This window comes from Pipra filicauda, unplaced genomic scaffold, assembly GCF_003945595.2.
Source record: "Pipra filicauda isolate LSUMZ 115617 unplaced genomic scaffold, ASM394559v2 scaffold157_size4220110_pilon, whole genome shotgun sequence".
In the NCBI taxonomy this organism is placed as follows: Eukaryota; Metazoa; Chordata; class Aves; order Passeriformes; family Pipridae; genus Pipra; species Pipra filicauda.
The window spans coordinates 4,052,562-4,124,650 of record NW_024104073.1 but is presented as its reverse complement, the minus strand read 5'-3'; the positions used below and the strand labels follow the sequence as shown (position 1 = coordinate 4,124,650).

At 43.0% G+C, this 72,089-nt stretch overlaps 1 long non-coding RNA gene across 2 annotated transcripts; it reads left to right on the top strand.

Annotated features, from left to right (window-relative positions):
* Nucleotides 1-36,962: 36,962 nt before the first annotated feature.
* LOC120322811 lies at nt 36,963-53,108 on the top strand. 2 transcript variants are annotated; one of them, XR_005562736.1, is made up of 4 exons: nt 36,963-37,261; nt 38,817-38,983; nt 49,369-49,585; nt 53,072-53,108. It is a non-coding gene; the product is annotated as an uncharacterized LOC120322811 (long non-coding RNA). The 2 variants fall into 2 exon arrangements; XR_005562737.1 differs by lacking the exons at nt 49,369-49,585; nt 53,072-53,108 and adding an exon at nt 41,594-41,670.
* Nucleotides 53,109-72,089: the final 18,981 nt, after the last annotated feature.

Here is a 72,089-nt window from a genome sequence, read left to right as displayed (position 1 = left end):
AATTTCAGCATTCAGCCAACCCCTGCCTCTAGCCCAAAGTGCACCAAAATGATCTGCACCTTTTAACTCTGGATGATCCCATCCCAATAGCCAGAGGAGTTGATCTAGGTTATGCGCTACTTCTCCTCTGAGTCTTTCTCTTCCTTTGTGCCCCGTGCAGATACCCCCCCAAGCCCTGCAGACCACTGCCTCTCAACTTCTATTCAGGCAGTAGCTCCTGCCCTCACCCTGACAGCAGCAAGCTGCCTTTGGGGATGGCAGGCTGCATTTCCCCCAGAAGATTTGCTCCTTCTGTCTTCACGTATCTTGAGTACTCTCCTCAGGCTGACTCTTATACTGGCTTTGGAATCTGGATGGAAGTATGCCATAGGTGCCTTTCACACACAACCTGCTGCTGAGACCACATTCACCTGCTTCAACCTCAGACAAATTTTGTGCAGCCTAATTTTTGCATGGAAAGATCAAGACTCTATATGGTGTAAAAATATGAATTACAAGACTTTTCTTCTACAGAGGATAGGGACCACAGACATGACAAGGTTTTTCAAGGCTGCAGGAAGAGTTTCAGATCTGGGCTGAGAATCTTTGAGTTTGGGACTCTGAACTCACCAAAAAGGTCCCTTCCTTGGGGAAGACCTGGATGGAAGAGCTTGTGTGTATTTGGGGCACCCGTTGTCAAACAATCAGCTTGACTCCTAAGCTTCAGGGCAAAAGAAGCTCTATGGGTTTTCTGAAGACAAAACTGTGCAGGGTATGAAACGCCTGATGGGACTCCTAGAGCTGGATGCACCACTGACACTGCACCCAGTAATATCACCATAGATTTCAGAGTCTGTGGGAAATCCCATCCTCTTTCCAAGAACATGATATACTAGCTTACACCAATTGTCACATTACACTTCAGGCTCTCTTATCTCTATGTGGTGCTGTAGCTGGCAGTGTGTATATATATATATATATATATATATATATATATATATATTTGACTTCCCTGCAATGACTCTGCATGAGTTTAGAAGAGCCGCAGGATTTCTTACAAGATTCTTGCCACTGAAAACCTTCAGAATTTCTTGCCACGTATTTTTATCTCTAGCTACTCCCTATTTAAGTCGCTCTTTACCCTTATTAATATCTATCATGCATCCCACCTTCTGTACACCATAATCCTTGCAATGGCGCAACCTGGAAGTAGCCATATAACCATGCTTTCTCTTTTTCTCATGAATTCCAAGAGATGAATTCTTTCTGTGTCTCAGCTATCATAGAATCATAAAATATGCTGAGTTGGAAGGGATCCATCAGGATCATCAAGTCCCACCCCTGGCCCTGCACAGGGCATCCCAAAAATCACACCATGTGCCTGAGGGCATTGTCCAAACCCTTCTTGAACTCATACAGGCTTGGTGCTGTGACCACTTCCCTGGCCTCCTTGTGAATTGTGGGAACTTAAATGTCTGTATTTTCAATTTTCAGGTCTCTTTCACTGGAAAACTTCAAAAAAGAGCACAGTGATACCATACAGGAAAAGGAACAAAATTTGGTGAGCTGATTTCTGAGTATCATCCTGTGTGATGGAGCCTTCTGCCCACACATACCACTGCCTTCTTTCCTTTTCATCTAGTTAGTGTGTTGATCCCGTGAAAGAATTGATCTTCATTCATCACGCTTTGTAAAGCACTGCAAAACACATCACAGCAGCTCCTCCTGGTGCTAAATATTTTTTTATCAGTGTAACAAGGTTTCCTTGCTCACCTCCTGGCTATCCCTCCTTCCGATAGAATCACAGTGAAGTTTTACCTAGTGACAGAAGTTGAAAGCTTCCTGCTTTTAATGTTTATTTAGTAAAACATTTTACATTCCAGGAGAGATACCAGTCTGTCATTAATGGATTCTTGGCTTGATGCCAGCAACTAATAGTTTTATTGGTTCTCACACATAACAGCACAGTTATGCAATTTGGGTAACCACGTGGAGCTGCTCCTCCCTCTTCTTCAATTCTGACCCCAAAAAATCTACACCAAAGGATGGACAGACATCAGGGTCTGGAGAAGGGGAAGGGGTGAGGGGGTCTGCCCTACTGAGCTTTGCGAAGGTTGTAACACAGCTCCTGGCAGGCAGCTGGAGACCTCCACAGTCCCCGTGAGCCCCCTGGAGACCATGCACATGCTGGCTGTGCAATGGTGAGTGCTCCTGGCTCATCTCATGTCTTGCTGGGAGCCTTCTGCTCTTGCTGCCTATGGCCCTGTCACACAGGACTGCTCTGAACCCCACATCCCTGGTGCGATCCCCCTGCCCCGCTCCCGCCCTCCTGCTCCCCAGCACACAGGCAGGCAGAGCTGGCTGCCAGCTGGGGCTGCAGGCAGAGCTCTGTTGAGTGCAGAAGTGGGATCTGTACTCACAGCACGAGTGTATGCTCTAAATTCCTGTCTCATTCCATTTCATTTTCCATTGGCAATTAAGATGAAGCCATTTCTTTCTTAGAGCCTCCTTCTCCATTAGTCTCAGTGACAAGAGGAAAGGTGGCAGCGTCATTATTTTTCAATGGGGGCTTGCATTTGTCTTTCAGCTGCAGAAGTCAGGGTGTTATACACATACGTGTGCATTTCAAAGGTATGACGTAGCTGGAGAAAAATGAGTGCTTTGGTGCTACAGGTCAAGTTTATTTAACACTACAATGTTTTAAAACAGGGTGATGCCATTTCAATTAAATATCCCAGAATATTTTGCAAGGTAATCATTTAAGAAACTTTTCAGAACTACTTTTGCAAATCAGGCATGTCTTGCATAAAATGCCCTGGCAATAAAATCGTATGAGTAAGAAAAATTATGCTGAGGGCTTTACTAGAAATCAGGAAAGCAGTAATTTTCATTTCAGGACAGGCTGGTTTGTAACAATGTGTTATTATATAACTCAGCATTGCAGCCTGCTCTGTATTTCTTTTGCAACATTTGTGTTTTGCTTCTGTCTTACAGCAACCTTGTGATAAAATTGTAAGAGACAAAAAGAAGAGAAAATAAAGCAAAGGACAAGAATGCAGTTGAATTTATGGTGCACATTCAAACCCTCCTGCATCTCTTTCGTCTGCAACATCTCCATTCCTGCTCTCTCTTTGTGTTTCCCACTGATCAAACTCAGCTGCACAGCTTGGCTTGACCAAGACCCAAAACAGGACTTTACAGCAGCAGATAGTTGTAGGGACCAAAGAGATAAAGGACACTTGAAATTTTAATTCTGTCTAGTTCTCTTGGCATTGCAACCTCTGGATTTGTAAAACTTTGAGATTTCTTTTGATTATTGAAATTTTTGCAAGGGATTTTCCCCCTCAGAACCGTTGGTTACTTAATACTTTTCCATAAAAAAATGTTTGAAAAAACTGTGGCACAATGGTGTGTCATTCTGTTTCTAGGAAAATGGAAATCGGAGGAAGGAAATTTCCAAAGCGAGTGTCAGATTCTGATCTTTTTTACAGAAGGATAAATCCATGGTAATTCAGTGTAGTTACTTGAGATTTACGCTAGCATAAATAAGATAACAATGTGGCTCTGGGAATCTCTGTAGCTCCCCATTTGCTCATCTAACAGCTGGCAGCTTGCTTCTTGCTATTTCTCTTGCTTTCTGGACTAATTTGTCTTGCTTGGTGATCAAGTCAGGGCCAAATGAACTTGGGACTTTGTTAAACGAGCAAATGTGTTTTGCATAACACACAATTATGAATGGCTCAAGATCCTTCACGTGATCATACATATTTCAGATTTCCCAAGGGCCAGAAATTAATGGCTAGTAAATGGATAGAAATATTACTTCACACAGTATGTAGTCAACCTGTGGAATTTAGTACTACAGGAGGTCACTGATTCAAACAATGGGTCAGGATTTGAAAAATGGCTGGATAATTTTATGTCCATTACTTACACTTGGAGCTGGACAAGCAAAAATTGAGGTAAGGCCTCTTGTACTAGCATAGACATGAACTCCCCTATAGGGACGAGGAGGAATTTTCTCCCCATGCGTGGTTGTGCCCACTTGACACTCAGCTTTGCCTGCGTTCCTCTGCCACTCCACAGCAGGAGGCAGGAGGAGGGAGCAGGTGAAGCTGAGGTTTACAGGGCTCTGCTGCAAAACCTCAGATCCCAACACCTCCTGACTTTGAAGGAATTAAGATCTAAATCTAGAGCCAAGCCAGACCTGCACTATCTCCACCTGCTTTTGGTGCTTGTTGAATGTTATCCATGTGATGGGACTGGTATGCACACACTCACCAACTGACATGCAGAGAGAGAACAAAATATACATTCATATATGTAAGCTGATATGCTCACTGCTGTCTATGTTTACAAATTAAGTCAGATGACAAAATCACTTCCAAACCATTTTAGAAAATAGGTAGTTTGGCCTTAAACCATGGGTCTCTATTTAAGCATTTAGATGTGTGGTCTAACCTCCCCTTGGGAGTTTCCTCGTGAAGGCACCAACCAGCCCAGTGCAGTTTCCCAACTGTAGGTATCCAGTACCACTTGAGAGGTCCTGACACACCAAGATGTCAGCTGTGTTTGCTGGGGAGAGGGTTTATGGGAAACTCTGCTCTCCAGCTGCTTGCAGCCAGGTGAGACTGCCTGGGGCATCTCAAATAGCCCAAAAGACCAATGCTGAGGCAATTAAATCCTACTTACTGTGTAAAAAACTGAACGTACATCCTACCCAGTATATTTCCAAAAGGGAGCTGAAGTTGTTTTCCAAGACTGCAGAAGACCTTCTGGCACAGTGCTGACCATTGCCCAGGGCATGGCCAAGGGGCTTAGTGATAGATGTGCTGTGTAGTAGACCCAATCTTGCAATATGCATAGTAGTGTTTGTAGGCCTTAGGACTGGATCTGGATCTAATCAGGAGTGCAGGCATGCCCTCAGAAGTACAACTTCTTGCAAACATGTCTTTCTAAAAAAGTTGACTAAATCACACAGCAAAGAAGAAAGGCTGGGAGGATTCCCACTAGCAGTGGTAGTAGAAGACAGGAGCTCTGAGAAGTTATTTCAGTGAAGGCAGCAGGTAGGTGTGATTGGGAGTCACCGGAGCAGCATAATCCTAGATACTTGTTTCTCAGTGTTCACTTTCTGTGTCCTTATAGAGGTGAACCCTGCAGTAAACAGGAGGGATCTTCTCACCATCTTCAGGAGAAGACATAGGTAATTATATTTCATTTAAAAAAGACATTTTAGAATTGCATAGCAGAGGAACACAGCTGACAGCAGCACATGGAGGGAGCCTGAGGACTGCACAGGATTGCGTACCACCTGATTTTGGTCTGTGATACATACAGAGTCATTATTTTTTTATTACTGACTGCTCTGACTGCATTAAACACCTGAACAATAAAGACATGGTTTCCTGTAATATCTGGGAAAGTGATGTCAGTGGGAAATCTGTCCCTAGGTCCTCTCAAACCATCAGCTTTGCCTTTGAGATGGCCAGAGGAATTTGAAGGAATCCACTGAGCAGTGGCGATGCTCTGATTTGGTCATATTCAGACCAGACAAAAAACCTCTTCGCATATACAAGGACTTTTAAAGAGGCTTATGCAGATGGCAGCTCTCTTGACTCAGGGAATTTGTGAGTTGGCAGATTTTAAGAGAAAATCCTTACTTTTCTGTCTGGAACCTGGTTAGGAGCGTGGATCACCACATGGTAACTATCAGTTCTGAACAAGCTCTGCCCTTACCTTTTTTAGGTTCAGCTGAAAATGTGTCTGCAAACAACCTCAGCGTTTCGAGTACCCCTTTGAACTGTTGATCAAAGAAATAATGACATTTCTGCTTCGCTCAGTACAGCTAGGGACAACTAAACACTCTGAGGTGATCTTTTTGGCAAGTAGGGAAACTCTTCCTGATGAAGTTGCCCATGATGAAGCTTGCAGCTGCAGTGAATAATCTCTGGATTCCCAATCCCTTGCAGATGCAGACACAGGCCTCCTCCCCTCCTTTGTTTTCCTCTGCTCCTTTGTCAACTGTGAACAGAGACCTGCCAGCAGCTGCAATATACTCATAAAATAAGGCAGAGGTCTCCACTCACCTCTGTCTCCCAGGCAGCTGTTCACAAATGTCCTGCTCTTTACTGTCTTCATTATATTGAAGTACCTGCACATTAACATGTTGTCAGATGTTGAGAATTCAGAGTGCCTTCAGCTGGTGGGGGCTAGAGGCACACAGTGGCTGTGCAGGACCAACAAACCATCTCCTTGGCCTTGCAGAAGTTGGACTTGAGTGTGGTAGCTGCACCAGCAGGCAGATCCACTTGTATCCTAAGAGTTTCCCACACATGTTCAATTGATTTCAGATATCCAGAAACTCCCATTGCGTCTCCTCTGTGTTTATGATCTTTCCTCCCAGAGATGTACTAAAGTGGAGGTGGAGGTGGTACCCATGAACAGAAAAAGTGTGACTCCAATGAGTTCATTTATAGAACTAACCAGAATAAAACATTTGTTGTCCAGCTGAACAAGGCTTTTAGTGGGAAATCCTTCACAGAGTCACAGATTGATCCAAAAATATAATTGTGGAACATTTTGTTAAAACAGAGCAGTATCTAAGTGAAGTTGCTGAGTAAGTTTCTCACATCCAAAAGGAATTTTACCTTTCCTTGGAGAGAGCCTGGGATATCAGAGACTGAGATTTAATTCCCTCAAGCCAAACTAGATGGGCCACCAGCTGTCTTGTGAGTCTGTTTTTTCATGGCAACATCCATGGAGAATGTTGTATTTTGATTTCATTCTACAGAGAAATAAAATATGTTGAGGTTCATGTTCCACATGAAATATAGTCCTGGTTTTCTGAACGGACTAGCTAGCAGTGAGTTATAAGACTGAACTTTAGGGATACTATATTCCCCAGCATATTTTGGACACTTCGCAATTTAAAGTAATATTTTGTAGACCTAGGCATACAAGGAAATCTCATAACATTTTAATTTATATTTTTTTGATATCCAACCATAAAGAACACATTATTTTTATAGATATATATGAATGTGTATGTGTGTGTGTGTGTGTAAACATGTAAGTAAAAATTGATATATGTAACAGTGGTCAACAAAATGCACTATTTGAATGTCAATACATAACCTCAAGTTAGCCTTGAGATACAATTAGACATTATACAGTTCTTCTAGAGCAGGGGCAGGGTAGGGCTAAGCAAATAATAGTCCTCCATCATGCCCTTGCTGGTGCAGAAGTACTGCTGAAGCAAGAGAGCAAGGGGAGCTGGCTGCTGGTGGAAGGCATGGCTAAAGGACCATGATTTTACCCCACAGACCTGGATTCATAGGACTGGAAAGCTAGCCTAGAACATCACTGTGGTACCAAGCTGTGCTCAGTTAAATCAGACAACATGCATCCTCAACTGATTTAACTGTCCTAATAATTTCTGACCAAGAATATTTACAATAAGATTTTCTTTCTTGAGCTGCATTAACACTTGGGATAACCATGATGTGTATATCAATGTGTGCTGGTTTAAAGGTAAACCAGCAGGGGAAATGAACTCAACTCAAAAGAGAGATTATAAGTCAGAATAACAATTTAATAAAATAATACAGTAAGTACGATTATACAGACAAACAGTTGGTTTTAACCCACAAAACCCAAATGTATAACCCAGCACCCTGGGGCATGAACAGAGTGGTGTTCGTTGGGCCCCCTGAGTCCAAAGGAAAAGGAGAGGGGAAAACCTGTTGGTGAGAGTGCTGTGGCAGTCTGGTCAAAAGTGGTGACTGCAGTCTGGTCAAGAGTGGTGGTTGCAGTCTGGTTGAAAAGTGGTGGTCTGCAGTCTTCCTCTGGATCCCATGAGTGGTTAAAAAAGTCCCAAGACTCCAAGATTATATATCCTCAGGTTCAGGCAGGAATGCCCAGTACTTCCCTCAGGGCGGGGAGTTCCACAAAGTGTGTGAGGACAGGAGCATTCTCCTGTCTCGCAGGCCTCTGAACACCTAGTTTATAGCCTGAGGAGTCAGGCTGCTCTGGGCAGATGGTGTACATGGTCTATTGATAACAGTTTCTGGGAAATGGCATGGAAGGCTATAGAATACACAGTTTTGGGTTACAGTCCCAACTGTTCTAACTAGGACACAGTGTCCCTGCAGAGCAACTGATAACCCCATGTCCAGCCATTAGAGCACGTGAGGGCTAAGCCTTTGAGGGGGCTAGTTCATCATCAGTTACAGTCTCCCTGGGATCTGCTGTAAAAGGTTGTCATCCACGCCACCTCTGGATTTGCCAGGACCTGTGTCTCACCTCCAAGGACTTCAAAACGTGATTCATTGTGTGTTACAGAATGTCCATTCCTCTGGGCAGTGATTAAATTGCCTTTGATGGGGGTCACTGTGGAAGGATGAAGGCTGCATGATGTCACCAGTTTCTCTCTGATGGACCTGTGCAGCCCTGCCAATGTCAATACAGAGTGGTGGTGCAGGCTGGCTGTGAGAATCCCTATGCTGAGTCCTTCCAACCCTGCAGGATCTGTCAGGGTTTTATCAGCCCCTTTGGCCGCTACATGCAACGCTTCACAGGCCCCTGCAAAGAATCAGCACAGGTGACTGTCACATAAGTTAGTGCTATAGCTTCTATTTTAACATAAATATTTCTACAGAGCTTTTTATTGTTCCTCCTGGTCTCTGCTCTGGGTGTGATTTTGTGTGCCTGTGTGGGTGGAAGGGTTGTGTTTAAGATATGTATGTATCTAATACTGTTTTTCTGGTGCTCTTGCAGCCATCCAAAACTCAATTCTTTGTTGACGCTGGCTCAGAAGAAAAGAAAAACTAAGTTCTAACTGGTCTGCAGTCAGTTTCTGGATTCCCAGGACAGTAGCAGTCAACTTTTAATCTTTTGGGACAGTAGGAACAGGGTGCAGAGTAAAGCAAAAGTGCAGATATTTTAATAGCTATGTACGTTTGGCTCTGGGAATATATTTATCTTTGAAAGGATTGAAAATAGGTTACTGGAAAGCAGAGGGTCCCAAACTGGTCCCTAACTGACCCCAAAGCACTTCTAAGCAGCATATCTAAATGTAGGGACAGCGGATGCTGCTAGCTCTGACACAGGCTCTTACAGATGCTGTTAGGCAGGTGTCCAGGGAAAGCTGGTACCTCGACAGTCCAGAGGTGGTAGTGCTGCCTTGATCTTTACAGGTATATATTAGGCTAAGGAGAAGGATGTGTTGACTTCAGAACTAAAGCAAAAAGTGTTGGAGTCAGGAGGTAAGGGTTGAGGATGACATGAGAAGATGTTCTCCTATATTTTAGAGGTGGTGAGGGGCACAAGAGTAGGACATGAATTTGAGGTCCCACCTTGGTGGGAGACAGTAGGAGGATGGGGAGGATGGTGCCTGGTTTGGGACTCCAGAATTGCATGCACATAACCTGTGCGAAGCTATGGGAGCTGTTACTGCTGCCCAAGGTAGACCCAAGCAAGCCCAAAATCTGCTGTAGATCATGAGTAGAAGCAGCATTAGGTGATCCTTGAGAGTGGTGGGCACAGGGAGGCCCAGTAGAAGTGGCTTGTCATGGAAGGTGCCCATGTTATCCCATCACCTGAGAGTCTGCCTCTGAGAAGCAAGCACCTTCTCTATTGCACTTCCACTGGCCGTACCCTGGACTGGCTGGACCCAGACTGTCCAAACACAGCCTGGAACCACAAAGGCTGTCATACAAGATATCCTTGAAAGCTGGCATGGACGTCACAAAAAATGATTGATGAATTCATCCTCATACAGAATTTATCCTTTGTATCTTCATCCCTCATCTCAATTTACTTCTGGCCACAAATTATATGCAGTTCAGGGACCCAAGAGTTTTGGAAAGGAAGTGGATGTTGAAACTGTGAGAAAAGGTGGTGAGACCACTGCTACCTTTGATTAAGAGTATGCTCCAGCTTTCCCTTTACTGATGGGGTAGGAGAGAGGGTGTGTTGAGTACAGCTGTCTGATGGCAAAGATGCTGCTCACCCAGGGACATTTCGTAGGCTCACTCATAACACTGACCAACACAAATCATCCTATAAATTACTTATAAGAAATGGGAAAGTTCATTGCAAGTAAATGACAAATAAAACAAAAAAATCCATCAATGAAACAGTGGACAACAGGCAGGGCTGGTGGGAGGGAAACTGTGTGGGCAGAGGGCTTTCACTGGGGGCAGGTAACAGATGACTGGCTGTTACTTGTTGTAGTACCTTGACATGAAAAATGAAGCCAAATCATTAGAAAAGTAGGCAAAAATGGCAGTGTTCACTTAAGGACAGCCAGAGGGAAGTGTTTGTAACGTGATCCTTGAGTACAGTACTGCCTGGACATGGGGATAGAAATAGCTAAGAAATCATATCTTGCTATTTTGAGTCCAAATGTGTATGTAGAATATGTTTTCTCTTTTTGTTTTTGTAATTGAGTGGGAACATATCAGTGAAATCCCTGATTCTGCCATCTACTTTTCTTAACAGAAATGAGCAGGAGAACTCCCAGTGCTGCCTGGGTTGGGAAGCATAACACCGGCGCCAGACAGAAAAGCAATCCTGGCAAAAGGGTTGTGATCTGATGGTGTCATTGAACTGAGAAGAACCAAATGGTGGAGATATCAAAATTACTTGATTGGAATTATGGAAAGAAGAAATCACAAACAAGGTCTTAAACAAGACCCATAGACTTTGCAGTTGGAATTAAGACTTGAAACAGCTGGAAATGTCAGAGAAGGAATTAAAAGAGGGCATAAAATATGAGCTGGAGGCTTTGCAAAAAAATGAGAGCAATGTCTGGAAGTTTCCCAAAAAGACAAAGGGACAAGCCTTAGATTGAGAATTGTTGAAGGCAACATCTACAAAGCATTTCCCCATCTTCAGAAACCACCCAGGTGCAGCATTTTAATTCTGCAGAGCTTTGCTGAGGTACTCGATAGCCTGACTGTTGTATTCCACAAGAGATTATTCATTAGAAGGAAGGACCCCAAGCAACCTGTAAGTGAATTAGACTTTTAACTCATTTGAAACTTGTCAGCAGAAACAGACTGATGTGAGAACTCCAGAGGATACATTGTGACACTGAGAAAGATTCTAGAGGACACAGTGGTCATACAGGCCCTGGATTTTACTGTGATAAATAGGATCGGGTTTAGCACTTTTTTAGTTTACTCAAAACCTGGAGCCCTGAGGAGTCAGCTTGCCTAGCTCCAGAGATATAAAAAGGAATATCTCTAAGGAGGGAAACTCCACTCGAGTAGGTTCTAAAGAACTCCTTTGCAATGGTTTGTCCCGGAAAGCTACGATTTCCCGATCACTATGGTTTCTCATGGCAGCAACCTGCGGTTAGGACAGCACTTGCCATGATCATCTACAACCATATGTGCTACTCAGACACTGTGTGTGGGGAGCAGTGGCAGTGCTGCAGGGGTTGAAGCTTTGCACAGCCCTGGGTACCATGTCCTTCCAGAGCCTGGTCTCCAGGCTCTAGTTGTGGGTACCAGAGGTGAGCAAGGAGTTGGTTCATACAGAAATGCATAAAAAGGGAAGGATGACTCCTCTCTTCCCATGACCTTCAGGGTAGCAGGCACTCATGCCCAGGGTGAATGTGCTTTCAATGCTATTGGCTCACAGGACAGCAGAGGACATTTTCTGGCCACAGTAGGATGGTTTGGACTAGAGATATATTAGAACTGGGAGGCACACAGCAGGAATATGGTGTCTGAGAGTAGCTGGGAGGTACAGTGACAGTCACAGTATGGCCCAACCCTTGCTCAAGCATGGTCAACAGCAGGTTGATCAGGCCTGTGCCCTGTCAGACTTTGAGTATCTCCAAGGATAGAGACTTCACCACCTCTGTGGTCAGCTTGTGCCAGTGCTTGACCACCTTCAATATAAAAAAAAGGTTTTCTCTTATGTTTTAAATGAAATTTCTTATTTTTCAATTTGTGAGGTCAGTCTACAGTGCCTGGGAGGCTATCTCATAGGAAGCAGTAGGTTGGTGCCTACAGGAGAGGGGTGAGGGAAGGAATGAGGGGCTGCCTGACAAGTGGGAACTTCTGTAACCACCAACCATCAGCCCCATTGCAATTTGGTGTGGTGATGTCAGATTTACTTTCTTTTCAGATTTTACAAAATTTTTGCAGAAGGACACCACTGGGCACAGACTTTTCAGTGCTTGAAGAGCAGTTGGCAAAAGCAGGATAGGTTATGAGGGAGGATGGTCCCTCCAGAGCCCCGTCATTGCTTGGGCAGCAGGGACAGCCACTGTCCTCCCTTGGCCAGCCCCTCTCCCCACTTGACTGATGGAGGTGCTGACAGTGGGATGTGAAGGATGCTTCTGCTGTGCTGGATGTGTATGTGGGATCTGAGTGGGAAGGGCTGAGGTTTTCATGCAGAAGTTAACTTCTTTTCCCAAAACATTCCTGGGGTGTATTTGCATTGAACCACCTCCCTTCTGGTTTTGGACGCAAAAATAAAACAGTGAAAAGAAAAAATCCTCATGGTGACAGCGCAGGCTTAGATGTTAAAATCAGCTCTCCTTTGTGGGTAGGAGCTAATTTATATACATGATTTATGCCTGTTGGAATGAGAGGGACAGACTTAACAAATGACAGATTTTGAATGGTTGCAAGTAATGTTATTAATGTCTGCTGACTTGATGACCTGCCCAACTTTGAACTTCTTTCGATTGTATGGGGCTGAACAAGATCTGCATGAGTTTTGAAATATTTCCACATAAAATAAGCTTTGAGACAGATGAAGAAATGTGAGTTTCCTAATGGGGCCTAGTAAGAAGAGTGCAGGAATTAAAAAATAAAGAAGGGTTATAAGAATCATCCTCAGTTGAAACAAAAACAAAAAATCAGAGAGAATATATTCTGGTGCCAACCACTGCTGCCTGTGGGGTCCCACCACTCTTGCCAATTAGAGGGCAGGCTTTTTCAAGAAGGCATTTGCAACACCTTTCACCTTTGCAGCACTGCATCCATAACTCCAGCAACTACAGCCTCCCTGGCCAGCACCACCGAATCCCAGCCTTAATTTATTTAAATGCATACAAGATGATTCAGTAGGTGCTAATGCTGCTAATTCAGTAGGTGTTAATGCGTGAATAATTACAGACATATTTAAGCAGCTGGTGCTGTGCCTTCAAAAGTTTCTGTGCATGGAAATTAATAGCTCTGTGGTGGCATGTGTGCTTTACGTGTTATAAAATGAAGATGTTGGTAGCAGCTCTGTGTTACAGTTTGCGTCAAGATTTTCACTTGAAGTAGAACAAAAACTTCTTGTTTTACTCTTGGATGTCTCCAGACATGGTACAACAGATTCTCAGGAAAGATGTGATTTTTTTCTTCATTCTTTAAAAAAGACCTACATTTTTTTCACATCTGTCCTTGATTTCTCCTCATTTCTCAGGATCCCCAACAGCATAAGCTCAGTGCTCACAAACTTCCACTACATACGTGTATTGATGATATCTTAGAGCCAGGCCAGCTGAGAATAGCACACACAAACAAATATTCCCCTTATTTGCAATAGCTGTTTGGAGCTATGTGAAGAATAGATGCTGGAGGTGCTCCTTGCTCAGCTAATGTCTGGTTACATAGTTCCAGGTTAGTGCTTTGCCTTGAGCAGATGACAGGGCACCTCAGATGGGCACACCCCATAGAAAATATACTTACATGAAGTGCAAACATGACAGAATGACAATGAAAACAGGGGCAATGGAAATGACAGTCCATTTTGTGCCCCACTGACTGCAAATAATACTTTCTCATTTATTTTTCTGTCAGGACAAAATGGTTTCTAGGCTTCTGCTCAGAGGTGCTCAGCACCTTGCAGGATCAGTCCCCACAGAGACCTGGGCTGATGCAAGCACTGACAGCAAGGTTTTGACGTGTCAACTGTTTGGCTTTGGGACAAAAAGCAGGGTTGAGTTGATGCTGTCTGGTAGATTTCCCTGGGTCATCCTGACAGCTGTAGAAAGCCCTTTATTGCTTTTACCAGATAACTGTGGGAGCCTGCTTTCTTTCTTATCCGCTGCCTTCTTGTAAAGGAAGCGTCAACGCTGCTTCCCCTCTGGCTGCCTGGTCAGTGACAGTGCCCGGCACAGCCTTGTAGGGGAGAGGTCCTGCCAAGCAGACCTGCAGTGAGTGCTGCAGACCCTCTGCCCTGCAGGCATTTTCTAAATAAACATACACCATGAGAGCAGAGAGCTGCAGTGACTGACATCGCTGTTAGTCCAGCATTTTTTGCCTAGAACAGGCGATGGGACCTCTGGTCCATCTGTTTGGATCACCGCAGTGGCCACTCTCAAAAAGTGGCATGGCTTTGGATGGGAACCAGTCCACACTCATCTAGGATGTCACAAAGCTTAGATTAATTAAATAAGCATTGCTCTAGCAGCTGTTTTAAATAGCTGCACATCAACCTAACTTCCAGTGCCTCAGTTTTTAATAGATGAATATCATGTGAAGGTTTCACATTATCATTTGGATGAAATACAGATTTCTGAAGATGAAATGATATCCAGTACTTTTTTGTATTTCCAGGAATGTCATGTTAAAATGTTCTCTGTTCCTCTGCAAAAGGCATAAAGCTCTCTCACCAGTATTAGGCATACTGCATGAGAATGGCTCACAACAGTTAATTAAAAAAAGTCCGGGATGACAGGCTACAAGGTCTGTTCTTGTGTACTTTGTATGCAGGCAAGAAAGTCTCGGAGTTCATGAATGGTTCATTTATACTGCACTTTAACTTATCTACTTCTTGAGTGCTCCTAGTCTTTTAAAAATGTTGGATAAATTTGCACTGGATACCCCTCGCCTAAACTGATTATCAGTATCAGATCCAAAAATAATTTAATTCCTCTAAACATTACCTGTTGCTTCCTGTTCCACTGTACAATAGTTTATTGTCTGGCTCTGTTGTGCCACATTTTGTCCTGTCAGCTGAAGCCACAGATGGGCTGAAAGGGGAGATGAAAGTGTTCTGCACTCCTTTACAAACCATAACCCAAAACCCGGGGAATGCACTTTACATCAGATGCCCCCTAGCCATGCAAGTAATGACTATTTTACCTTCATCTTTGTACTGATATCTGTGAGTTATCTGGGATTCAGAAAGTATGTATGGTGGATTGGGCGAGGGGGGCAGAGGGTGTTCATTAGATAAAAGCTACATTTTCCTCACTTGTCAAAAATGTGCACTGTAAAAGAACTCACTTTGGTTTACGAGCAAATCCCAAGAATTTGCTTTTTCTATTGTTATTAGTTACAGAAAAGTTGAATGCTTAGTGCAGCCCATTATTTTTCACTTGATACTCCTGCAGGAGCAGAAATGTGAGGAGAACTGACCTGTTTCTATCTTTTAATGGACAAGCCATTTTCCTCTACCCCCCTTCTGAGGTGGGGGATGTCTGGTATTTCTGCTCCTGAGAAAGGCACCTCTCAGCCTCACTGCTCTCCCTGAGGTGCTGTTGGAGGCATGGGCTGGGCCCTGGGGAAACTCAGGGCAAGGAGAAGTGGTTCTGCCCCTGCTGCAATCTCAGCTGCTGGGAAATCACCCCCAGCCACCCTACTCCTACCACACTTCCCCCATCCCTGAGACAGAAGTAACTCAGGTGTGAAACTCATTTGTATAAAATCCTTTATTCGCTCGTGGTTTCTCCCTCAATCATTATTGCCCTGATTTTTTTTGGACTTTCTCCTTTGCATCATTTACATGCTTCAGTTTATTTTGAAAAAATCTTTTCCTATACATAAATTCACAAAAAGAGGAAAAGAAGGTGGGAAGGTTTGGGAAGGTTTGGGAAGGGAGGGGAGGGGAGAAGAGGGGAGGGAGGGGAGGGAAGGGGAGGGAAGGGGAGGGGAGGGGAGGGAAAAAACCCCCTGAAACCCCACCTCCCCAAAACAAAACAAAACAAAACAAAAAGGAGAAAATAGCAACAAAAGAGGAGAGCAGAGCTATGCAGGGCCCTTGGCATATGTAAAAAAATGCAGTCAAAAAAGTACCAGCAGGAATAGCCTCATTGGCTCCCCCCAAGAATAAAACCTGAACAGCAGAAGCAAATTTCTTTTGTCCAGGTCACACACATGTCAGACTGCTCTCAAAGTCACCTCAGCATGTCCTCACTGCCCAAATTCCCAGGAAGAGTGGGCTTTGTTGGTCATCTTCAAGGAATATGTATCTGTCTGCTTTGGCTCCTAGGAGGCATGCATTTACACTTAAATAAGCTGAGAACCAGGAATGTCCTGATAGCTTTTTCTATTTGGTCCTGCTTGGGCTGCATCTAGACTGGCTGTGCTGGAAACAGCCATCCTGTATGGCACAGTAAGGAGAATGTGCAGTTAGGCTGGAGCACTTTACCCACATCAGTCCTGGATGCAAGGAAATAAAAGCTGGAAGCTGGTTCCCATCATGAAACAAGCTTGTGCTTATCCATTTGTTTAAGAACAAAGTGTAAAGACAAGACAGGATTTGATAGCTGAGCCACGCTCTTGGGACACACAGGGAGCAGGGAGAAAATTCTATCTTTCCTTTTAAAAGAGTCAAAGGAATATATGAATGTGAATATGCTTCCAGAGTTGTGTGTCTCATGCTGAATCAGTTGTACATATTCATCAGTGACTCTGCAGTGGGGACAATCTTTTTAGCACCAAAAAACTGTCTTCTTGTTTTCTACATATAGCATTTTCTTCTAGTGCTCCTCAAAATTGTTCTGCTTGTATCTTGGAATTTTCTTTCACTTCTTATGCCTGGTTTCTTCTGTCACTTTTAGATATTCCTTCTCTTAGACTCACAAAACACATTAGAGAGCATGCAGCCAAATATGGAGCCTTCTGCACGTTTTCCTCTGAAACAGCTGTGCTACCAAATATGCTTTAGCAAAAAACCTCCAAAAAACCTTTTCTTCCAAGTCAGGACCACAGCAGCCTTGCAAGCCCTGTGTTTAAGGACCAGCAGGAGGTAAAGCAGATAACAAAGGATGACAAGATGGTGAGAGGACCTGGGACAGGGGTTTCATTGACTCATATTCGTCAGCTGAGCCTCTGTTTGCTGCCTGAGGTTAGGACAGAGGATCAGGGGCTGGCTGTGAAGGAAAGGAGGCATTAGGGAGAAGGGAGGCTGGAGAGGCGGACAACAGTGTGCTGGGGACTAGGAACTCGATAAAGTGAGCTCTGGAGGGCACAGCAATGGGCTCCAGCCTGGCCAGGGTACCAAAACTCCCTGGTGACACCCCTGTCACTGCTGAAATGCCCTGTCAAGACTGAAGACCAAAATATGGCAGACAATATGCGTTTGAGCTCCATTTATTTTTCAGATCTGCTTTTCTGCAGAGGAACAAACACACTTAAAGGGTTTGTTGTGAATTAGGCTCCTTAGACCAATCCATTACCAACTCTGATGCTAGCAGTGGGGTAGCCCTAGAAGGCACACTTTTTGTCTTGATTTCCATAGTGCCCACACTATGGCAATGCCAGCATGCACTGAAATTTGCTATCTGGGATAGGGAGTCCATCCATTGCTACCAGAGGCACCCTCATGGTCACTGACCTCTTCTAGGGAGGCCCTGTGACTTGAGTTTCATCATGGGTTGGAAGAGGTGGAAGACCCTTCCCTGGCTGCCATGGTGGATTCAGGTAGTAAGAGTGGGATGGGCAGTCTGCTTACAGAGGTCCCACAGGCATGGGAACAGGTAAGAGATGAGGCCGAGTGCCTTGCTCAGGGATTCCTTCAGAGATGTCATTGCTGTGCAGCCTTCTGCAAATAGGGCATGGAAATAATGCGAAACCTGGGACTGAGGGACTGGGCTTGGCTTGAGAAACCAGGGTCAGGCAGAGGCTTGGGAGAGGACAGCAGTGCTGCTGTGGCTCCACAGAGTAGCACACACACCTGTGGCCAGTGCAGTGCTGGCTATGCCAGGAGAGCCCTGCTGCCTCCCTAAGACACTGCCTCCCTAAATCACTGCCTGGGACTCAAGATCCTGGTGCTGAGGAGCTCAGAAAGTTCTTAATGCTGTCTAAGGACCTCTTGACCTAAGTCCCAAAATCATGATCCTTCTATTTGGCATCTGCCAAGCCCTGAGGCACCTGAAACTCTGCACTTGCCTGTTGAGGAGCACCTCACTTCCATTTCACAGCCTACAAGAGCTCAGCACTTTTCCTGGGTTGGTATTGATCCAGCCATGTGGCCTGGGGGCTTGGACCAGTGCTGTCTGCACCTGACTTTGTGCTCTGAAGGAGTTTGGCCAGAGGAGGGTCGCAGTGGTGCTCTGATTGACCAGTTAATTGTTGTATGTTAAACAGTCATTTCAGGAAGTACACAAATAGAGGTTGGAGCAATAATGACCACCGGAGTCCCCCTCTGAGCAGGTGACTAAGGCTGAGAGCACTCTTGCTCATTCTCTCCTTGTAATCCAAATGATCTTTCACTTGCTGCTTGCCAAGTGGAGCAGTTTCAGCAGGAGGGGCTGATGTTACTTCTCTTTCCTCTCTGGAAATATTGGGGTACGTGTCCTTGCAAGCAGTTGAGCCAGCAGGTGTTTTGGGGAGAGATCTTATCTTTGATCTGTCTGTTGACCACCATCACCAAGAGCACCTTCTCAGGCTTTTTTTCTTAAGGCTTTTCCTCAAGATTTGAAACAAGGTACACACTTAGGAAATATGGAGGGGGCAGAGGGTGGCAGTGGGGCAAAATATCCTTAAGGTAGTATTTCATAGCCAAGTTTTCCTTATTGGCCCTTTCAGCAGTCCTAAACATAGGAGAGGGTGCTAGTAAGGTACATCTGGACATGATGCCTATGTGGGGAGAAGAAGGGGGTTAAAAGAAAATGGCTGATCTAATTTTAGAATATTATACAAGAAAAAATAACTTGAGAAAAATAGACACCCAAGGGATTGTTTCTGCACTGGAGGCTTGCTTCTACTCTAGCTAGAAAGGAGGCACACTTCATCTTAGCTTATGCAGGCACTTACAGTGATGAAATATTTAATGAAATACACAATTAGAAGCCATTTGGGGACTCACCCATAAGAAATAAATGAAGATCTTAATGCTTCAGAATTAAAGTTCACAAAATGAAAATCACTATAATTTAAAAATACCCTTTTCATATTCTATCCTTGTTCACAGCACAGGCAAAGGGAAAAGCTGCCAGGCCTGGGGCAGGGTGAGGGGCCCAGCCCCAGCCCTATGCTGACAACGACTGATAGGGACCACCATGTGCTGGTGCTGCAGCCCCACCTCAGCTGTGTTTGGTTTGCTAGAATAGATGTAGCCAGCTTGTCCAGGAGTGGTTCAGCACAGAACAAAATTACCACTGGGGGAAGAAGCCACAGATTTCAGTCTGAGGATTTCTCTCTGCAAAAGGCCAGAGTAGCCCTGAATTAGTGTCACTGATCTGCATTGGGTATGCAGAGAGTTAGGCCTTCAGGGGATCAGGGCAGTCTAAAACCACAGGGACAATAAACTAGTTATGAAAAATGTCCCTGCTCTTTGACCACATCCAGTATATGTAATTAGTTGGGAAACTCTGCATCTTGGTATTAATTGCTGGATGACTCCCTGCAAATTCTTCTGCTCTGGGAATCAGTCTCTAAGTGCGTGCACGATAAAAATGGCAGGTAAGACAGATCTTAAAACATGCTTTGTTCATCTACAAAGGAAACACAAATGCCATTTGAATTGTGCCTGATGATTATATAATAATTTGAGTTGGACAGGACCTTTAAAGGTCATCTAGTCCAACCCCTCTGCAGGTTGGAGCAGGGACATCTTCAACTATATCAGGTGACTCAGAGCCCTGTCCAATCTGACCTTGAATGTTTCCAGGGATGAGTTATCTGGCACCTCTCTGGGCAACCTGTGACAGTGTTTAACCACACCATTGTAGAAAATCTTCTTCCTTATGTCTAATCTAAATCAACTTTCTTTGAGTTTAAAACTGTTCTATCAGAACAGAATGTTTCAGAATAACCTAACAAATACTCAGTAATATATTTAATTGTGATGATGACTTTGTAATATTAGACATCCTTGTAAGATGAGTTTGCAAGAACAGAACAGAGTGAATACATCACAGTGCAAGTCTCCATGAATTTGCTGGTATAGCACAGAACAACTACACAGAGAGGGCTGACCAAAGCTCATGAGATTGTGTAAAGTCTGGAGCTGACTTGCCTTTGAACTGCTCTGTGAAAGATGGTTCTTGCTAGGGACTCCAGTAGTGGCCACATACCAGCTGTCTCAGGACAAAAAGTCAGGAGGTGTTTGCAGTGGAAGGAGTACATGGGGCACCTTTGTCACCAGCACGGCTGTAGTGTGATGTGCAGGCACAGGCAGGGAGCCAGGGAGAGGTAGGTGTCAAGGGAAGAGCTGTGGGCAGGCATTTCTCTCTGTTGTTTGAGAAGAGGAATCCATAGATATAATTTCTTCTTATTGGTTACAGTTAAATGAATGAATCAAGGGAGGTTTTCTGGGCTCATATGTTTACGTTTTACTTCAGCTCTGCCTCAAACCAACAAAAAGCCTTGGAATCCTCTCTGGAGTATGAAAAAGAGCTTCTTATTACTGTTTGTTTTCTCATGCAACAAGGAAAAAAAAAGGTGAGGCAGAGGAAATAGGACATGCTTTGGGCACTTATACTTCATGGTAATACTGGATTGTGTTTCTGTCTTCTTAGTGCTTACTTCAAGCCTTTTAAATGTGCCAGACAGAAAGTGTGACAAGTGGGTTGGTTTCCCACAAAGCTTACTCTTGAGTGGGAGATTTTCTGTGGAAATAATGTGTTAGTGGCAGGGAAAGAAGCAGTGGAGCATGATCGGGATGTGATCATCGACCTGAAGAAATGTGTGTTAGTGCAGTGACACATTGCTTCCAAGAACCAGAAAACAAACCCCCAAAAAAGATGCTTCATTTTATAACTGGCCTGTAAAAGTTCTCCTAGCATCTGCTAGGTAGTGCTTTATGTGCCAAATACCTAACAAATACCTTTAAAAAAAAGGAATGTAAACCATATTTTACTGAAACATAAGAATGTTAAAATTCAGGGTCTCATCGGCAACAATATGGGAGTCTGACAGGAGCGGTTTTGAAAGACTCTACCATGTATACTGTTTCCTATCCTGCAGAAGAACTGAAGCCATTAATTTTATGGCTGAAAAGAGTATGGAGAGCAGCAGCCCAGACACTGGAGGGGAAATTGTCCCCTGAGTAATATGGTGCCATGGAAATACAATCTGATGGCCAAAGTCACCAGATGGTGCTATTGTGTACACTATTTGTGTGTGTGTGTGATCATTGTCCATACTTGGAAGGGATTTTGAGGGGTTTCTCTGTAGGACAAGGGCTCTGTGGTGGTTTGCTCTCTCCCTTTGTCCCTCCTGGTCCAATGCAAACCTTGGGGCTGAGCCTTGCCTCATTGACCCTAACTCCCAAAATGGGGACCACCTCCATGCCGTTTCATCCTTCACTGTTTGAAGTTAAAGCATAAATGAAACAAGCTATACACAGAAACTCCCTCATTCTGTATCACCTCTTTCTTTCCTGTGTGGAATCCAAACATCTCCAGACAAGATGATGGAAAAAAAAAGCAGGGGCTTCCATGATGCCCAAGGAAGCAAGGAGCATATTTGCTCATCTCTGATCAACTGCAGCACCTTCTGAAGTATCCCACTGCAGTTAAGCACAAAATGTCCGTCCTTTAGCCTACAACCCCACAGAAATGAAGGGGACTGCTCTATGCCCCAGGAGAGTGTTTCTTTCTGGAAAGACTGTCCAGCAGAGGGTGACAGAGATGATGAGGGAACTGGAGCATCCTTCTTATGAGGACAGGTTGAGAGAGTTGGGCCTGTTCAACTTTAAGAAGAGACGACTGAGAGGGGACCTCATCAATGTCTGGATGGACCCAGGCTCTTCTTGGTGGGGCCAAGCAATAGGACAAGCGACAATGGGCAGAAATTGGTGCACAGAAAGTTTCACCTGAATATGAGGAAGAACTTCTTTACTGTGTGGATGACTGTGCACTGGAACAGAGTGTCCAGAGAGACTGCGGGACTTCCTCACTGGAGATATTCAAGAACTGTGTGGATGCAATCCTGTGCCATGTGCTCTAGGATGACTCTGCTTGAGCAGAGAGGTTGGACTAGATGACTCACTATAGTCACTTCCAACCTAACTCATTCTGTGATTCTATGGTCAAGAGTGGTGTACTCCAGGGCTCAGTACTGAGGCCAGATCTGTTTAACATCTTTGTCAATGACCTGGACAAGGGAATCAACTGGACCCTCAGCAAGCTCGCAGACAACTCCAAGTTGGGTGGGAGTGTTGACCTATTGGAGGATAGGAAGGCTTTGCAGAAGGATCTGGGCAGTTTGGATCAATGAGCCAAGGCCAATTGTATGAGGTTCAATAAGGCTTAGCGCCAGATCCTGCCCTTGGGACACAACAGCCTCATGCAGCTCTACAGGCTTGGGGGAGAGTGGCTGGAAAGCTGCCCAGCAGAAAAGGACCAGGTTGCTGTTTGGCAGCTGGCTGAATGTGAGCCAGCAGTGTGCCCAGGTAGCCAAGGAGACAATTACATCCTGGCAGTGATTGTCCCCCTGTTCTTGGCACTGGTGAGGCTGCACCTCGAATACTGTGTTCAGTTTTGGGCCCCTCACTACAGGAAGGACATTGAGGTGCTGGAGTGGGTCCAGAGAAGGTCAACAAAGCTGGTGAAATGTCTGGAGCACAAGTCATATGAGGAGTGGCTGAGAAAGCTGGGGTTGTTTAGCCTGGAGAAAAGGAAATCGGGGGGACCTTATTGCTCTCTACAACTTCCTGAAAGAAGGTTGTAGTGAGATGAGGTTGGCCTCTTCTTCCATGTGTCTAGTGATAGGATGAGAGGAAATGCTGCCAGTTGTGCCAGGGAATGTTTACATTAGATATTAGGAAAGGGTTGTAAAGCATTGGAACAGACTGCTCATGGAAGTGGTGGAGTCACCATCCGCAGAAGTGTTTAAAAAATGTGTGGATATAGCACTTGAGGACATGGTTTCGTGATGAACATAGTGGTGGTGCTGGGTTGACAGTTGGACTAGATGATCTTTAAAAGTCTTTTTCAACCTTAACAATTCTATGATTCTATGATCCTGTGTTTCTATGCTCAAGCTTTTGCATTATAAATATTTTGCTTTCTACCCATTCTACAAGTCTCTTAGAAAACCTGTTTTCTCTGTTGACTGTTCTCTAATTCTTTTTTAAAATGCATAAGCAGTTTCTAAACAGTATTCATACAAAAAGTGTGACCCTGAGATCTTGAGTAAGAAGTGAAAGGTATAAGTGGGCGTTTTAAGGGTGCCATTGAGAGACATATTGGGAGTACAGCTGAGAGGACTACACTCACTTCAACTTCATCTCCTCTAATTAAAGGCCTGCTGCTACATGTCCACTAGGCTGAGGATCTGGCTGTGCCATTCCAGCTCTGCATGGGGAGCAGGGGTGAAAGCTGCTGGCTGATCTTTACCCCCAAACCTGCTCTTAGCAGATGGTGGTGGGAGTTTGTAAGGAGATGCCCACACTGTGGTTTCCACCCCAGAACTGCCCCAGGGCCACAGCAGGGCCCTGCTGTCTCTGCTGCATGTACAGTAGCACTCTCTCCAGCAGGCAAGGGAGTCCATCCCTAAACCCAGAGGACAAAACCTTTTTGTTCCAAAGCACCCCGCTACTGGCTGAGACCTCTTCCTCAGTGATCAAAACAAGGAGTGCACCTTTTCTAATCAGAAGTAGAGGGAGGGGATCAGCCCCTTCTGAGTGAGTGCCTTTTGCCTTGCTTGCACCAGACCAAGCCCTGCAGCAAAACAAAGAAAAACCCATGGGGAGAAGCAACACTGGCCTGCAAGGGCCCCCACGCAGGGACAGGGATGGGGCTGGGATTGGGGCGCTCCCCTGAGTGAGCACAGCTGCTGGAAGGGGATGAAGCAGCATCCGAATGCTTTTAGCAACAGACACAGGACTTGAATCAATAATACAAGAAAGCCTGTGGTCGGCGGCATTTCTGGCCACAGCAGATGGACCACCATTCAAGGACGGGTTTGAGGCTTCCTCTGCCTGAGGGGATTTTAAACCACATTCCCACATTTCAGGCAAGTACCCTCATCTCTCTCTGGCCTGTAGGTCCGTGTAGAAACTGCAGTGTTGCACAGCCAGGAATCACAGGGTTGGTAAGAAACTGAGCAGAAAGCACGATTTTTGTAGGTACTCCTCTGAACAGAGGCTCTGGTGTCTACACCCAAGAGCGTCTCTGTCCACGGAGATACTTATACATCAGCTGGTTATGACTCTGCACTACCTGATCTAACTCGAGGTTGTATTTCACTTTGAAGTTCACCCTGCTCTGAGTAGGGGATGGACTAGATGACCTCCAGAGGCATCTTCAAAGCTAAATTATTCTGTGATTCTATATCTATCACTGTGTTTTATCCAGCTACTGTTTCATGTAAAATCCCTCAGTGAAGACCCCTAGCCATTAGGTACAAGCATGTGCCTTCTTGCCTGTTCTACCTCTGCCTCCATAAATCTAGGAAAGCTCAGCTGTGGAGGTACAGAGTCCTCAGCAGGTTTCTAGCTAATGCATAAAGATTAAAAGCTACTATAGTTGCCAGTAAATTCAAGACTCTCTGGGTCACTTTAAATTAAGTAAAAGCTCCATTAATTTGATCAAAGAAATAGATGATATATTATAACGATTTGTATAACATATGGTTATTTAGTTCTGTATGAAATTTTGCACAGAAATCTACTTTTTTTCTGGTACCTTTGAACAAATAGAAATAACTTCAGCATGCTACAGATAAAATAAGTGTACTAAATCACAACAGAAAATATATGGGGACATATGTTGGGTACGAACACAGTAATCAAATGTAATCATATACAAAACCAGCATATTAAATGAAGACTTAAAAATAAATATTTTAGTGGTAAATAAATAAATTGAAACTATACTTAAATATTGATTTAAACATGTGTTATTTTTTGTCCATTATGTTTAGATATGGAGAAGTACAGTTGGCATTCATTGTATAATCAAAGATATCAAAAATATACATTGACTCAGACACTGGAAAACAAAAATATCGATTTTTGACATTTTTAGTGTGAGGATTATACTTTAAAAAGGAATATTTTCAAAAGTGTGTCCTGTTTTCAAGATGTATTTATTTGCCATGAAGTAACAAGTTCCACAGCGTGGTACATTCTACAGCAGATGAAAATATTTAGTGTGTTAAATTTATGGCCGAGGGCAAAGAGCTGAACTTGGGAACCTATTTAAAGTGCAGTGGAAGTCTGTGAAGATAACGATGGGGAGTTGAAAGCAGTGAAGCCTCAGACAGTAATATCTCAATAACAAAGAGCTAATGCTTTGCTGCAAAGGCTTTCTCAGCAACAGTTGGTCCATTTTTGTCATTATATCTAATCAAGTCCAGTCTTGCCTCAGCCTCCTCAGCCAGCAGACGTCCAGCACTTAAATATAACCGTATGTGTCCAGCGTGATTACAAGCATCGTAACGCGCTCCCGGCTCTGTCCTCCCACTCCAGCTGGCCCCAGACCCCAGGCTGTCACATTCCAGGTTTCATCCTCTGAGTGTGCATGCCGATAGTGCATGAGGTTGGAGGGCTCAGGGAAGGGGTGTGGAGTGGCTGACACCCATGGAGAGAAGCATGCCCTCTCTGAGATCAGCTACAGCCACAGCCACCTACACTGGGAAGCATCACCAATCCTGCCAAAAAGTGCCCAGAGTCAGTAAGGGCTTGGACTCCCAATGTATCCAGATTTCTTCACATGATCGTGGACTTCTTCACACCTTCATTCATCCATGTGGCAGCTTTCTCATGCTGGAGAGGCTTCGCAGAAGGTGGGCCATGTCTGCCTGGCACTGTCCCTGACCCCACTGGCAGCCAAGTGTAAAAACCCCCACCCTGTCCAGGCAAAGGACAGTATTTTCCTTCTTGTGCAAGTGGAGACAGGAGGCAAGAGCCAGAGGCAGGAGCTGTCTGAAGTGCTTTCTGCAATTACACTGGAAAATTCATTAGCATGAGTCAATGGCAAAAAATTAAGAAAGTGCCAAAAGACCCTCCATTAACACATTAAAGACTCTCTGTTAACACATGCAAAATTTCACGAGGTAAACAACCATGTTCCTAATTTGCTGAGGTTGCCTACATGGCTTAATTCTCTTGATAGGATTCCTACTTTGAGCTGATAATTAGAATAAAGACATTAAATTATCCATATTGCTCATTAATTATGTACAGCACTGGAATCCCATTAGTGGATTCAAAATCCCATTTTTGAACAAGTTTTAGTGAACAATATCCTCTACCCTGGAGGAATTAGAGAAGGACAAGACTTTCCACAGCTGGGGTGGGATATAGGGTTGTATTTATCCCTCCTGAGTTTCACCAAAGTCCCCATCCCTGTAACCTTTCCTAAAAAGTGCTGAACAGCCCGTGGGAGTGATGGGGTGTCCAGCACAGGTGACGAGGGATGCATGACCTGGGACTAATAATCACCTTAAGGCCACTTCTCTGAGCCCAGCTCCAGCTGGGATGAGGAAGGCACTGAAGGTGGTGTGAAATAACCATATAGGGAGTTGTATATTCAGTGAGGGAGAAAAGGCCTTGAAAAGGTGGTTCTGCTAAAGCATTTTTAGGATTATAGTTTTCCTTTTAATACAATGGTCTCTAGTAATACTGGAGAGACCAGAGATGGGCAGAGAGCTCTGCTGTCTCCACTATGTCTCCCATTTGTACCAAGAGCCTGGAGGAGCAGGCACACCTCTGCTGGGGAGGCCAAGTGCTCTGGTGTGGTCTGGGTAAAGTGATCCGTACTTACACTATGAACAAATCAAGGTGTGATTTTAGTGTGGGAGCAGGGGGGATAAGTAACCCACCAGCAAAGAGGGAAGAAAGGTAATCTACCTCCCATTTCTACTGCTGCTTCCAGTGCCATGCTGAAGAAGGCAGGCAGAGGAGAGACATGTTGGGAAGAAAGGGCAGTAGGTTGCTCCACACTCCTCTCCTAGAAAGGAAGCTGAGTTGCTAATATTATCTGTATTTATTGTATTTATGTGGTGCTGAGCTCATCTTTGAGACATCTGGGCCCAAGAACAGTAATTAAAATGAACAACTGTTGACAGCAGTTGTCACAAATTGAGCAACTGGCATAAATCAAACTGCCTGGAGTCTCAGCCATCTCTCCCAAGGAGTGGATAAATACCATCTAGCCAAATTAAGAAAGCTGTGGAGAGCAAATGTTTGTGACACAGAGTCAAAAACATGCCAGTGCCGAGTTCTGTTTGGGTTCTGGAGGAGCAAATCCCCCAGCCCATGTCCCCTCCCTGAAGGATGCCTGTCCGCCCTCTGTTTACACTCCCCCTCACTCCGCCTCTGATTTCAGCTATGGCACAAACAGAGCAGGTTTTCTGGCAACAGGGAAGGTTAAAAGCAGCAGCAAGCTCTGTCTAATGGTGGAGTTTGCATTATGAGCAAATAGCACTGGCTTTGCTGCATACTGAAGATTGCCGCTAACTAAAGCACAAACCAAAATCCCAACCAAAACCCTTTGAAATCCATGACGTGCAAACATAGGATGTATTTTATAGGCACCCAAGAGCAGCCAAGCTCACTAAGGCAAAGATCCGTCTAATTCAATATCCTAAAGCAATAGTTTAGGGAACAGCATAGGTATGGGTAAGCAGGTGTAGTGCCCTTCCAAGTCCTCCCCTAACCTCTGACCATTTGCAGCTTGGAGACATTTAAATGGCAAGACTTGAGAAAACAAAATCTATCTTAGAAAAAAACCATGCCAATCACATAATGGTTACGGATCAAGTCCTTGGGACACACAGATCCATACAGCACTCTCATTTTTTTCTTTGAAAGCTGACAGATTTCCCTTACTTAGGCCAGGGTACAATTTAACACCAACACCGTGATTAAACAGTTGCTTTTCCACTCTCTTCAAAAGGTTTTGAGGTTGGACCCAGGTTTGGGTCCTATCCATCACCTTCCCTTTGCATCATACAACTGAAAACACAGGAACATTTCTAAAGGGAGTAACCAGAATTGCCCTGGTGCTGAGGCTCTTCTGTAGCCTATTGGGTCACCAGAAAATCAAGGCTGAATAAAAGCTGGCAGAGACACAGAGAGACCCCCAGTCTCCCACCAGGGCTGCCCTGCCCCAGGGCCCAGCATGACCCCAGGCCAGCTGGATGGAGCGGGCTGCAACATGTCCCCAGACCCAGCAATGAAGGTGGGACAGCAATGCAGAGTATTATTTCAGGAAGCTCCCTGGCTCAGGCAGCACTTATTCACAGGGCGTATTCTCGAGTTTTGCATTCATGTGGCTGCAAATAGGTGCAGGAGTTCATGCCTCATCACATAGCTCCAGGAGTGGGGTCAGAGAAGCCAGGAGTTGCATGTGGGACACATGACAACAGCTAGGGAAGACACATAGCAACAGATTAGATTTTACTGCTCCTCCACAACAATTCTGATGCTTACAAGAAGTCCCATGCGTGTCTGCTCCTTGGCTGCTGTAGGTGCACCACCATGTGCCCAGCCCACTATCACCCTCTTTCTATCCCCTGCCCTGGCATAACACTGCTTTTCTAGAACAGAGAAAGCCTATAATCACTGGAGACATGATTTGGTGTTGGCTCTCAGTCTTCAGAATTTAGCCTTATTAATAAAATTCAGGTGGAAATAATACACTTGCTTTGTTTGGAGTGTGAGATATGTGTCTTGAAAGGCAGTAATTGTGGCAGAGTTTTACTTATGGTAAACTAAAGTAAACAACAGGCTGCCTAGATGGATATGATGTCCAAGTACTTTCCTATCACAAGGGCTGAGATGCTAGCTTTGCTTGCTTTGTTTGCACTGGCCAGTATAAAACAATCTGCATACCATAATCTGAAAGGAAAGGTCAGCCCAAAGGTCACATGTTTTAAGGGTGCTACTTCAAAGACATTTATCTCGTTTACAACACCATTAAGTCCCTGGTAATGGTCTATTGTCTTTCATCATCTCAACCTCTTCACCTGCTTGTTTATGTTTGGCCAAGCCTCCCCGAAGTGGGGCGCAGGTTAAGCAGGTGCTTGGTGGCTCCTGCTTGACTGAACTCACTCCATGTTATTTGAGAAAGTGGCAGACTGTTACAGGACTATCAAACCATAACCACAGCCATCCTCTTCCCCCTTCCTGCAGAAACCAGTAGTTAAATCCTGCAGTTTTCAGCTGTTGTTTCTGATCCAGCCCTTCTCGCCTTTTTCGCATTGTTCAGGCTGGGATCTCCGCTGAGGTGGCTCCTCCAAGATGACTGGTCCCTGTCATTTCCCTGTCACACCTCCCTCACCCCATTGCTGATGGTGGATAAGTTTGCTTGTTATACTTGGGAAGTGTAATGACCTCTCTTCTCTTGATCTTTGGAAACCAATCTCATCACCACCATTAGTCTATAACCCCTGAAGCAAGATCTCATCTCCTTGTTGCAATAATTCAGATACTGTCCCGTTGATTTCAGTGTGCATCACTAGAGCAAAGTTCATTAGCTGAATATCCAAACCAAATCCTTGGTGATGTGTCCCAGGGTTGCTTTCACATGCATAAATGCCCCATTCCCATGGTACCTTCTTGAGGTTGCTACAATACTTGAGGCACAAAGTCGGAGAGCACTGTGATAAGTTCCCCTGGACTGAAAAATCCAAGTCCTTCTTTCTTCTGCTTTCTTTTTTTGCTAAGGTACACCATACTTAAATACATATAGCCTGGTCATGCCCAAAGGGCAAGGTTTAATCTCTTTAAACACACCACATCCTCTAGGAGTTCCATAGTGCTTGCAGTTTCAGTGAGAGGAGACCTGTCTCTTCCACATTTGCTACTGTTGCACTGAGATGCTTTGACCAAGACCGCCTTTTTCACTCTCAGCTATTTTACCTTCTAATTGACAGCAGCTCTCCTGCTTTGGTGGGTGGTGTGAAGAGGTAGGGACTGTGTGGGGCATGCTGGGTGTGGGTACTTGTGTTGTTGGATGAGGAGAACTGCTGAGCCCCTGGATGGGAAGGAGAAACTAGTGCCCTAGGTCTCGGCTGAAGACTGCTGTATGCAGCGCATGGAATCACTGAAGAATACTCACACAAGCATGGCCAGGTGCCTGCTTCATGCAGATTAGAGCACCTCCTACAATCTTGTGGCATTATCAGTTGTTATCAGGTATCTCTTATTTTCTTTCTAAATGTAATATAGTTGATCACTAATTCTATTAAGTTCTCTTTCCACCTGGAAGTAGTGAGGGACATTTTACAGGCTTTTCTAGGAAAAGGTGGTAAGTGCAATTTCCACTTAGAAGTTTCCCATATAAGTTTGCCTTCTATATACATAATTTAAATGAACCTAAATATTCGGGCTGAAATTCCCATGCCATGTTGAATTAGCTGGGAAAATATTCAAATTAAGTGATCTGGACTTTTTTATCAGTAAGAGAGTAAGAAAGAAACTCTCCTGATGAATTCTAGCACCATTGGGTTTGGCCCTTGTGTCTTAAAATTACTTAAGGGCTCAGAATATGCCATTTCCTGTTCCCATGAAAAGGTAGTCAAATTTGATGAAGCTGTGAGCCCCTGAAAAAATTCAGTCTGCCACACCTGTGTAGGTTTTGCCTAAATTTTGGCAGCTTTTATCCCAAATATTCTGCCTGCCCTGAGCATAACTCAGCTTAAGCAAGGAGGGACTGAGTAGGGCTTTTCCCCAGACTGCTTCTTCAGGTCCTGGTGCCTCAGGCATAGCTTGGAAAACAAGAGACCATCTCTCTTGTGCTCTCAGTGCCTCCTAGCTAATGCCTCAGGGGCTGCAGGAGGGTGTGCAAAACAGGCACTGAGGAATGTAAAGGTTGGAGAGTGGGAAAGAGGAGCTGGACAGAATTAATTCTGGTACGTAGTTGTGAAGAAGGGGCTGGAGCAGACCCAGACTGAAGAGACAGGAAGGATGATGATGGTAAAGTGTCTCCTACACACTAGAGTACCTATTTCTGTAGACCTTTCACTTTTGCTTTTGCATGTTCTCTGACTGGCAAGAGAAACCTTTGGTGAAAGCTGATGAAAATCCACAATTCTCAGCCTGTAGAGAAGCCCAGTGACTGGGATGAATACCTGAAATACTGAATTTTTTTTTTTTTTGGTGATGGGTAATTTTTCTTCTCTACAGTGGTGCCCTTAATTCTAGCATTTCTTAACCCTTAACTTATTAACTTTGCAGCATTGTGCATTTTTCTTGCATACTAGTGTTTATATAATATGTGAAATAATATGTCTTAAGCAGATGATGAGTGATAAACGTGCCCTTGCCTGTGTCTATATCTTTGTGTATTGCATAGCCATAGAATTTTAGTTTTTATCTATTCCAGAGCTGAGGAAGTATATTATTTAATAGGAACTCTGTTAATCTCTGGAAATGTATAGGTCTAAACCGTTTGAGATCTAATTACCATAAATGCTAAAAACTTATTTATTTAATTTCTACACAAGTAAATCCACGTTTATAAGCGACTATGTTGTAACTGAAAATTTCAGAGGAGTTTTATAATTCCGATATCTCTTTTCCTAAAACTTTAATTAGATTAACCATATACTACAGATGTATTTCTTTATCAGTTGCATTATCAGGCCCAGAATTCAGAACTGAATTTTCCTGTGTGGGCTCTTGTGGTCACACATTCCTATTTGAAGGCTGAGGCTGCAATTAACAGCCTGTTCTTAATCTTTTTAAGGCAGCTTGCTTTTCAGTGAGAACAGTGCAGAAATGTTTGCAGTTGATACCTGCAAATCATGTTCTTTCTCTTCCTTTCTCAGCTATGCTGAAAAGCTGAGGATGCCCAGGTTCTCAGCTGGCAGAGAGTGGAAAAATGCCAAAAAATTCAAAGGAGTCACACTGAGCTTCACCAGCCAGGAACTTGCCCCATAATTTTTATTTTAGGCAGAAGAGAGAGAGTAAACATTTCCACGGGCCTGGAAAGAACTCCTTTCTACGTGCTTATTACATGCCTTGAGTGGACATTTTTAGAAATTAGTCAGTAATTGGTCAAAAATGAAAAACTGGCTGGTTCTGCATCTCTCTGCCCGCACGCTCACCAAACTGGTAGAGCTAATAACTTATATACAGAGTGAGAATTCTGTACTACCTCCATGAAAAGTGGGAAAAAATTGTCTAATGGGACTTCAGGCAGAAATTACAAAGCTCTTACTGGTTTTGCTGAATTTGGCATCTTGTCAATCTATGCTGCCCTCCCCAGTTTGTGCTTCTGCCATCCAGCTAACAAAGCATATAAAGCCTTATGTGGTGGGCTTAGGGCAGGCATGTTGAAAATCAAAATAATATGTTGGGATTTATTTGTGAAAACAAACCTCAAACTGATCCATTCTCAGAGGCCCTCACTGTAGCTGCCAGGTGCCCGTCACACAAACACCCACTCCTGTGTTGCTTGGGGAGGGTCCCAGTGCAAGCTCCATGCTGGACCAGCTCTTCTCTTTCCATGTTTAACAACCCACCAATCCCTCCAAAAATGTTATTCAGACTCTGAACTAATACTGAGCTATAAGACAAGGGAGAAGTCTGCTGTTGATATACTGCCAGTGCTCATTTGCAATTACCTGGATCGGAATAGCAATAATGCGGTGTTTCTGGTGTTGTTCCTCACAATGGGATTTGAAATAGCTTATTTCTAAATAATTTTATCTTATCTTTGACATTGAGTTCTATCTTTAGTGGATTCTTTTCACCAACAAGACTAAATATACCAATATATTTCTACCATGCCTGCCAATTGGTTCCCAGATTTCATACAAACCTACAGATACAGATTTCATCTGAATCTACAGTGAAGGTGGACTATCCATTTAGTAGAGTACTTCATTTTTTCCTAATGTCATGTATGTAGTGTTTTGCAGAGCTTCCTTTATTTTCAAGGATGTTCATCCTTGGGAGCTCTGACCAGTGAACTATGATATGGATGTACGACACAAAGTGTGTAGTTTTTAAAAGGTTTTCCCAGCTTACACGATAGGTAATTTCTAACGTGTCTAAATGACTGTCTTGTTTGATTTCAGTGAGTTATCAAGAGGGCTGTGTTATACATCAACAGGCCCAGGTTTCATGCCAGGCCCATGTTACAGGCTTAGATTTCCTTGGGGGAAAGTGGAAAGGAAGAAAGAGACAGAGAGTGTTTGCTTGACTATTGTAGCACAGATATTGTACCCCTTCCTCATGCACTGCCCTGGTGCGGAATGGACTCATCTCCACTGCTGCTGCATCTCTCACTTGAGTCCTGTATCCCATTTTTGGGGAACCTAACGTCCTCACTTGCCTTGCAGAGAGTTTGGGGCAGGGCTGCCTAAGGCCCTGCACAGTGATGTGTGAGGTGTGCTTTTAAATATTTTGAGAGACTAAAATAAACTGCCAGAAAGTGGTCAACTGATAATAGAAGTGCCTGAACATGAATGTAAGTGAAAATATGCCTGATTCTAGATTATTTCAATTCTTTGAATAAAAGATATTTTCCTCTCCCTGCATGATTATGCTTCAGATAAGGAATCTGTGCCCAAACCTGTGTCTGTATGGCATGTGCAAACACACTAGCCTACTATTCCATATAGTATCAGATACAAACTTCTTCCTAGCTATACGCTGAATTCATGTTTTTTTAAGTCACTCACTCTAACTCTGGTATTTCAGAAGCCTGCATAGGCAGAGACGTTTAAGTTGTGTTTCATCTGGTGAGACTCAGGGAGCTGGTGCTGGGCACCCTTCAGGTCCCAAATCAACATTTCTTTATTTCTATCCCAGGCGCTCAAGCATGGACCACACTTGAAGCTCCAACAGTCCTCAAATGGAGAAGGGGAAGAGAGAGAAGACTCTGGAAAATTAATACAAGCTTGGGTTTTCATATTCTGTGTTTGGCTGGTATGTAGGACATAACAATGGGGAGAGAACTAGAGGTGTGTGTCACATGTAGTAGGGAGGGCAAAGGTGGAAAGAGGGAGGACAGTCCATGACATGGGCTTATAATCATCTACGTCTGTCTCCTGAAAATGCAGTGGAAATATTTTATAGGAGGCCAGGTAAGGATGAGCCATTTGGGTGTTTGGACACAAGAACTTTTTGAAGGGAGATAGCTTTTAGAGAAAACTGTGATTTATTTGAAAACAATGAGTGAATCCAAATGAGATGCCTTGTTTCTTGCCAGTTCATAAGCAAGGAAAACCTATGGTTCCTGCTGGACATCTCTCCCAGGACTAGTAATATGAGAATAGATTTTCATCCTTAGTTTGAGAGACCTACATTCACAAAGAACTTTAGACATCCTGGGAAATCAGTTGGAATTAGATCCCCAGATGCCTCTTTGAATTTGGTATAATTAGTTCCAGGAAAACACTGCCCAGGCATTTTTTCCCTGCTGCATGCAGGACTGAAATGCAAGAAGGGATATTGTAGAACAACTGTAGAAATCACACACTTTTGGATTTGGGTCAGGAAGCATTTCTTTTTAGTTTTGCTCAGGTGAGAAGAAATCAGAGACGGGACAGGAATCTACGGGGCTCAGTGATGGCTTTTCAATTTGCTGAAATCACTGGGAACAGAGCAAGTACAGACGCAAGTCACAAATCAGCGGGTGACACAAGCCAAAAGTAGTTTTTAAAGAAAGGCAAACAGGCCTGGTTCTTAATGAGGCCACAGATGTTACTTGAGATTTTGCTCCAGTAACTATCAAGACCACACTAGCATTACACACAGATGTTACGCCAAATGATCTTGGGAAGTGGGGGTGTGATGTCATTGGGGGGTTTCAAATCTGGAACACATAATCAACTTATCTTTGTTCTGAGAGCTCTTGTGATAGCCCCCCGGGCTCATTCAGATGTCTATTTGCATAGGAAGTGCCCCGAGGAGAGATCCTGTTCCATGACACAGATAACTGTGGTGACAGTCCAACATACCTGTTGTTTAAGTTTCTCCTTATGAGTGGATATAACATATTTTTGAGAAGAATTATGGTTGAGTGGAAAGAGGATGAATGGTCTAACTCCTCAACCAGTTCCAAAAATATATTGCTTCCAGAGGAAACCTTGAGAGCATGTAAAGTCAAAGCTCTCCAGGGCAGTGTGATCATCTAGATATTTTCTGAGTAAATCACCCAACAGAACTGTGTTGTATTCATAACAGTGAATATTAGTAATGAATAGTAGGGTGGTATTTTAAAGACCTTTTTCTCTAATTAATATTCTAACGTTTTACCTTGGCAGTGATTTCTTTGTCCATACCCTTTTGTCACTGGCTTGAACCTCTTATTTTCTCTAGCTGAAAAACCTCAAGTGGGTCTTAAAATAGAAATTGGCTCAGATACTCATCACATTTCTGCTTTTGCTAGATGAATTTGAAAGAAATAGAAAAACAACAGACATTTCTATTATTGGATGTTTCTTCTGAATATAAAACTCATGCTCAATACTCTGATACTAAAAATAAGTTGCTGTGCTGAAGCCAGCGTGGCTACTGTCTGACTTGATTCCTGCTGAACACATATTTAAGTGCCTTTCTGAGTCAGCACGTTGTAAAACAGGCCTTGCAAGGAGCAGGGAGAATGGTGATAGCTCTAACAACTCCTCTTCGTCTTCAAAACGAAGCATGTGGTCCAATATTTTCCCATAGAATTTAATGATGAATTAGGACTTTAAAAACATGAGTAGGCTTCCATTATTTTCTTCTTTTTGTGTGTAAATAGGAAAATTAAACAAAAAAATTTGATCTCTTATCAGCTTCTAGGGCAAGAAAGGTTATGAATGCCACAAACCCAGTCTAGACGGCACACAAATGAAGGGTTTTCTGTATGGTGAGGCAAAGCATTTTAGCTGATCTTCATTGCTTCTTCCAAAAGTACAGGTATTGTGTTGGGCCACCATAACTAGATATGAAGGTTAAAATAGTTTGCCTTTCCTTATCAGCAGAGACTGTACTGCTCAGGAAAGAACTTAGCAGTTCAAGATCTGCAAAATTTGTCTCAGAGTATGAGGAAGCAGGGCTTTATCTCCACAACAAGCAAGTCTCCAGGCTGACAGCACTGAACGGTGCTGTATTAACTTATATCTCTATGCCTTCAACCTTGTAAAAACTTGTAAAAAAGGCTTATAAACAGCTGGAGCTGTGCCGTTGTGGGGAAGAGGAGCTGCACAGAGGGCTGCAGCCAGGCAGTATTTGCTCCCTGGGCTGCAGAGTGCTGCCCTGCCCCAGCATCCTCAGCTATCTTCCATGAGGGCAAATGTGAGATGTTTCTCCCTGAGATCACTCTCATGCCTTGTCCTGGTAGCTGCAGGTTCATGTGCTCTCCCCCAGGGCAGAGTCACTGAAGGCTTCTGAGACAATAAAAAATTGTTTGGCTTACCCTGGATCTAGTTCTCCTCCAGGGGATGCTTGTCACCACTACAGGTGGAGGTACCCTTTGTGACATGTATGTCTGCAGGGAAGCCTGTGGTGATGAGGTGAGCAACAGGGACAACATCTGGCAAGCCTGATGACCTGACAAGATACAGTGCAGCCCTAGACCCTGGTGATGGGGAAGTCAGTGCTGTGGAAGATCACAGCAGGGTCAGCTGCTCTGAACCCATGGATCAGATCTGCTCAAAGGACAAAGGCAACCCTAATGGTCACTGGATCTGCTTTGAGCAGATATAGGGCTATGTGCCCGGGACGATGTGGTGTGGATCTGGGTCTTGGGACAAGAACCACAAAACCATGCTGACAGCTTTTGTCCCTTTGCACTCATCCTTGCCTGCCCTCAGGGTAATCTGGCTAAAGATCAAGCCAAGTGGCTTTTTGGCAGGGGAAGAGTTTGTGACAGCACAGTGTTGGCACATGTACCCAGCCTTGGCAGTCAGTCCTTGCAGGATACCCTGGCAGGGCTGAGAGCAGCCCTCAGCTGTTTTTATCTTTCACCTTCTACAGCAGCAGAAGAGTATTGCTATGGCTGAGGAGAGCTGAGAACTGAGGAAGGAAACTGTGGTGCATACAGCCCAAACAAAAACTCACAGCCCTGCACTGGAATATTCCTGAAACTGCTTTAGGGACTGGGATAAGAATCAGAGGGTTACTGTGAAACTCTGTTTTCCCCATCATCCACTAGTACCAAAGAGAATCTGGTAGGGCAACTCCAGTGGAATTACTCCTGGTTTACACTGAGGTAAGACTGGGTGACTTCGCTGCACAAGAATTACCACTGGGTGGTATGAGATCTGAGTTTTTTCTCAGGGATAGCTGAATCCTAACACAGTTCAAAAGGCATCCAAAGTTAGAAATGTTGAGAGCAAACATAATTTGGAAACTATTCCATGCTGGAATCCTCTGCAGATGATTACAGTCAGGAAAATCACTATCAGAAGGTAACTGTATGGGCAAAAGAAAGTAAAAAGGTTCTGGGCACTGGTTTTGCTTTCTTAACAAACTGTTTCCTGGCACTGCAAATACAACGGGAAGGAAGAAGGGAAGTATCTGGCTATTTAAATGAAAAATTACTTTTCTCTGCAATCACCTTCTGTCAATAAAATGCTTATTTTCTGACATGTCAATTAGGTGATTCAAAAGCCAGATGACCACTGCCTTCCATTTAGTACTGCTCAGCTGGGTTAAATGTCTTAAGTGTTTACCCTTTATGACCAGTGGCATGTATCTGTTCTTAGTCAAACTGTGCTATGTGTGACATGTTTGCCTGTAGGTTTTTCTCTTGAGTTAAAGTCAACCATTATTATCAGATTCTAAGAAAAATGGTAGGTTAGGACAGTGGTTTCACTGACAGAAATGGCTACAGCTTGTTTTACAGTAATGTGTATGAGAAATATGAAACAGATGAGAAGAATTCACATAGAATTAACCAGCCTGTAATTTAAAGTGCTGTCATTAAATAGGATCATGTATCCATGTTTGGTACTTCAAAAGAAACCTCTGCTGTGTAAGACCAGCTATTAGTGAGGAACATTTTGTCCGGTATCTCAAACCAATTTTGAAAGGTCTTATTACAGACACACACGGCCATGTGGAAATGAAACTTCTTACTTCAGAATCTTTAGGACTTGATTTTGTTCACACAAAACTCTTGAAGTTTTAAGGAAGAACTTTGAGGAAAAAACACATAAGCTCTGGCTCCTGGTGGAGTCCTAGGACAAAGGGTGGTGATAATATCAATATAAGCTTTTATTAAGGTTTGATCTGAACATATAGCACTGTTTGCTTGTGTAAAAGAATGGAGCAGGCAGTGGGTTGAGAAATATTCACATAATAATATTAATTTAACTAATTTAAAATGGATAAATATTTAGAAAGGTGTGTGTTGTCATCCATCAGGGAATGCAGTCCAAGATTTTTGATGGGAAAAGCTAAGATGCTTCTTTTCTGACTTCTGACCAGAACTGAAAGTGAAATGCTCATTTGGCAGATATAAATAAATAAGCTGAGACAATGGAAGTCACTTTCCCAGACAAAAATAATCAGGCTTTGTGAGTAATATCAGGTCAGCAGGACTCATTTTGCAGGCCCAGAGAAGCCAGCAGGAGACAACCACCTTAGTGAAACATTCTTTGGGTTGTACCCTGCTGGGCAACACCATGCTCAGACCTGAGGTGGGGGTTTATATGCACACCCACCCTTTGGTTAGCAATAAGAATCCAGCGAGTAATTAGCACTTTGATATGAACAGTTCCCCTAAAAATCAGTGCTTGGACCTTCAGTCTGGCTCCCCACAGGGTAACTGTCCCTGCCTGCCAGAATACTCCAAAGCCCAGAGGAAAATCTGAGAGTTGAGTGCCAGTGTCATGGCTTGAACACGCTGCTGACTTCTCAGGGGATCAGTTGAGGACACTGCTTCTCAGAACTGGGCAGCTCTGAAATTCATCCAGCATCTCTGGGAAAGGTGAGTGGGACTTGCTTATACGACCCCAGGGTAACAGGCTGGAAGGGACCTCAGGACATCTCTAGACAAACATTTTGCTCAAAGCAGGGTCAGCTCAGGTCAGGCCAGGTTGCTCAGGGCTTTATCCAGTCTGAGGCAGTTGAAAGCTTCTAGGAATGCACCGTTCTCACTCTGATCTTCTTTTCTCACCCCAAGCCTAGTAAGGCCATGCTGAATTGTGGCAGTCCAGAAGGGACCTTTGGTGCAATGGGATTCAATGGGACTCTGTAGGTGCACCTGCACTCTGCTACATATCCCCAGTGATCTGGTCCTTTCATTACTTGAGGTGATCACCTCCTGGGTCAAGCCATGGTTCACCTTTGCACTGTGTTCCATGTTCCTTTCTGCTGAAGCCAAGGCAGCATGTGTGCCTGGATCTCATCTTGGCACTTCCAGCCACAGTGGTTCAGAAACTCTTTGAAGTTACTGAGTTTCAAAGAAACACTCTTGGCTCACTGCTGGCTCTTGGTGGCTGGAGCACAAAGGTCTGCAGGCAACTTCTTCTTCCTCCAGACATTGCTGTAGTCTAATCACAACATTTCACAGAATCACAGAATAGCTGAGGTTGAAAGGAACCTTTGCAGGTTATTCAATCCAACCCTGTGCTCAAAGCAGGGTCTGCTACAGCAGTAGCAACAGTTGCTCAGGGCTGTGTCCACCTTTGTTTTAAATATCTCCAAGGACAGACTCCATAAATTCTCTGGACAACCTGTGCTAGTGTTCAAACACCCTTATGGCAAGGAAATGCCTGTCTTACATTTAAATGGAATTTCCCATGTTTCAGTTCATGTCCATTACAAATTACCGTATTATCACTATAGCTTATTACACACCGAAATTGAATGTACAATGATACTCTTGTGCACACTGTTGTCAGAATAGTAATCTTTTTCTGTCTGACCTACTTGTATTTTATACCAATAACACAGCGTTTAATGTTACATTTTTAGAGGAAGAAAATATATTTTTTCACGCAACAACTTGCCCAGTAGTTTAATCTGACAGAGTGGAAAAAAAATAGCTTGGAGTTTTTTGTAAAAAACCCCCTAAGTTAATTAACATAAGTTAATGTTTAACTTATAATCCACAATACAGATTTCTATACAATTTTAGCAATTCTATGCAGCAATATAAATTATGATTCTTAGTCTAGTTTGTGAAACTATCTCACTGTTTTATACTGTCATGAGGAATAATACAGTTGGATATAACTGATGAAGTTTGCTTTTAGCATTCTTCTAAAATGAGGAGACCAAAACCACAAATGGTAACCAACAACTGTTTTCTATATTCTGCATTATCATATTGTGTGCTGTATTCTTTGGCTTAGTGCCTCAATATACATATATCCAGAAGCACTTACAGAGAAGATACACTTCTGGATACTAGAAGATACTCTACTGGACTCCCCCAGTAGAGAAAGACTAGCCATGATATAGGGCTTGTTCCAAATGATGCAATGTACTGCCAGATGAGCAAACTTAAGCGGCGTAGAAGAACTCAGTTGTCTCCTGTCAGCTTTATGAGATTACACCTGAGCTTTGTCTTCTCCAGGGTAAACAGTCACAACTCTCTCAGCCGTTCATATGACAAATGAACCAGTTCCTTAAACACCTTTGGTGAATTTGATCCCATATGTCCATGTCTCTCTTGTACTGGGGAGTCCAGATGCGGGCACAACATCTAGATGTGTCTCACCAGTGCTGAGCAGATGGGATGAATCAGCTGCTTCGACCTGTTGGCAACATTCTTTCTAATGACACAGGAGGCTGTTGGCTTTTTTCTTTTTGTTTTTTTGTCACAAGGTTGCATTGCTGGCTCATGGTCAACTTGCTGTCCATCCAGACTCTCAGGGCCTTTTATGCAAAGCTGCTTTCCAGTGGGTTGACCTCCAACATATTCTGTTGCATGAGGGGTTATTCCTCCTTTGGGGCAGGACTTTACGCCTTCTTGAAGCCTATGAGATGCCTGTTGGCTCAATTCTCCTGCCTGTCCATACCCCATGAATACCCCCAGAACAACGCTTTAGTTTATCAACCACTCCTACCAGTTTTGTATCTTCTAAAAAGTTTCTGTGCGTGCACTCTGCCTCATCACCCAGGTCATTAACGAAAATATTTAACAGCATACGACCCAGATCCATCCTGGGGTACACCACTAGTGACTGCACTCCAGCTGGACTTTATGCTGCTAACCACAGCCCTCTGAGCTCAACAGTTCAGCCAATTTTCAGTCACCACCATCTGTCTAGCTCATACTTCATCCATTTGTCTATAGGGATGTTACAAGAGACAGTGTTGATGACAATTGTTGCCATCCTCTCAGACACCAAGCCACTCATCTCATAAGAAGCTATTGGTTCAGTCAGGCAGGATTTACTCTTTGTAAATCTATGTTGATGACTCCAAACCATCTTCTTATCCTTTATGTGTTTGGACATGGTTTCCAGGATTAATTGCTCCATCACTGTCCCAGTGAGTGAGGTGCAGATGACTGACCTGTGATTCCCCGGATCCTCCTTCTTGCCTTTCTTCAACATGGGAGTGATATTTGGCCTCTTTTGTTCTGCAGAAATGTATGCCATGGCCTTTCAAAGAGAATCAAGAACGGCCTCTGAAAGACTCAGCCAGCTCTCTCACCTGTCACAGATGCATCCATCAGGTCCCATGGATCTGTGTACGTTCAGTTTTTTAAAGCATTCCTTAACTTGATTGTCCTTCACTGACAGCAAGTCTTCCTTGCTCCAGATTTTCACACTGGTCTTGAGAACATGAGATTCCTGAAGAGAGTGCTCTTACCTGTAAAGACTAGGGTGAAGAAACCATTGAGCACTCCAGCTTTCTCCTTGTTTGGTGTCACCAGGTCCCCTGCACCATTCAGCACTGAGGCTACCTTTTCCCTAGTCTTCTTTTACTGTTAATACTCCTTCAGAAGCACTTCTTGCTGCCCAATACATCTCTCACCAGATCCAACTGTTGATTGTCTTTGGCTTACTCAATCCATTTAATGAAATATTTGCCACCACAGTGGAAGGAATTTCCTTCATCCTTGCACTGAGACCAGTCAGATTTATGGGTTTAAAAATGCTAATAAGTTATGCCTGTAGTACTGAGTATTATTTTAAAAGTTCTCCAAACCCTCTGATGACAGTACTATCATTAATTGAATTTTCCCATTATAATTTATTTTCCTAACACATCTCTCAGAAATCTGATTTTCCGTACCTCACACCCGAACTCAGTACCCTTTTGAATGCTGTAAGTGTGATCTCTTGCTGCTGAGCTCTCTTTGAAGAGTTTGCTTGGGCTGGGAAAAAATTATCCATCTGAGCCCATAGGATTTCAGACTGGCTGTTAAAGTCTAAAACCATTTCAGGAGGTGACTGAAAAATTTTGAAACCCAAGGGAATGAGTCAGGGTTTTTCTACTGACCTGATTCTATAATGAGACAGACCACTTCACTGCCTTGCTTTCACAGCCTTTCCAAATAAAGCATGAATCAAACCTGCATCCTTCTGTATTGCAGAGGATTTTAGCCCTGACTTCAGCAGAAGAAGAACAGGATCTCCCTTGTAACTATCTTGTCTATATGAAGAAATAAATTCGGAAGTAAAATATGTCCACATCTCATTTAAAACATGCCTGAAAAGCTTCTAAGAATTCCCCCATGAAAATTCTGATGTATTTCTTCCAGTATGGGATGGCTCATAAATGACGCAAACAGGGCTCTTCTTATAATTAAGATTACAAATTTAGGAGAGAAATATAGATAAAATACTTTTGTCCCATGACAACTCGGTGCCAGACCATGAGCACTTCAGGTCTTGAGTCTGCTCAAGAACCATTGAGAGCTATGGACAGATGGTTCAGTGTAGAGTTTACTTCATGTTAGGCCATGTGCAACACTCAAAGGGAAACTTTAGTCAGGTTGTCTGCACGAAGTATAGAAAGAATTAGGAGGAGAGATGAACCCTTGATATCAGTTGTTGAGTGTTTCTTTTCTCAGGTCCTTGGAGACCTAAGGGAACAGTGAGCTCCAGAAGCATTCACAGGCTGGAGGTCACAATGAAGTTTTTGAGATCCCACTACTCTGGGGTGGGAATTAATATGGGACTGAATCTGTAGCTAAAACTACAGAAATGAATAGTATGGTTTGAGGATCTGGTTTTGCTTCTGAGGCCAGCCACATGGAATGGCTCAGATCCGTAAGAAAAATGCTTTCTCACTAAAACTGGGTAGCATAAGCCAAAATTTCACTACGGAGAATGCAGGGAACTAAACAGCATGGGTCAAAATCAAATGTCTGGCTTCTTTAATTGATATAATTTTAATTTGGGGATGGTTGGGGTTTAACCCTGGTAGGCAGCTAAACACCACACAGCTGCTTACTCACTACCCCCCCAGTGGGATAAGGGGGAGAAGGATAAAAGTGAGAAAAATAATTGAGATATAGACAGCTTAATAATTTTAAAAAAATGGAGGGAAATATAACAAAGAAAAAAGAAAAAGCAAATAAATTTCAAGCTCACGAAAAACAAGTGAAAGCTATTTCTCACCGCCAACAGAACGATGCTCCGCCAGCCCTTGAGCAACAGCATCCCCCACCAACTTCCACCGTCCCGGTCTTATTACCAAATATGTCATCATAGTTTCTGGGATGTCTCTTCGGTCAGCTGGGGTCAGCTGTCCCAGCCGGCTCCCCTCCCAGCTTCTTATGGACCCCCAGCCTACTCTCTGGCAGGGCAGTGTGAGATGTAAGAAACATCTTGAGGCTGTACAAGCACTGTTCAGCAATAACTAATGCATACCTGTATTATCAGCACTGATTTCATTCACAAATCCAAAACATAGTCCCACACAAGCTATTTTGAAGAAAATCAACTCTATCCCAACGAAGCCCAGTCTGGGGATGCTGTCCTGTCTGTCACTAGCATTGTTCCTTGTCATGGTTTGAGAGAACCAAGGCACTCTGGACCAGTCAAGGGAGAAGAGTATCTATGCTTATAGTCTTTAAATTGTATTTTTAAATTTAACTTTTAACTAAAAAAGGTTTGGGTTTTGCCAGTGAAAGGTTTTCCTCTGTCTCCAATGTGTAAAAGCTTTTCCTGGCAATAAATTGGTGGCAGGATTTTTCAGCTTCTGGCTTTGAAATGCTCCCCAGACCTGTGGGCAATGGTCTTCAGGATATTCTCCCTGTCCGTGTCCTGGAGAGATGCCTGAGTAAAATAACTGAGTGCAGGGGATCTTTGTGCCTTCCCCACCAGCTGCAGAGCTTTCTCTCAGTATATACACAACCACAGCACAGCTCCAATCCTCCCATTTCTAAGAGGCGTTTTGCCAGCAGATACACATATCTGCACCCCGCAGCCCACACACCCAATTGCCTTTGGTCGGTCGCAGTTTCTCAGTCCACCCCGAGTCGCTGCACAGGGCTCAAAGGAGGTGCAAGTCTTGCAATTCCCAAAGGAATTTTAGCAACTTGTTCCCAGTTAAGTCAATACTTTAAAGAGCAGAAAGATGGGATGTAATTTATGAGGTTTCCTCTGGCTTTACCTCACTCCCTAAATCTCCTCCATGCTATCTGTGAAGGCTTAGACCCTCAAGACCAAATGGATGCCATTTTCCCACTGTTTTCTTTCAAATTTAAACCACAGAAAACAGTGCCTCAGCACAGGATAAACAGCAAAGCTGTCCCATTTTAAGAATTTATTTTTAAAACCCACTGTTGCCAATTAGTACCCAAAGTGAATGTTAAGGAAGTATGAAGGGGAAAAATGCAACAACATTGCTAAAAGGATAGGTTTTCATGTTCATAGAAAGTTTAAAGCTAACAGTTAGGAAAATCAAATTAGTATAGGCATCTGGAGGGAGGGGAAATTATGCTTCTATTGTGCAACATTAACGTCTTAAAATGTTTAAAACTACAGGGCTGAGGACGTGAGATTTCATTTAATTAACGTGCTAGGAAACCTTATTATCAAGTTGAATGTGAATTCTTCTTGATATTTTACTCTCTCCATTGCCTGAGGCTGGCTACAGGAGGCCTTATCCCTATTTTCCTGTAAAAACTACTTCCACATTCCACATCCCAATTACTCTGAAGGGCATACCCAAGCTCCCAATAAAATCATGCTTGGAGTCTTTGCTGACTTCTAAATGCTATTCTACATGTGTTTCTGATCACAAAATCAGATTTCCAAATGTCAAAATTATACTTCAAGTGGAGACTGAATAATAGTTTAAGCCTTTTTATTTGTGTAGAAAGCCGAAAATGAAAATGTGAAGCACCTGAAAACTCTCTAAATTGCTTGCTTTATTTCCACTTGAAGCAGTGTCCTGAGACCTATTGTATTGCAGTTCATCTACACTTTATGTCGTGAACACTGAGGGGGCAAGAACTGCTCAGACTTGCCTAGCACAACAGTTCTATCATACTGGCAGGGACAACCCACTTCTGCCTTCATTCAAAGAAGTCATTAAACCAAAAATAATTCAGAATGGCAGGTTTTGGTTTCACTGGTCAGGCATTTGTGAGGTGGAGCTAGGTAACCCATTCATCTCCAGTTAGCACCTACGGCCCTTATTTCAGCTGTGGAGGGCAGGCTGTCTGGATTTTATCAAGGAGGGAAAAAGAGCAGGTAAGCAGAAAGCTTTTAGTCAGGTCTTCTGTTATGAGAAAGGCAGATAGCAGTGAGAGGACAGAAGGGGGCATGATGTCCCATTTCACACCTTTGCTGGTGGTGGCCCCAGCTGTGGAGCTGTGCCAGGGCTCCAAACATGGTTCCCTGCCTGCGTGTGGGGACATGATGCTTTGGTATCCTCTGCACTTGCATGTGCTTAGCCATGGGAACAACTGGAGAAGCAGCAGCTCTAGCTGCATGGACTGACATGGAGATTGGCCATGGATGGTGGTGGGAGCAGGGAAGGACCCACAGTCCCTTTGCTCTGCACAGCCGTCTACTGCTCCCTGCACAGGCTGTATCTCTAGGCCCAATATTGTCTACCAAATTGCATTGGCAAGATTTTCAGAAGTACCATTTAATTTTGGTAAATGAGGGGCTCACTCACCAATTCATTGGGTTTCCTTCTGTGTTTTCTCTTTAAATACTGTCCTCCCCACCCCATCTCATCAACATGGATAATAGCAAGAGATTTACTGCCTGATATTCCTCTCTCAAGCTCCATCGCTTTTCTTCTGTCAGATGCTCATTGTAAATTCTTTTAATGTGAAACAGCTCATTGGAGCAGGGCTCCACATTTTCTCTTTTTTTCTGATAACTTGTGAGAAGTTGTCACTTTGTATCCAGCAGAACTCCAGGGAAAGATGACAGAGTCCACAGGCTGCACGTTGCAGAGCCGGAAGAAATTGATACTAAACACAGCGTCATTTAGATTTAAAATAATAGCTCTTAAGTGGTCGCTTTTGTTTGTAATAAATATAATATATATAAACTTTAGCTTGTGGCTGAAATCTAAACTATCTGTTTTAAATGAATGATAACATAAAACATGTCATAATTCCTGGTCCATTACTATTGATGAACCACAACCTAACATTCCACAACCTGGTTTGACTGAACCGTGCCTAGTCATGGAAAGGTGAGAGAATCTGAATGCCAAATGTACAACTTCTGTAGCTCTTGATCCACTACAGTTTAATAACAGGAGTTTCTGCTAGTCATCACTTGCTTTAATGTTATCCTTGGGACTGATTATCCCTGGATCTGAAGATGCTTTGTTTTTCTCTATAACACAAGGTGGATGACCTTGACTAGGTTTTGTGAGGGTCTTATCTGTATATCAGAATGACTAAAAGCCTCAATCCACTTCTGTCCTTCAGTTCCCATACCAATGGAGAAACTAAACCCTCTTTATCCAGCCCTGTACTGCAGGGCTGCACAGTCTGGCAGGAGTCTGTTTGCTTGGGGCCCACCACCATTACTGACAAAAGTAGGTGAGTTTGCCTAAATCTGAAGCTCACAACAAGGTCGTGTGTTCAAATGGCTCTGACAAAAAACATCAAAAGAAGATGAATGCCATATCTAGAAGCAACTGACAGGCAGGGTCATCGCATACAAGCTTTTGCCTAGGAAAAGCTATTTAAGTGGTGAATGCTTGAATTGTGAAGAGATTTGTATCGCATAATAATATCAGAATTTATTCACAGCATGACCATGCTTTAGAAAGTGATCTTCAGTGCAATTTAATGTAGAAAAAAAAGGAGCGAAATAGAAGAAAAAGGGGGAAAAGGAGGGGTAGAGAAGTGCCTAAAAGAGCTCAGCTTTTGACCTTTAGAGACAGAGGAAATCTGTATCCAGCCTTGTGTACACTGAAATCTTCTAATGCATTTGATTTTTGCTTCTGTGACAACCAGTCTAATGTCAGGATGGGGATTTTTGATCTCCTTATAATAAGCTTGTGGACTTTCCATTTATTTCCCATTACTACTTGACCTGGTTTTCCATTCTTCATCAGGTTGTCTGCAGCAGTACCTTAGTGATTTAGACCATTTTCAAATAGAGTAGAGGGAAGTGAACTTTAGTGTATGGGAGGATATGAAGGCCAAGGTCAGAATGGAGAAACAAAAAATAAGTTTTTTTTCTTAAAACTGACTTAATTTAATTAAATTTGGCAGTCATTTTTCTGGCAAATGGCACAGACAAACAAGTCAATCTTTGAAAGACATATGATACACAAATTTTAAGAATATAAGAATAAGATTTTTGACCACAAAGGTACAATTTACAATTTAGGTGCTCTCTGAGCCACAGTCTGAGAACAACTGAAAGGTTTTAACAGGGAAATTATGTTTGCACACTTTCTTATTATAGCCTTACCCCTGAAGTTGCCCAGTCTGGGATGGAGACCAATTATGTTTCTCTGCTGGGGAAGCAGAGAAGCTCATGGCTTTGTTTCACTTAGGCTTACCTGACAGCAGGATGCAATGAAGATGCAGATGCTGCAGCAGTCAGGAAGCTATGTGAGGCAGTGTAAAGAAATGTGTTACAGCTGTGTTGTCTTATAAGATTCATATCTGATGCCAAGGCTGCAATTACAGGACTTAGCTCAGCTGCCCCAGTGGCTCTCTGGTACATGATAGATTACATGTGACATTTTGCTCCCAGCAGAGATTCATGCCACCAGTGTTAACTCATCCCTGTGAATGGAGCAGCTGACTGAGGGAAGGACTTTGCAGATTAAAAATGCTCTTAATGATTATCTGGACTCTGCAGTTTTGATTGCCTTGCTTCCAAAAAACTCAGACTATCTGTGCTGGAAGCTTCACTCTATTGAGGACTTCAAGATACAATTCAGATGAAGCAACCACTTCAGGTTATTTTCACTCTGTTCAAAAGATGGGGGAAAGCAAAGACTTGCCAACTTAAATAAGACAAAAACATATGAAGAAAAGTGTATTTTCAAATGATTCAAATTCAAACTATAGAGAATAAAAAGGAGAACTAAAAAAAAAAGTCTTAGTAGTTTCCCTACAAGAGCTAGATGTTCTCATAGATACTGGGGCTCTGTGGGTTTGATCAAGAAATCAACATAAAATGAATATGAAATAGCAACTTATACTACAACTGGCTCAGATTAGGCAGAGATTCTCAGAAATTCTATATATCTAAAATATTTTGGATATCTAGCTAGATACCCATTCCCCAGAACCACTATTTAGCAGGTTTATGAGATACGAGGAATGTCTAAGGGAAAATATCAACCCTTCGTGGGAAAAGACCAGCAGCTTTTAATTTCACTCACTGTCTGCAGCACATTCCATTCTGTCTTGTGAAACTGAAAACAAATTTGGCAGCAGGCAGTCATCTGATTTTCATGTAATTCAATAATTTATCATGAAAAATATTCATTTATAAACAATTACTTGTTTTGAAATGATAGCAGCTGTCATTTTGGAGTCCGTAGTTCCCCCCACTGGGATATTTTTCTGAGTTTATCCATCATTAAATCATGCAGTGTTCAATGTGTTTGGAATCTGGGCTGAATGCATTTTACAACGTGTTTATGTTTTGTTATGTGCATAATTTCGTTTTTGCTTTACAGACATGAAATCCAATATTGCCAGATGTAGAAATCCCTCTTTTCTGAGCAACTTCTCTCAATACGACCTTTTGGCTTTTGGGAGGAATTCCCCCATACAAAATCGATATACAAACATCACTATTTCTATTTTGTAGTCACAAATCTGTAACTATCCAAGTCACACACACAATAAACAGCTCCAGCTCGAGCTCCCCCAGGCTTGACCAAAAGGCTCATATAAGCCTGCCTTTTGAATTTAGCTAAAGTATGCAAGTATTTTCTTTCATTGCTGTCATTGTATCACAGGGTGAAAGCAAGACAATACCAGCGTAACGGAGAAGACTTACATGAGCCATCAACCTTAGGCAGGACCTGGATGATACCAGCATAACTAGGAGCGTTTGTGTGCATAGGAACCACAGAGTCAGACGTTCTTGTGAGAAGACGCTCAACAGCATTGTCTTTATGCTGATGTCTTTTCAGAAATAACAACTCTCCAAGCACATAGATATGCTGGGAGAAGGTAATAAAAATCAATGAGTTTCTTAATAATAAGTCCATTGGTTGGCAAAGGATTAAACAGAAATTGGAGTTCAGCTATTGTGGGGCTCTATAAAATCTAAAGCCCCATAGAAAGAGCCCTCTTGAAGAGGTAGTTTTCCTATCTCCTTGGTTATTTTACTTTAGAAAGGACTGTGAGGTATCAGCTGAGTCAGCTCTGGCAAATCTGAAGACATCCTGGCATGCACAGAATTATTCCAAAATGGTGTACTGCTTTTTTGAGCTTAAAAACCAGTATCAAATAATTAATTCATTAGAAACCAGGATAAAACACCATCTTTAGAAAGCATAAATATGAGTGGTTTCATTAACAACCTTTTCTGTTCTCAGTTGTTTATGGTTCTTTCTTGTGGCTTCATATGTGCTCAGCTCTTTGAATGCTATGTATTTCTTTGGCCTCACTGTCAAAATGAAGATTAGAAGTAAAAGATTAGAAAAAAAGTAAAGATTAGATGAGATCTCCTTTGAAAAGATTGTTGAAAACTTCCCGTTCAAGATGCTGTTATGGAAATTTATCAACTATATTATTAAAACAGAGGTACTTCTATGGAAGTGCATATGAAGTAATTAAACAAAGAGAAGTGCTGCGTTTTTAACGTTGGAAAGATGGACAACAAAAAGGGTTCGTGCTATTGAGACCCATCCCATTTCTGTTCAGCAGAACATTTAAACACGTGCTTCTTTTTGAGCACATGCTTAAGTCACACTGTATGAATTGGCCCAGGACCAGACATGCATTTGAGCATCCCTCTGAACAGAGCAAACAAGCATGTATTTAACTACTTTTCCAAACCAGGTTGATACAATTTTTTCAGATTCATCAATGCCCTGGGAAAAAGGGAAATGTGAAAGGGTAAACTTGGCAGCTGACGCTGTTATATGTTGGTTGGCTGATATCTGGGGAGAACCTGCAATGCTCAGTCATTGGTCAATTCAGTGGGAGATGAAACTCAAGGCAGATAGAAGCAGAGTAACACATTGGAGGCAAACACCTTAAACTTTTCAGGCCCACAACAAGCTCCTAAATCAAGTGCAACCACCAAAACTCCCTTAATAAAATCCTAGCACCATTGTGGACAGCCCAATGTACACCTTAGCAGGCAGAAGAGGTGGGCAGTCAAAAAAAAATTGGGATATAGAAGGAGGGCAATGGAAAATAATGATGAAGTATTAAAACATGATTGAACCAAGAGTGAAGGATTTCATGTTCACTTCTGGTCACCCCTTCTTCTGCCTGATGCCTGATGTAGTTGAAAGGAATAGCAGAAATGAAAGGAATAGACAGATTTTAAGGGTTTGTGGCTGTTTGGTTATTAAAAAAAAAAAAAAAAAGGAGACAGACTAAAATGGGACCTGCTAAAAAGGCAACCCCTATTTACCTTTTTTGTCGCTGAGCAAAACAGAAAAGGATTATCCATCAAACTTGCCAAAAGTTAAACCAATAGTTGTGTGCTGCTGTATTATATTGAAAGCCAAGCCAACTAAATGTTTGCTTTTTAATTATATGCTTCTTTAACCTTTGGGTCTTGCTGCCCCAAAATTTGTGAAATTTGAAAAAAAAATTAAAGATTACACACTGATACGAATACATGGCATAACCCCAGGTGCTTAATACAGGATTTACTCCTGTGCTAGAAATATAGGGCTTCACATTTCTCTGCATAATCTGGTTGTTGAGAAGGGGAAAGGATTCTTTTCCTTGGAATAGAATTTTTTTCCCATACTCACTGATTGCAGTCCTATTCATCTGTCTATGAGAACCCACTAACCAGAGGCTGGGTAACAACCTGCATAACAAACCGCTGGATTGTTCAAATCCAGCAATTGCTATGTGCCTTCCTTCCTCTATGGAGAAGACTTCCCAGCAAAAATACTAGGTGGGAAAAATAACTGTGTTGGGCAACATCCTTTGAAGGCAGACATCTGTTGGCCTGTTTGTTTACCTGTTTCATCCATGCATCAGAAACCAGTCATGAGCCATGGAAAAATACCTAAAATTCTAAATCACTGGAGCAAGGAGAATGACTTTTCTCCACATTGCCCCTCTTGTGGTGACATGACTGACAGCCCAGCTGAAGTGGAAACATTCAAGGTCAGGCTGGATGTGGCTCTGAGCATCCTAGTCTGGTTGTTAGGTGTCATTGCTCACTGCAGGGGCATTGGACTGAATGATCTTAAAGGTCTCTTCCAACCCAAACTATTTTATGATTGTATTATTCTCTTCTTCTCTTCACCTCTCTTATGCTGTGTCAGAAAAGATGTCTCTGTCCTCAGACTTGCAGCAAGGACAGGTAAAATTAGAATTCTGCAAAATAGCTGATATTTGGGTCCAGGTTCTCTGCTGTCATGGCTTTATTGAAGTGATGATGGTGAAGAAGGGCTCCCAGTAATACCTGAGCTGTGCAGAGTACCTTCCGCCTCTGATGTGTTTTCCAAACTCTATATCACTGATCTGCAGGACAGGTCTGAGGGTTATGCTTGTGTTGTTGCTGCATGGATGGATAAACATCAAGATCTAGTTAAATGCCCGAGACCTTGATGGGGGTAACTTTCAGAGCCAAGGGTAGTGCAGAGGAATCCCCACTCCAACAGCCAGAAGAAAACATCAGCCCGACAAGACTGGCCAGGGTTTTTTTGGGATTTGTAGGATATTCATAACTACTTTTTGACATTCGGTGTGCCTGCAAGTGTCAGCTTAGAAATTTATGAAAGAAAATAAAGGAAAAACAAGCTTCTGGAGGAATGTGGTACATCTGAATTCTGATAAGTGGCTGCTGCTGTTGTTAAGAATTACTGGTTTTAACAAAGGATTTCTGGCAAATCTCCCTCCTCCTCATCAAATGCAGCAACACAACCACAGAGCAGAGATGCAGAGCCTGATTAATGCTGAGCTGGTTTCCTCTCATATGTAACCATCCTGTGTTTTTCAGAAGATGTTTTAAACGATTTAGTCAACTTAATTCAAATGTGTATGAGAAAAAACTATGAGAAGTAATAATTTCAGGGTAATGTAGAATTATAAACCAGTCAATGCCGACCTTATACAAAATGAGACCTTTCTTTACGATGCTGGGTCAAATGAAATTAGTGAAGCTTTTCAGCCAGCAGTGCACGACTTGCAAAGGTTACACAACAAGACACTGTTTTACTTGTAAGGGCTGAAGATGTACATCACAACCACTTCAGTATACTGGAGAAAAGCAAGCTAATCCCTTACTCTGTTGCAGTAGTACAGCCTAAGTCACATTCCTGCTCCTACATCCACTCCAGTATAACTGTGGTTTTGGTCATCATTTACTTTCTCCTCAGGGTGTTGGGAAGAAGGAAAGGCAGGGCTCTGCTCACTCGTGTTTTTCTGGCCCACGTTCTTTTGATGAAACAAACCCGGAGGAAGTTTTCTGAGGTTTCTTCCTTTCTCACATTTTCTCACTGAAGTTTATGTTTTCAGGTGCTGCAGAAACCATAGTGTGGAGACAAAGGTGGAGAATGACCCAACATACACATATGGGTGAAACAGCATCTTTCAAGCTAGAAGGAGCTCAAAATATATCTCTTAGCTCAGCAAAACATCTCCTTACTCTTTGCTGGCCTGGCTAGCTAAGTCTGGCTTATACTTTTGCATTTCGAATTCCTGTTTTTATGTGACTGGCAAAGTTCAAAATTTAATACAAACCTCTGATACCTACCCGTGCTTGGTTTTCTTCCTTACAACACTTGAATGCCAGATTTGAGACTCCCCCCTCTCTCCCTGTGCATTCCAGTGTCCCCTGGGGGCCATACCCTGCCTCTGTTATCTCTGCTTCACCACGGTATAGCTCAAAGTATCATTATCTGTCCTTCAGCACAGTTCCCACCCAGGCTTCCTCCTTCACCTTTGGTGGTTCCTAGGAGATGGCAGCTTGTGCTCATGTGTGGTGGACGGACACACTGATTTCACCAGGGATCATTCCCCTCAGTGTGAATCTCTGACAAACACTGTGTTCACTGCAATGAAAAGATACCAAATATTTCAAAGTGAAAATAAATTAGCCCACAACTGCTAGGCAAAACAGGCTTGATAAATGGAAGTTTTAGTCAGCAATGTTTAAAGTGAAATCAGTAAAGTGTGCATAATGATGGATGAGTCCAGAGATTTTTATTAAATACAATAGCCTAAAGAACTGTAGGGAGCTGTTATAAATGAAGTGAATACTAGTTTAACTAAAACAGCTCTTGTTTAGAGAAAAACGTTGGGATTTATTATCCTATTAGTTGCTTTTTTTCTCCCCTTTTTTCGTAAGGAGCAGCTCTCAGGGTGTCCCGGGCAGAAAGTCAAATTCTCCATTTACCCAAGATGTTTAACAAACATCCTCTTGAAAGTTGAAACTACTGAGTTTTTGATGGGACAACATAAATATATTTGAACTGTTGTCAGTACAAACTAGGCATCTTGAAAAGTGTAGTACATCTCCACTGGACATAATATTATTAATGTCTTTGAAACAATTCAGCATTTATTTTGAAATAGCAAAGAGGTTTGATTCACTTCCAAAAGGAGCTGTAATCCAAAAGTGTCTCCTATTATAATATTTTAAATGACTGGATGTACAGAAAGACAAAAACAGCATTTTCGAAGGCTCAGCTGACTGAAAATTAGTTTGGAAATGTCTGCTGGGAACCAGTTTGCATTGTGGTGCTGTTCAGACTTAGTACCTCTATCTCATTCTTAGATTAAAGAGGTTGAGTTTTACTAGCCCCACAGCCAAATACCAGTCCAGCATAGAGGATGGGTTACACTATGTGGGAGTGCAGGCTCTGATCTGCTCTCTTACCACTTTGCAAAAATTAGGTAGCCCAGAAATGTCCCAGAGACCCTGCTGAAGACTGCCTCTGATGCTCCTAGCCCTACTGGACCTGCTCTCACACTAGTAAGAGTCAGTGGTGTTGGAGACAGGGAGGAGAAATGCCTGAAGCATAGAGGTCTTCTGCTACCTCCAACTTTTCAGACGATGTTTTGGGAAACAGGACAGACTGAGGCAAGTTAATCTAGGTTAGATCATGGTTTCTGCTTTTGTCATCTTCCTGCCTTGTTTTCCCTTCCAGTCTGATATGAAAAATTGGTATTGAAATAATCTGCTTTGATGAATTTTCCCAGTATGACCCAAAACACCAGAGTTAATTGCTACACAATGCTGGATTATGCTGCACATTTTGAATAGCTGAGTGTCAGATGATAAAAACAGTGTCAGATGGTTAAAAATGGTTTTTGGTCCTGTGTCAAACTATTGCCATTCTGCTTTCACCATAGTGAGTGCTGTGAAATATTACTTACTAATGCTATAGAAAAAGAAAGGAAAACAGTTCAAAAATTCACGTATAAATGACTAAATAAGGCTTGCAGTGGAAGAACTGTTCCATATCCTTTTAGCTTTAAGTATGTCTGAGAAAACTCCTGGCTTGAGAGTAATTTAGATGACTTTTGAATGGACAATTCTGAGAGAAAAGTTAGCTGGCAAGAGTGGAACCTAGTTTTTTGATTCAGTCTTATTTCCTTGAAGACATAAGAAGTCTCCAAAAATCATTCAAAAGGAGAAAGAGAAGAGCGGCAAGATAAAAATTCCGTTTCTTCTCCTGGTGCTGCTTTTCTTGTCACCTTATGGCAGATGAAGTTCTCAGCATAAGTAGTCTTATTGGTAAACCTGAGCTTGGGGACCAGCTCAAGTGCCAAGAGTTGCTTGGGGACTGCTGGAGGAGGTGGGGGACAGTGGGTGAGGATCAGACCACTGAAAACCCCTTGGTGTCCTGGCAGACTGGAGAGCTGACAGGGCTCTGAGTCATGCCTCTCCTGTACAGTTGTGCTCTCAGAGGCAAACAGTGACCAGTGATGTGTGTGTGTGTCTGAGCTTCCAGCCATTAGCACTATCTTTTTAAACATCTTTTTGTTGCTTTAAATGCAAAGCTTCTCCTTAGAAGTAATGCTTTTCCTTGAAAACTGTATGCATCACACCTGACTTCGGTTCTCCAAGATAAATTAGGTTATATCTAAACTGGTGGATCAGGTAGATCTTGCCTTTGTTCCATCTCTGTATCAATCTGAGACCTGGGTTCTTCCTAGCCTCAGGATGCAGAAATGAAATCAGGTGCATGGGCAGAATGGAGCAGTGACACAGCTGGCCAGGCCACACATCTGGATTTGCTGGATCAGAAGGTACCTTTGTCCCTCAGTCCCATCCCTTCGGGCAGACTTAAGAAATAGCTCCTTACAGTCCTTGAGAAGTCACAGAATCACAGAATAAGCTGAGTTGGAAGGGACCCACAAGGATCATTGAGTCCAGCTCCTGGCCCTGCACAGGACCATCCCTGAGAGTCACATCATGTGCCTGAAAGCACTGTCCGAATGCTTCTAGAACTCTGTCAGGCTTGGTACTGTGGCCTTGGGGAGCCTGTTCCAGTGCCCAGCTACCCTCTGGGTGAAGGACCTTTTTCTAATATCCAACCTCAACCTCCCCTGACACAACTTCAGGCCTTTCTCTTGGGTTCTGTCACTGGTCACCAGTCTCCATGACCTGTGTAGTATATCACAATGCTTCCCTGGGAGACAACACGATGGACTGGTGCCTGTGCCAGGAGGACTGTTCATATGGAGCTCACCAACCAGAAACTATGTAGGTTGGATTTTTCAGCAAGCCCATTCAGTTTTTAGCAGTCTCTCCTTAAAAGGACACAGACATATAGAATGGGATTTGAGGCAGAACTCAGAGATGAATTACATCCCCAAAAAAGACTTTGGTAGACACCTCACTCTGACTTCAGATGTCCAGCAAAGGAGAAGGATGGCAAGCCCAGGACTGTTCTGGAGATGGCCACCTAAGACTGAATCAGCCCTAACTTCTCATATCTGACCCAAGAACTGTCCAAGCTTTTAAAATTTTAGCACCGGAGAAAATACAAAACTTTGTATGTCCATAAACATGGAAATAAACAAACAGCCAACACAGTAAAAGTAGTATTTTCCTGTGTGGAGACTGGGTCTCCTGCCTTTCCTTTATCCTCTTAGAATCTGGAGAGAAAGACCCCAAAATATACTGTATTAGGGACAATTTCTCCTAGAGCCAGCACTTGCTGCTGCTGCCGGCTCCACAGGGCTGCTGTGAGCTGGCCCAGCTCCGTGCAGGCACCTGCAGTTCCTGCTGAGTTTTCATTCCTGCCAGGCCCCAGCTGCTGTAAGGAGCAATTCCCATAATCCAGCACATCAGGACTGTCAGCTCCAAGGTAAGCACGTCAGAAGCTTGGGTTTCTGCAACACTGCTGACATATGCCCGTTTTGGAGCAATAATCCTCAGTTTGAGCCCCATGACTCAAGCTGTGCCTCATGCATCTGGCACATGTGCTGGCTGCTGAGGGTGACTTGCTGCTTGAGGCTGGTGCTCACACTTGCAAGGCATCAGGTGGCAGGATCCATCTTCATCTTCCTGCCAGACAGGAGGGGAGATTGGCAGAAGAAACATATTATTCTACTTTGGTTTGGCTGCCAAGGAGAGGTGCAAACCTAATGGCAGAAACTTTTGCTGTTCTTTCTCGGGGAATTAAGAGAGGAAGTGGATAAGCCAGCCTGAGAAGAGGAATACTTGTGCAGGACAGAAGATGCCACTAGAAATACAAGGCCAGAATTAAGCACTTGCCTTGTGCGTGAAGTCCAACAGTTTTCTTCCTTTCACACGTGGCATCTGCACAGTAATAACAAGAGGTAGTCCCTTTTACCCCATGCAGATTAATGGAATTTACTAGTTTACTTTTTTATTTTCATTGACATTGGTATTAAAGTGTGATTTGGTATGAAAGAATCAGCCACATATGTAAATATCTCAGCAGGTCATAGCAGCATTGAGGACCCTGAGCGCCCTACCTGCTGAGAAGTGTCATTAGTCTCTTTTAGAGATAGGGGCACAGAAGTAGGTCACACTGAAGCCTCCTTTGTTTTCAGCCTGGTATCCACCAAACTCAGGTGTCATCTACTTAGAGCCTGGCACAGGTAGGAGTTTATCAGGACACAATAGGACCCCTTGGCACTGAATCTCAGAGACATGGACAGTCCACCTGTCCTAGGTGGAATTTGCCCTGGAGCGGCTTCAAGACAACCAACCAACCAGGTTTTATTAAGATGAATTTTGGTTTAGTAGCAAATTCTATCTCAAAACCAGCTAAACCCACAGACAATATGTTTTGACAGACAGTATTTGAGCTGTTACATCAACAGGATTCATGGGCATTTCCATGTAGGGGAGGAGGGAATTTAGCAGTTCTTCCTGTCACTGTCACAAATGTCTGCTGGGAACAGCCCCACATTATCAAGAACGGGAGAATGCTGAGGAACTAGCTTTAGGAAGAGGCACAAGAATCCAGCTATGTTGGATCAGCATGTGACATCAGGATTACCTTCTTCTGTTGAAGACTAAATGAAAAGAATCCTTTTTCTTCCTTTGGAAATATGTATTCTCAAATAATTCCCAGTCCACCTATTAGGAGCTCAACCCATTAGCAGTCTATATGTTTCTACATTTTTCTGGCAAGCTTCAGACATCTCTGATCAAGACAAAATCTTAGTGAAAATTTGCCAAAGCTGTGTGTCTGTAATCACATCACTGCATTTGGCAGCAGGATTGGTACATATGGCAAAGTTCAAAGATTTGGCAAAGCAAGCTCACCTTCAAAGAGAGTGTTCTGAATTACTGGAAAATGAATTCTGTTTGACTGATACTAAGTGTTGAGGGGATTTTTTTCTTACAGCAATAAAACTGAATCCAATTAGAAGTGAAGAAATGCATTTTCAAAGACAATGATGAACAAACGTTTATAGGATATCTAGCTTTTGTAGATTAAATTATCAGGTTAAAGCAACCCAAGACAAAGGGCTGTTAATTCAGCTAAATCAGAATCCATGCTGCCCTGAGAATGATTCTTCCATCAAATTACCCCTTGATGTTTCCTGTGTTCAATTTGGTTTTTCTGAAATTTGTATTCTTTCTGGAACACTGCACATCCATGTAGATAAAAGCCCTATTTTCTTTGTATCTCAACTGCAGGTAAAATGGTTTAGAAGAACAGTATCAAAACTGGAATGTCAAGAATCTGAAAGTTAGGAAACACTAGAATTGAAGTTGACTCTGAATTTATAATCTGCCTGTGCTCGTACATATCAGGTAACCTCACGTACACTGTTGCATACACATTTTTCTAAGGAATCCTTTCTTGTGCTGTGCGGCCATGATGCCGGTGGAGGGGCTGAAGTCCTTCCTGCTCACATGCAAGTTCTGCATTATGAGGGGGAAGCAGGTCCTCCTCTAACCACCAACAGCTGGAGCCCTGCCTCTGCTCTAGTAACAAGCCACAGCAGAGACACTGTGCCTGGCACAGACACAGTGGGGATGCTCCAGCCTATGGTGAGTGATGAAGAGGCCTTAGAAGCCTCTTCTTCCTGACATAAAATCTGTGCCTGTTACTAACCTAAACACAGAAATTAGTGCCTAAACCACATATACAATCAGCATGTTTTTTGTTGATGATTCAGGACACTTTGTTCAGGGCCACCTCTCTCTATTAACTTTCAGGGGTCCTAAAATATTGAATTGTGCTGGGATAAATTGTGGGGTGCAGGGCAGTTCAGCAGTCAGCAGCCCAGGCAAAAATATTCTATCCTCTGACAGACATATCCTGCTCTGCGTGGGATATATACACAGCTATGGGGAGCAAAGCAGAGATATGGAGTCTCCTCTGCCAGAATTACAGCACCCAACAGAAATCTGGGACCAGAGACTGGTGATGTGCTTCAGTGGTCATGCAGAGTCAGTACCTTCAAGCTCACGGCATCCACAAGACCAAAGAGATCACAGGTTGTCTACTACAGACGCCTTCAATAACTTCTCCATTTCTTTCTTTAAAGTAGGCAGTGCCTCTGCCTTATTTAGCAGTTATTTTTCCTTTCTTGTTGGCTAGATTACTTTCTTTAGCTTTGCAAGGTGGGTAACTCCACCTTTTCTTGTCTCCTTGTATCTTGAAGAACTGCAGGTCAAAACCATTCAGTAATTATTTTGGAAATAGGATACAAGTATGGGTTACTTACCACTTGACCATGTTTACTGCAAGATACTTGGTCTGCAGTGCCACTGTTCTCACTTTATTTTAGTGCTGTCACTGTTAGCTATCTATTCTAAGAAGGTAATCTAGGCATTTCCTCCTTGCCCACAGTACCATCAGATATTTAGTAGCTGGGAGATCTTTCCAAAACAGTAATTACACAATTCAAACAATAGCAATTTCTGAATCAAAACAAAGAATTATTGCAGGGCTCTTCTGCATGAATACATTGCACACTGTGGTTTAGAAACATCTGTTGGCTGAGTCGTATGCAATAAAGATACATAGAACACATGGCACTGCCATTTGCATATAGTATATGTCACTGATATATTAGAAGTGAAGAAAGATCACAAAAACCTTGAAAAGCCAGCAGAATGTAAGATGACAGATGTATAAGTCATGGAGAGCACTGTGGTAACAGTAAATATTAACAAAACTGAAAAATTTAGAAAAGGTGCAGTAAGTTTTCAGTAGACTAGCAAAGAGGTCATAGTGTGCTCACACCAGGGAGTTGTTAAAATGGCCTTGAAGGGGGATAGATCTTCTTGCATCTTCTTTTTCTATTACAGTGCATGAAGAGCTCAAGCAGTAGTTTCAGGTCCCTTCCCATTCCTCTCGCCTTTACATACACATCTGGTCTGATAATAGATCTCTTTTAACTATCACCAGAGTCTTCTTGCTCACAGGAGCCATGTATCAAAATCCCTATATGGTAGAGAGTCCCAGGAGATCTAGCATATACCTCAGAGGCCTCATGGAATGGTGAAATCCAAAAATGATTCACAAGTGGGAAATGAAAACCAAACTCCAACATTTGTGTTTCTAGGTGAGGCTGAGCTCAGTGTACCTCACCTTGGGAAGTCCTTGCACAGGCATCTGGAGCAGCTCCCACTGACTCACCTCCTTCAGTAACCAAGGACCTGTGTCTCAGTGTCCTCAGTATCAGCATGGTTGTGCTGATTGCCACAGGGTATATCCTCAGCTGGAAGCCTGCAGCAGAACTCAGGAGCCACATACTCCTGGGTAGACAGTGTTGCAGCCTTGCCAAGGCGTATAACTCAAACAGTTATGAAACTGGCCTGACTTAAAAAAAAAAAAAGTTTGTTTTGCTTGGTTTTCTGGTATGCAGGCTGTGGTGATTCACTTTCAAAGTCTTTTTTCTGTCATATTGATGCTATGTTTTTCCTCTAAGTAAAGACTGAGATTCTTATACCACTCCTGATTTCAGAGCTTAGGCATTTATGGAAAATACCACCTCCTCTGAAGCTCTGAGGGCTTTTGGTGTTTCTGCACAGTGTTGCATTTTCAGGAGTAGTGGTGTGAGTGCACAACCTCAAGTCTGGTCACTGAAAGATATTTGTACAGCTTTGTCATACATGGCAGTCCTCATCGAATTCCTGCTAGGGTTAGTTTTACAATGTCACTTCTTGAATCACCTGTGTACATTAGGCAGATTGTCCATCTGACTTCCTTTCAATAAAAGGGAGGGAGTGGGTCTTTTTGGTTGCTTGCTGTCCCACTTGAGGTACTTGGAGAATTCATGAGAGCAACCGAGCTGTGTTCAGCCAGTTCTCTCACTTTCTCTGAGCACATGCTGCCCACAGCCACTTCAGCTTAACTGATACCAATGTGACTTCAGTGCCCAAGCACTACAATCACAGCTCCAGCTCCAGAACTGGGGTTTGAAGTAGCTTGTGGCTGAATCCATGATGGCATTGTAATGGAACAACTTTGGATTTAGTATAAAGCATGGTTTGACAAAGATTTGTGATTTTCTGAATTTGTCAGAAAAATGCAAGACCAACACTTGACACTTGGGCTTATATTTTAAAACAGTCATCCATGAGAGTGACTAATGTTCCATCAATGCCTGCAGGGAACACTCACATGAGCATGCATAGCCTATGGTGGTTATATGTTAAAACAGAATCCCTGTGGCTGATAAAGGGGTAAACACAGTATGGTTTAGGCAGATTATAACTTTAGGCAAAGCATTTAAAAAGGAAAGTTAAAACTGCTTAAGATTATGGGTGTAGAGATCAGGTGTGGTGGGACAGGGTTAGTTGTCCACCAGATCACTTATGCACTAGCATCTTCAATTAAAGCACAGTGATTTTCAAGCATATCATTTGTCAAAACAAAGAAGCCTACAACACTGTTAATATTAAGTCTAATGATCAGTCTGTTAAACTTTAACTGGCAGCATAGACAAGTTCAGAAGATCAGATGTTTAAAGGCTCCGCCAATTTGTGGAGAATCAACTAATACTGCTGTTGACTTCTTTCTACAACAAGATAGTTTGTACCCTTGACTCACAGCATGAGATTCAACCCCTCTTAACACCTCTAGGCTCTGCAGCTGGCTGCTGCACAGTATGATCCAGGATCACTGTTTAGGAAACAACTTTAAAATTGACTCACTCAGCAAATAGCTGCCAGGAGTTGGCCAGGAGGAAACGAGAAGGGTAGAGGTGTGTTACAAATCTGGCCCCATTCATAAGGCTGTAAGGAGGAGTTAGCTGCCATCCTGGGTGTCCTGAAGAAAGGTGTTACAACCTTGGTTCCAGAGGTAGCAGGGATCCCTTCCTCCTTCCTATGCTAGGGGAGGTAGGCCATGCCGTGACACTAACAAGGTATGCAGTCCTTGTTTTGCTTCACATGAACAGTCATTTGCATGATTTGTAACATGATTTTTTCCCCATTTTTGCAGAAAATTCTCTAAGCAGTAGAGCACTGTCAGAGTCACATTTCTTCTCTTGCCCCATTACGTCCTCATTGGATCTGAGGACTCAGTTCTCAAGTTCAGGCATGTATATCCCTCTCTAGATCCCACCACTCTTGGACATGCCTTTATCTTGCTCACTGTAGTTGTCCTGCAGCCTGAGTGAGTTTCCTGCTCACCAGACCTGTCTCTCACATAGTTGCTGCTCCTTTTTCTGTTTGACATGGGAGTCCTCCCTTCTGAGGATTTTGTCACAGTCAATGAGCATTAGGAGATGGTCAAGTGACTAGAACCATCCCAAGTACTTGTGGGTTGTACTTACATAAGATTTTCTTGAACCTGGCAAATGGGGGCAGACACTCATAGCAATCAAGGTTTTGGCACTTAGAAATCCTGATTTATTCCAAGAAGGGCATGTATGAACTTGAGGCATCTCTAGGGCTACACAGCAGCTGAACAATTTTGGCTCATCATCCTACTGAAATATAGAGTTACAGATTCATAGAATCATAGAATGGTGGGCAGGAACATCTTTAACGACGTCAGGTTGCTCAAAGCTTCATCCAGCTTGACCTTGAATTCTTCCAAATATGGGACATCCACAATTTCTCTGGGCAACCTGTTCCAGTGTCTCACCGCCCTCATTGTAAAAAAAGTCTTTGTTATATATCCAATCTAAATCTACCCTCTTTCAGTTTAAAATCATTGTCCCCTGTCCATTACCACAGGCCCTTTCTTATAGGCCCCATTCAAGTACTGAAAGGCCGCAATAAGGTTTCCCTGGAGCCTTGTCTTCTCCAAGGAGAACAACTATGGCTCTCTCAGTCTTTCCTCATAGAAGAGATGTTCCATCCTTCTGATCATTTTTGTGGCCCTCCTCTGGATCCAGTCCAATATATCCATGTGCTGAGGACACAAGAGGTGGAGGCAGTGCTCCAGGTGGGATCTCACCAGAGCGGAGTAGAGGGGTAGAATCACCTTCCTTGACCTGCTGGCCATGCTTTTTGTGATGCAACCCAGGATACATTGCTGTCTCATATCCTATTTTTCATCCATCTGCAGGGCTGCTCTCAGTCTATTCATTCTGCATATAATGTCACTGATACTGTGGTTTGTCCAAGCCCAGGTGCAGGACCTTGCACTTGGCCTTGTTGAACTTTATGAGGTTCTCATGGACCCACTTCTCAAGCCTATCCATACCCTCTGGGTGGCATCCCTTCCTTCAAGTGTATCAACTGCACCTCTCAGCTTCCTGTCATCTGCAAGCTTGCTGTGGACACACTCAGTCCCAGTGCCTATGCCACTGATGAATGTATTAAATTGTGTTGTCCCCAGTATGAACCTTGAGTGACACTACTTGGAAATGATCTCCATCCAGACATTGAGCCTTTGACTGTAACTCCCTGAAAGAGGCCATCCAGTCAATTCCTTATCCATCTACCAGTTCTCCCATCAAACCTATATCTCTCTAATTTAGAGGCAAATATGCATTTTCCTTTCTTGCATGAGGCCTCAAAATACTGGGAAAAACATCCTTTTATAATAAAGGCAGCAGCAACAAGGACTACTCCAAAAATGTCTCAGCTTGTATCATATATTCCATCGGTTACTACAAATTCAGAAATTGCCATATTTTCAAAGTCTGAATCTATTTTGAGGAAAATTTATAGGCATGCTATCATGCCTATTCTTCTTATCACTGTTGCCTTTATTATAAAAATTTTCAATAACAATTTTATTTTAAAGTATTTATTTCAAATAGACTGAGGAAGGATGTCTGAGTTCAGTCCCATGTCTGTCTTTAGTCTATTTCTCTTTTCTCTGCACATATTCCTTGGGGTTTGGCAAAAAAATAATCCTGAAATTTACTCTGACTGATATGTTTCTTTGGGTCTATTTTTATTCTACATGAGAAAAAGAAATTCTGCTAAATATTTAGGAACTTGCCCTCTTTCCACACAAAAGCCTGAGCAACTAGAGGCCCAGTCCTACAAGATCTCTCGATTGTCATCCTCACTTAGATGTGGTTCCCTGGAGACAAGGGGAAACTTGTGTGACAGAGGACTGTAAATTGAACCCTGCAAATGGAAATGCAATTTTGAAACAAGCAAAAATGAAGCATCAATGTGGTTGACATTGCTTCCCACTTTGGATTATGTATTGTACATAATCCAATTTAGACCAGTCAAGGAGGGCAGAGGACTTTCAGGAGCCAAAACCCAAGGAAGGAAGAAGAGAGCCTAAATCCTGTGAGATTTTGTTTGCATTTCAGAAACTAGCCAGAGAGGAAATGCATTTAAAAAACCCAAATTCCATTACTTTGAGCTGACCTGTGATTCTTGCAGCCTCCTTACACTCCATCTGCATGTTCCCTCTGGCTTGCACGCTACCATCTCTGAAGTTCCTGCTACTAATCACTACAATATGGATCCCCTAGCCTCAATGTTAACATTAAATGTAGTGGCTTTCAGCTGTAGTCCTCAAAGCATTAGGAAAATAAACCCCCCTACTAAAAGCCATTTTCAACCTCATGTTGTCAGGGACCACAAGGACCACCAGTAACTGTCTTGTGTTGAATTTTGATCTGTTGCTTTTGCCTTCCCCCCAGACATGTATTTTTACAGGGTTTGCAGCTACAGAAATACCAGAACAGCAATTCAACCTCCCACAGATTAACATCGAGGCTTCTACAGTACCCTGCTCCTCTGTAGTTCTGAATCAGTCCTGAGCATTGCCATGAGTCTGTTTGTGGCTGGTTGTAAGACAGGTACTGTGAATGCGTACAGTCACGGAAACTCGAGCACGAGACCAAGAGACAAAGTGTCTTTTTCCATTTCAAAGGTGCTAAGACTCTAGTTTTCAGACTTTTACTCTGCTGAAAATATGCCCATCCAGTGCAAAGTGAGTGTCTCTCACTTTAGTAGCGAGTGGCAACTAGCTTTTAGAGACCATCATCACATCCAATTTACTACTGGATGAAGTCACCATCCCTGGTAGTGTTCAAGAAAAAACTGGATGTGGCACTTAGTGCTGTAGTTTAGTTGGCATGGTGATCTTCAGCCAAAGGTTGGACTCCATGATCTTAGAGGTCTTTTCCAACCTTAAAGATTCGATGATTCTCTATAAGGACAATTTCAAACCGAAGACACAGAAAAAATATTAATTAGAGATTAAAATCCAATTTAGCATTTAAAATTATTATGTTCATAGCAAGATTTTTCTGCGTGTTTACCTCCTCTTTCTACCAGTTCCTTCCATTTACCACTGCAGTTGAGACTCTTGGGCTCTCATCACCTTTGTTCTCATCTGGTGCCACTCCTCCTTCTGGCAAGAGCAACCAGGAGTTCACAGGCTATTCACAGAAATGAGCAGTTTCTGGTATAATATTGACTTCTTGATGCAGCTTTGGCTTGTCCCTAAAAGCTTTTCAGGGCTGACGGCTCGGGGCCCAGGGATGATGACTGGGCAAAACTCACAAAAGGACACATGTGGCACTAGCATGTTTGAGTATTATCATTAGTAATTTAAGTGATCATAGGGTATAATACATGTGGCTTAAACTTAGATGCATGAAGCACAAAGGGGATCACAGGTGAATTCAGATTAGGCCTCTTTTCTCTCCTGCTTAGAGCTATAGGATGGGACCTGAGCTGTAACAGGATGCTGTGCAGGCCTGTGGTAGCACTAGAGAGGGACATTGGGCACTGCACAAGGACCACGTCGCTCAGTAGTGGAAGAGTCAAGTGGAACAAAGTGGATGGAGAGGAAGAGGAGACAAACCAGCCCTCATCACTTCCCTGTTGGATCACACCTGTCCGTGTGTGCTGGTTTAAAGGTAAACCGGCAGGGGAAATGAACCCAACTCAAAAGAGAGATTATAAGTCAGAATCATCATGGCTAGTCTTCGTGAACGAAGATTTGGGAAAGGTCTCTACCCACATTTGTTACAAGCACGCTGGCGATACAGGGCTTTGTAAATGCGGGTAAGGCCTTTGAGCCTGCACAATGGATTTTTTAGGTGAGACACATTATGCTCTGAACTGAGCCCACCCTTTAATCCTAAGGTTCATCTGCCGGGGCCGAGCGAGCTTGGACGGTGACAGCGAGGTCCTCAGGATGTAGGTTTGTTTAGAGTGACCTTCTCTTAGATGGATGGCCTTATAGGGCTGACGAGCTCCATCTGCCCAGGTTTACAGTTGTCCTTCTCTTCTGTGTGTTCCGGGGCTCCCCTCTCAACTCCCATGATGGCACTGTTCCACACAGGCGAAGCTCCCACTCTCTTGCTCCTTTCCGCGCCTGGAGCCGGGCCCCAGCGCCCAGGGCTGGGCTGTGCTGCTACGCATGTGCCTGGGGGCGGCCTGGGCCCGTGCCGCCAAGTCAGAATAACAATTTAATAAAATAATACAATAAGTACGATTATACAGACAAACAATTGGTTTTAACCCACAAAACCCAAATGTATAACCCAGCACCCTGGGGCATGAACAGAATGGTGTTCGTTGGGCCCCCTGAGTCCAAAGGAAAAGGAGAGGGGAAAACCTGTTGGTGAGAGTGATGGTCTGCAGTCTGGTTGAAAAGTGGTGGTTGCAGTCCAGTCGAGAGTGATGGTCTGCAGTCTGGTTGAGAGTGGTGGTCTGCAGTCTTCCTCTGGATCCTACAAGTGGTTAAAAGAGTCCCAAGACTCCAAGATTATATATCCTCCAGTTCAGGCAGGAATGCCCAGTACTTCCCTCAGGGTGGGGAGTTCCACAAAGTGTGTTAGGACAGGAGCATTCTCCTATCTCGCAGGCCTCTTAATACCTAGTTTATAGCCTGAGGAGTCAGGCTGCTCTGGGCAGAGGGTGCAAATAGTCTATCGAGAACAGTTTCTGGGAAATGGCATGGAAGGCTACAGAATACACAGTTTTGGGTTACACCCATCCAGTGATGAACTGGTCCCAGCTGTTCTAACTAGGACACCGTGCATCACTGTGGTCAGGGACAGGTGTTCCCTCAGTAGACAGCTGCTCACTGGGAGGCTCTGCTGCTGCTCAGCTATTCCTCACTGCTCCTAGGAAGAACAACTTGAGGGAAAATGTTCGTGCCTGCTCCTGGGAAAAGCAAGCAGGTTGCTTCACACAGAGCTCACTGGAGTATTAGTTTTGCCTTAAGTTTCAAACCCACCTGTGGGGGCACCAGCCACCATCTGGTGAGCAATAAGAAACACCTGGGAAGGGCAACGCCTTCCACCATGGCACCTGAAAGTGGAAGAGGTTATGTCTGGCCACAACTTGTACTGCTGCAAGGTAACCAAAAGGGAGTCTGAGCTAGCTTGTTGAAGAAAGATGACAGTGTGCTTTGAATTGATTTAGTGTCCATACAGATTTCCTATAAATGTGGCCTCTGTTCATCCAGCTGTTCCTCTGACAGTGTGGAGAAGAAGGCTACTGAGGTAGATGGATCTCAAACAAGATCTTCTGGAGTCCATTCTGCAAGTGACTGTCTTGCCGTTGAAAAGGGTTGTTTTTGATGGCTTAGTAGGTCTTCTCCGTCCCATGACACTGTCATCCTACATGACCCTGGTTGATGTTCCCTCCTCTTCCCCACAGTCTCCAACTGCTCTCCTGCTCCGTCTCTCAAGAGGCTGAGTGTTTCTGCCAAAGCAGCTGTTCCATATGAGATCTGACACCAAGGAGGAGGGAATGTTATTCACCCGAACAGAAAACCCTGTTTAAATTTCAGAGTGCCAGGAAGGAATATTCTTGCCTTGTCTTTCATCTGCGCTGTAAAGGATGTATCTAGTGAGTGGTGAGTGGTGATAGTGAGTTGCATCCAAATCCTAATCAGCCAAAAGTATGATCACAACTAATAAAATAATCAACTCCTGCAAATTCCAGCCTCTCAGGAGGGGTCAGAACCTATTTATGCAGAGTGAGAAAAGACCTCTCTTTCACAAGTCCTGGAACAGCAAAAGCAGTTTATTCACTGGAATGCGCTTTCCTTCTGAGGAACAGGGCAGGAGAGCAATTGACCTCTTCTTCCCTGTTACACAGCACCAGAATATTTGGTTAAAATTAAGCAATTTTTTGCTGAAGAAGGTACTCATCTATTTGTGAAATTGGCTTGAATTTCATGAGTGGTTCTTGTTGAATAAAAAAGGGAAGAGTGAGTTTGAGAACATCACAATGTTTTATTTGATTGCATAATTTGTGAAATGAAATATTTGGTTTCAGAAAAATGTTTTCTACTTGAAATGTTACCTTTAAAAAGAAGTCTAAAAGCATTTTTAAAATAGGTTTTGCCATTTCCAAAGGAGGTAGGACTTCCTCTTTGAAATGAAGGGATCCATATAAAGTTAATCTCCGATGACTGATTTTTCTTTTCAATCAGCTTTGCCAGCTCCTGTCCTCCTCCCTGCTGTGTGCTTCACTTTGATTTGGCAGGAGCTGGCTCCACGAGCTCTGTTCCTTTCCTCTTCTGATCTCCTGCATCACTCTCTAGGCCAAATGGGCATTATTCACCCAACCAAGTTTAGGTTCTTTTTGACTAGAAAACAATCAGAAGACGTTTCAGGAAGAATATTATTTCAATTTTGTTTTTATGGAAATGAAAATTACTTGGGGTCCTTAGGTTTCATGATCTAGTAAAGCTCAGTGAAGGTGCTGCAGTGACCCTAAGGTTACACAGTTTTCTTTATCCAAGAACAGGTAGATTTGGCTCAGGAAAAATGTTGGTTCACTGCAGATTCAGTACTACTGGTTGTCAATTTTCCAGGGGAAATATCTTCCTCCTAATATATTCCTCTATCTAATGACAGAGGAAAAAAATCTAATGATTTTTTGACAGCCCTGGAAACTCTTCTAGTCATATATTGAAGAACCATGTGGACCCAACCTGATCTACCTATCTTGTGTTCAGATGATTTCTTATCAACAAAACCTGCTTGTATCATCATTGTCATCATAACCCCAAGCATTTCCTAAGTCTTTCGGGTTAATCATAGCACCATAATCTAAAAGTGTTGCAGTTGCTTTCACAGTTACTTCACTGGTCTGTTGGACTCAGAATTACCAAAAACTTATTTCTTCATTGCTGTAACTCAGTTGCATCCTGTTAACCAACGTCTCCAAGGCTTTGGATAATAAGGAACACACAGTTATGGCATTTGCTATGTTTGGCAGAATGCTTTAGCCATTTGATCCCAGCAAATGTGTGCCTGGCCCCACTTGTAGCACCCTCCTCTGCAGCCCAGCCTTGCTATCCTTTGCTTATATATAAAACGCCTTTTGATTTAAATCCTGCTTCATTGAAATTGGTGGCAAACTTCCTATTCTGTTCAGAAGTGAAAATTTCACCGGCATTCTAAGGAGAAAACCCCTTCCTCTTTATAATTTGTACTTCATGTTACCTGATGTTTAATTATATCTCATGATATTTCATTGATACAGTGAAAAAGAAAAAGGGATCAGGTAAATGATTGCATATGAGCTGTACTTAGAAGATGTCATGATTAAACAAAGAACCTACATGGTTTGCAACTGCCAAGTGGAGATGTGATTTTTTCATACTGGAGAATCAGTTTGTTGGAAACTGTGTCTAGACACCACTCAACCAGAAAAAAAGCGACATTTTTAAAAAAAGGATGATAAGGAACTACCAACTGGGATAACTGACCTAGGCACATGATGTAGTTTGCTACTCTTGAAGTCTTTAAATAAAGGCATTTTAATAAAAGGCACATATTTATGTATCCAGGATTTTGTTCTTTTCTGAAATGACACTTTGAGATTCTCAGACCTCCATGCATACATAGATCAGACTAAATACTCAAAGTGCTTCTGCTTTTAAAGCTTGCTTTTTTTTTTTTCTAAATAAATTCACAGCCTCACGGGCAACTCTTTCTATATTTCTGATCGTTAGAAATTACAATAATTACTTTCTTGATTGCCAACCTATGTATTACATTAGAAAAATTTATAAACTGGTTTCAAATTTATTGAGTTTACAGAGCTATCATGTTAGATATTTTGTGAGCATTTTTTGGTCGCAGTGCTGCAGGGATGGGGAGTAATACTGCAGACAGGGTTGAAAAGATAATCCTAGTGACTTTGTATTGTTTTTATATAAATCTTCATCAAACTTGAGGGTCACATTCTGTACAGTAATGTGTCATAAAAATGTTTCTGAGTCTTCATTTTCATCCTTTTTTGTCTATAAAATAAACATTTTTTCCCACAGAATATCCTTTAACCTTTAGATATCTGACCTCTCACAAAGAACTTCCTAGTGTGCTGTTTATGCATTAGGAAATGTGATGCTTATCACACTTCCCTTGCTTCCCTATTTTGTTGTAGCTTAGCAAATGACTCCCTAATTATTTCTTTATGAGTTAAACCAGATCATTTTCTCTTGTGGGGATGAGTCAGTCTAACAGCCGAAGCAAGTGAAATCTTGCTCCTTTCAGGGCAAAAATTGTCTTTCATAAAGAAAATATAAGAAGAGTAGCATGTTGCCACTGTCAATATCAAAGTAACCATTTTTCCAGGTGGAAATTGAACCATAAATCGGTAGACATGAAAACATTAAGTAAACTGCTATTTTTCATGGAAAAATCTCATATGTAAAAGCTGAATTTTACACGGCTCAGCAAAATAACTCGTTGCCTTCTGTCCTGAAGAGGAACCACTAATAAAGAATCGGTAAAGTTATGGATCCTGTGGAAAGTGGTGGCAAAGGAGCACCTGATACAGTAGTTGAGATGACATGCAAGAGGACGGAGAACAAATCAGAGGCACCAGCATGAGAAGGAAACGGGTAGGCCCCAGAGAGACCTGATGGACTCCCGTCCCATCTGAGTTCCCCACCCTTGCTCTGGGGGACCCAATCCATGAAGGTAAGATGTTTGGCTCCCCCTCTTGGTGGGTTATTAGTTGTAAGAGAATAGATTAGAGTTCCTTTTTTTATTTTTTTTTTCTTTTTTCCCCCCTCACCGCTTAATATAAGCAGATTATTAGAATTTCCTTTCCCTATGCTAATTATACACTTGAAAATACCTTCATCTTAAACCGGAGCATTTTGTTCAGTGATTCAACATAAAGCTATTTCATCCCTTTTAAAATAAATGGACTCCACTCTCGTTTTGCCCTTGCTCTGTCTCTTGGAACTATCTTGCTCTAGATTCTATGACCTGTTGTTTCACATTATGAATAAATTGGTTTTCTTCACTTTGGTTATCCCCTAATCCCTTTTAGGCATACGATAGTTTTGGAACTTTATACAGTGTCTCTGGTTAATGTACCTCTGAGAAGTTAGATAAGGCTGATCCTTATTTAGCCTGCATTCAGTAGAAATACATTGAGCTATTTTTGGCTGAGTGCCCTTTTAATTTTCCAAGCTCTCAAATGGAGTCATTTAAAGTATAAAAATGTATGAACATCTTTCCTCTGAACTAAATGGCACTCTTTTTCTTGGCTTAATTTCCTTTGGAAGTAAAAGCTATACTATACTTCACTGGTACCAACAATCAGTAATGTAGTGTAGGTTGCCAGACATAAAGATTAGATAAGTATTTGAATTTCCAGTAGTGTTTTCATGGAATTATCTATATGCAGCTCATATTCTATTCTGAGGACCAGCTGGGCTTGCAGCAG